General features: G+C 45.5%; 1 protein-coding gene across 1 annotated transcript; it reads right to left on the bottom strand.

The window, feature by feature from the left end:
• Positions 1-12,161: 12,161 nt before the first annotated feature.
• LOC147636098 (uncharacterized) lies at positions 12,162-68,817 on the bottom strand. The gene is made up of 6 exons (XM_086801522.1): positions 68,523-68,817; positions 13,810-14,049; positions 13,594-13,705; positions 13,119-13,293; positions 12,764-13,004; positions 12,162-12,678 (listed from the first exon to the last, which is right to left on the bottom strand). Exons 1-6 carry the CDS (start codon positions 68,707-68,709, stop codon positions 12,380-12,382), a joined length of 1,254 nt encoding a protein of 417 aa, XP_086657648.1. The 5' UTR covers positions 68,710-68,817; the 3' UTR covers positions 12,162-12,379.
• Positions 68,818-72,089: the final 3,272 nt, after the last annotated feature.

The raw sequence follows: 72,089 nt of genomic DNA, 5'->3' as shown, positions 1-72,089 counted from the left end.
CTTAGATCTTAGTCTTAGATACCGTAAGATGTGCTTTGCCATCTTATATAACCACTATGTGGTTTAACATGGTTTCACTCACTTGACCTACCGTAACGTGCTTTGACATCTTACTCGTGCAAATGAACACTTATCCTTTGTAAGATGGTCCTGGAACATACAAAGCGGCCTTACCATGTGCTTAATGTCAAATAGGAAAATTCTATGGAATCCATGTACGAAGTTGCTTAAGGCTAGTAATAGAGGCCGGACCCTTTTAAAGTTTCAATGGAACTAATCCATGTACAAAGTTGCTTAAGGCTAGTAATAGAGGCCAGACCATTTTAAAGTTTCAATGGAACTAATCATTTGTATATGCAAGTCATTTTTGACAATGAGCAAGGCACAATCCATGTACAAAGTTGCTTAAGGATAGTAATAAGGCCAAACCATTTTAAAGTTTGGAACTAATCATTTGTATATGCAAGTCATTTTTTGACAATGAGCAAGGCACAATCCATGTACAAAGTTGCTTAAGAATAGTAATAAGGCCAAACCATTTTAAAGTTTGGAACTAATCATTTGTATATAAGTCATTTTTGACAATGAGCAAGACATGATCATTCCCTTATGATAGTTTACTTGTGAACTCTCCTCGTCCCCCTTGTTACTTGCTTATATGCCATTGAATCTTTCTTGCTTAATGGATGCATGATAGATAGGTTTGATTATAGGTTGTCTTCTTGCATTAGCTTCCCCTTCATTCCCCACATTTTGTGAGAGAGAATCATCATATATGAAGGATCCTCCATTTAGGCATAGAGAGCTCTCCCTTCACCTCTTTGCAAGTGAGCATTCCATTGTCACAACATAGTGAGGATGCAATGGACGAGGCTAGTGCAATTTGCAACTTCCCTATGCTCAATTGTTGCATCCTCACATCATTATCACACTAGAATGATCCTTTACCAAAGGGTTCAAGGGAGATCTCTCTATGCCTAAATGGAGAAACTGAGAGATGGTCCTTCATGATGGTTCTCTCACAAAAGACAAGAAATGAAGAGGAAGTTAATGCAAGAAAACAACCTACAATCAAACCTATCTAGCATGCATCCATCAAGCAAGAAATATTCAATGGAATATAAGCAAGAAAGAATGGGGGAGAGGAGAGCTCACAAGTAAACTATTACAAGGGAATGTTTGTGTCTTTCTTATTACAAGTAAACTACTACAAGGGAATGTTTGTGTAATTCTTATTGTCCAAAATGATTTAAATACAAATGACTAATTTTCACACTAGGTTGACCAAAACTTAAAAATATTCCGGCCTCTATTACTAATCTTAAGCAACTATGCACATAGAGTGTGTATACTTTCCCTATGTTCCAATACCATATTACAAAGGATAAGTGTTCATTTTCCCAAGTAGTATGGACAAGCACCTTACAAAAGATAAGTGCGTGTTTGCTTGAATAGGATGGCAAAGCACCTTACGGTAGGTTGGGAAGCTAAAACCATGTTAACGCATGAAGTGGACCCCCTTCCTAATAATGATGATGGTGTCCTTGCATCACCCTTATTGTGTGGCACTAATGTGGGTGAAAGGTGTGGATGGTCTAGGATACACCATGAAGTTGGTAGCGGCCGAGATTCAATGGTATAGTGCAAGACACCGATCCGTAGTCAAATATAGGGCAAAGTGGTGGGAAGCTTTGGGTAGCCATAATGGTAGGCAGCATATTGAGGTGGCATGAAAAGTGATATGCAATGTAGAGGTCCTTCATGCTAGGTCTGGTTACAGAAATGGTGTGGACCCTTCAACATGAGGTAGTTGTAGAAGCGGTAATACACCTTGCAATTGGTGGAATGAGTGCTGAAACCACCGTGGAATAATTTGCATGGGTAGATAGCGGTTCAAATCTTCATAGTACAACATAGAAGTATGTCCCTGATCCCACTACATGATGCTAAGAGATGAGGCTTCTTCATGGTAAAAACAGTAGCCAAGGCAAGGTTATGGTGGTGGTAATTTGGAGTGGATTCAAAGCATAGTGATTATGCATTGAAGTCCTTTGGAGGTACCTACAAGTTTGAGGGTTCTCCAAGTGATGGGTCATGCCATAGGCCAGGCTTTCGAATGTCATGATCCCCCCATCCAGTGATGTACATGGAGGGTTGGTTGTGACTAGGTTGCCCGTGAGATGTGAGAAGTGAAAAAAAATTGTGATTCCCATCGTGACATATATAGGTGACATGCATAGGCAATGGACAGTGTGCCCGTGTGTGTGCACTTCTGCAATACAAAGACTTCCTGACATTGATTTCTTTGACATTTACTTGACATCCCTTTTCTTGGGGAGTTATTAAGCCATCGGCAAGGTACTCTCTAATCGAGGCATTCGCTAGGTCGATAAATACCCATGGGAGGCACTCAAGAGCTTGTCTCTCAACCCAAGCCCTCAAGCAAAGGATAAAGAATAAAGAATGGTGATAATCTCCATTGTAATCAATATGAATGAATAAATAATAACTTAATCTAAGAGAGAGGCAGAGGGTAACAAAGATGAATGAACCTAATTAAAAGAAAAAGGAAAGAATCTCAACACTCACACTACATTACCAGTCTCACCCCCATGGTAGAATTCAAGGGCTAGACAGAATGACAAAACATAGACATTGAAGGAGATTCTGGAAACATTAGGCCATCAAGGGGTTTATAAGTGGGAGAAGATGGAATTTTTGGAAGGACCACAGTTTTTTATTTCCAAAAGTTGCTTCCTTTTAATTAGCCCCATGACACAACATACAGAATCTTATGGTAGAATGCAACAATAAAACAAGGCAGACATACCCTATACACAATAGCACAACATTTTTATACGGACACATGAGAAGATAATACCTTCATGAGAGGCAGAAAGAAGCACATGATGAACACGCCCTTGGTGGATTCTATGAGGCACAAGCACATAAAGAATGCATACCTCCATCACAACCTAGCACGCCCTCGTGCAAGATTCAACACACACAATAGAGCAAACCCACATTCAAAATAAGCTCAGCCATTTCACATAGCTAAGAAGGAATCACAACAAATCCTCTCGCTCTCGCTCTCATATGTCTAAACAACACCCCACACGTGATGCTGATCGGTCCCCCCAGCTAAAAGGTCATCTTTGCCTAAGGTCCAAAAGGTCCTTCTCAACTCCGGTAGAATAATGAAAAAATATTCATTACTAATTAATAGCATCTTATAGCCTGCCTAGAAAAAAGACTAGCTTGGGACCCTATTTGGTTATTAAGTAACTGCCACATGAGCTTTTAATTAAATCTAAGGTAAAGAGAGCGAAAACTTCACCTAGCTTTCCAGGCAATTTCACCTTCCCTCACTCTCCCCCTCCACTTACAAACTCCCTCCCTCCTCATTCTTGATGTGGTTGGAACTATTGTAGTTCATCATACCTCCCTTCCTACCTATTGTAATTGATTCATTCACATGTAGATAGCTCCAAACCCTGGTTCTATGTGCATAAGTGTGCACACTAAAGAATGAGTGTAAGACTCTTAAAGATTTTCAATATAACCCAGATAAGAGAGATAAATAGAGGATCTTAGAGAGACCCTCTTTGTATGCAAAAGACTCTACTTGAAGTTGAATGGAATGACTTATGAGTCATAATCTCTTAACAGAACTTGGGAGTGATCCCAAGGAAGTTAGAAAAGGAATGACTTGAGAAGACCTCGCCAAAATTTATGTAGCTAGAAGGAATTCAACTTGCTCAAAGTTTCAACTGGAAAGCTATGATGTCTCATCGAGCTTGCAATGGTTTACACTGTTTTGGATATGAATATATTTCATGTTACTTGAATTCATGTCTTGAAATTATTGTTTGGACACTATATTCATGTGATGTATATGTGTTGTTGTTTGTGGAAGGTTATGAAGGTACTAAACAAGTTTATGATTTGCCATGTAGGTGTGATCTATGGTGTGCATCACATTAACGTGGACGTCCGAGACCTACACCCCTCTTGATTGAACGTGGGTGTGCTCATGGCATGATTGATGTGATGGACAAGGAAGTGGTGCATGGTGCCTAAGTATGTGTGTTGGTACTAGACATGAGGATTTTGCACAAGTGAGCCACTAGAAATCCTTTCTGCCCCCTCCCCCAAAGAGATCAACTAATTCTAGGTTACCAAAGCCAAAGAAAAATTGAGGACATGATTGGAGCCATGGCTTAGAGGCCAGTGGACACAAAGGTCAAGATTCTTATCCCATGATGCTAATAGAATTGCGATTTCAACTCTCAGGAAGGAGCGTAAATGTTTTAAGTGCCAATAGTGAGATCACTACAGTTTGAATGTTCATGTTGTTGTTTTTGTTACCTTTCCAACTCCTTCTACCCAAGCATCTTATTACCAGAGACCTACGGTTTCAGTGTAGAGAAATTAGGGACCCCCACCTCAGAATTTGAGAAATTAGAGGAGGTAAGTTCCAACAGCATCTAATTCTATTATAGAAGGAGGTAAGTTCCAACAGCATTTAATTCTATTATAGAAGGAGGTAAGTTTCAATAGCATTTAATTCTATTATAGTAGCTATGACCAGAAGGGAGAAGAAAGAGATAGGATTCACGCCACCATGGAGCATCAGGGCCAAAATCAATAGTTTTTAGTAATTAACAAGGTAAAGATTTTAAGCGTTTTGTTGATTCAAGAATTACTCATTGATTTATTTTACCTGGATGCTTATGTAAATTAGTAATCAAACAAAAGTAGAGTAAACCAATGCAAGTGGAATTGGCTAGTAGAAAGATTCTTTTCACGCACTATGAGACAATGTGATTCAGTTCTCCCTAGATGGAAACTTAACCAAATGTAAGTTTAGGATTCTACCCTTAGGCATATATGATGAAAGAATCGAGATGGATTGGCAAGTTGGTATCCACTGTCACAAGGAGGGGACTATTTCCTTCATGGATACGGGAACAAGGTGCAAGGGATTGGAGTAACTGGAGCTCCTACCTTATAACTTGTAAAGGCACCGAAACTAGTGAAGGGACTTAGAAAGAAGCAACTAATTTATCTTATTCAAGTAAATTCTACAAGTAAGGGGTCGGATACTAAGGAACCCAAGTGGTTAGGTGAATATGCTAGCATATTTCTTGAGGATTTGACCAAAAAGATCATGAGATAGAGCTAACACCTAGAGCTGCTCAGCCGATTGCGAAGAGAGCATATAAGATGATCATTCCATAAGCAATTAAACTGAAGGAACAATTGAGACAATTTTGGAGAAAGGCTTTGTTTGACCCTAGTGTATCCCCATGGAATGCACCTATTCTTTTTCAAGAAAAGAAGGATGGGACTCTTAGATTGTGCATTGATTTATCGAGGGTTGAATCAGCTCACCATCAAGAATAAACATCCTATTCCCATTATATATAAGCTTTAGACCGATTGCATGGATCCCATATATTTACAAAGATTGACTTAAAGTCAGGGTACTACCAAGAGTAGGATATTCCTAAAATGGCTTTTAATACCCGATATAGACATTCTGAATTTACAAAGATTGACTTAAAGTCAGGGTACTACCAAGAGTAGGATATTCCTAAAATGGCTTTTAATACCCGATATAGACATTCTGAATTTACAACAATGCCATTCAAATTAGCTAATATCCATACTACTTTCAAAATTAATTAATGCTGGAAATATGTAGAGAACGCGTGGATGATTTCATCTTAGTCTTCTTTGATGATATCTATTAGATCTTTGGAGCTTCAGTGTGTGAACACTCCTATGAGTGTATGTGTGTAAACACTTCTTAAAGGTGAATGTGTGCTAGTGTGTGTGAACAAGGGCTTATAGCCACTTAAGTATTTGTGTGTGTAAGCAGTGATGTCTCTAGTATAGCCAAGTGTCATTGCCCTAGTGAGTAGAGTCTTGAGAAAAATAAGGCATTCTACCTATAAAAGCATTCTATCTGTGTGCTAGTGTCTGTGAACAAGGGCTTATAGCCACTTAAGTATTTGTGTGTCTAAGCAGTGATGTCTCTATTATAGCGAAGTGTCATTGCCCCAATGAGTAGAGTGTTGAGAAAGATAAGGCATTCTACCTGTAAAAGCATTGTACCTTGTGAAGTTCACATCAATCCATACAAGCATTACATTTGACTGTGCACATACACCATGGAAGTCCACCATTCTCCATAGCTCCCACAAAATGTATCAAAGCGGGTTCGCCTTCCTGCTCATATTGTGGAGCGTTGCTGCCTATAGCCGTCTGTCTAAGCTGAGCCACCTACATCACCTGCTCTCTTGCTCCTACATCTGCCTCTGCTTGCTTTCACGCATGCCTTCTCCTCCAAAGACTCACCCGCACTTCACGTCACTCTCGACTGTTGCCTTTGAGCCACTCTCGATTGTTGCCTTTGAGCTACCATCACCCTGCATGGCCACCACCATCTCTTTGTCTATGTACTCATATGCTTCTCTGCTCGCAGCTGCACTTTACTATGCGCTGTAGGAGCTCAACACTACCCACTCCTCTCATTGCCTCCTATCTTTAGTGCCCATTACTCACTTTCCTTCCTTGCTCTCCACATAGGTTCTTCATACATGCTTCTTATGCTCCTACACTACTCCAAAACCTTTTAACTTATCTACTTATTGCTTAGTGTATCTGCCACATTTAGAACTGTCATTAGCCTCTACATATACCATGGATCCTAATAGAAGTAGTGTTGTTTTATAGTTCTCCTCCAGACCTAATTTCCCTACTTTGGCAAAAACAAAATTCTTCTACTTCTCATGCGTGATGGTGTTTGGAATGTGGTCAACGGCATCGAGGAAAAACCTAAATGCATTTGCAGTAGTTTGGCGGGAGTTTAGCAAGACAAAAATGACAAGGCACCGACACAAATTGGCCTTGGTCTTGCAAATAGTGTGATTCATCATGTAGACTTCAACAAAACTGCAAAAGAGGTATGGGACAAGCTAGAAAATATGTTTGATAATAAAATTAACAAGTCCAAGGTTTTTCTCAAAAGAAAAGATTCTTTGGCTCAAAATTGAGGGAAACTATAAATTTGGGAGAATATTTGAATACTTTGGTCTCTTTCAATTAGCTAGCCCAAATGCCAAGCCATATGAAGATGACAAGAAACTTGTCCTCTTGTCCAGCATTAAAGATTTGACAAAATATGCTAGCATCCCAACTTATCTTAGGGTGAATAGACAGACTTCTTTTGAGATGACATGATTGTAGCTTTAATAGATGAAAATCATATATTTAATCAAGTAGAAGTTTTTCCCACTTGAGTATACTACTTGGGAGAAAGAGAAAGAATTGAGGAAAGATTATCCCTAGTTTGCATGATGAAGACATCTCGGATATTCAAGTGAGAACATCTCTTGAAGGTCAGAGAGATGAGGACATCTCGGATCTTCACAAGTGGGGGAGAATGTGTTATGTGAGTGAACTTTCTTGCTAAAATTAGAGTTCGAGATGAGAGTATATGAATATCTTTAAACAATTAGAAAAAATAAAATAAAATAAAATTATGATAAATTATAGAAATACTCATGTGAGACCGAGGGTCTCACATATGGGGAGGAAGATTGGACCCGATGCTTTTTTCTTGTGTTGAAAAATATTTTTTCGTTTAAGTTTTTCGTTCAATTCTTGATGTATTAACTTGTAGTTAATTCATTTAAAGCAATTCTAAAATTTGTTGAAAGCTTGTACTTTATATAATAGAATTTAAGATCCCTCTTCCCTTACTCTAATGAAACTAAGATATTATTTTTTAAGGTGCACTAACTAGTGAGAAAATATAATTTTTTTAATAAGATGTACATTTAATGAGAGATATTTAGGCATCTAAGTACGAGAAGTTAGAAGAAATAAAATCTAAGATTAATGACCAAGTTGCCATGTGCATAAATTAATTGGGATTTTCCCATGTGCAGGGGGTGCATGGATTAGAAAGAGAAAAAATAATATTAAATTAAAAAAGAAATAAATAGTTATTTTTAAATAAAAATTTATATAATAATAATTATTCATAAAATATGATAGGGTGTGAGAGAGTTAGCCTTTGAAAAAATTTATAAAAAGAGAGTGTACATTTTAATTAAACTAAGGTTTAATGGGTGAAAGTCTAAAGTCTGAGATTGGAAGGTGGAGTCCAAAACCTTAGGAGTAATTTTTGGAAAGTAAAATAAATATCAAATGTGGAGATAAGCATGGATACTAATACATATCTCTAACCATGCATAAATGTGGGAGTTGACTTGATGTATGAGTGGATGCATGTGGGAGTGGTTGAGTGCATGGAAAATGATTGGATGCATGAAGTCTAAGAGGTTGAGTTGCATGGGATATTGTGGGCTACCAATATTGAGTTAACTAAGTGAGCATATAGAGTGATCAACCATCATTTTCAACTATATAAAGGACCCCCTTGCTCATGAGAAATCCATAATTTTTCCTCGTGAAAAGAAGGAGAGCACTCCGTGCATAGATTTCAGGGCATTGCACTTGTTCTTTGGTCATATTATTTTAATTACCTAGGTTATCATACTCAGTTAGGCTCAAAAGAGTGTTAATTAGTACCTTTGATTTGAAAGAAAATATATACTGGTAGTTACTAGTCAAGAGCAATAAGCAAACACAACAGTAAGGTGTATTGTCACATCTTGAGCCACCCATCTCCGTGAAGTAGAGGGGCATTATATTGTGTGGGTCCTGTTTGGGCTCTACAAGTTTTCTACCTATAGTCACTCTATGGAAGCGTCAATTTTGACTGTGCACCCAATTTTTGGTTCTTCAATGCATAGTTATGATAAAATTTTGGTTGCATTCCATTCAGAGAGTCTGAGATTTACAGGTTATTGGTGGATGTATGTTTATGTGAACTATAGTGGCAGAATAATAGGTTTGCATTAATGTAAGGTGATTCTATTGGAGAGTGCGAGTTTATTGTAAGTGTTGACGTTGCAAGACAGAAATTTGAGTATGATTAGTTTTGGACATCTATCCAAACTCGAGAAAACTTTATAAACTTTGAGGATCCTAAAGCCCTTCTTATCACACTGAGGAGATAAATGTCAGGAGTAAATCATCTTCTGAAAGTAGCAGACCTTCTATGTAGAGGCAGACGCAGATCTCCATCTAAAGGCCAAAGTACTGCTCGTTTTGGAAACAATAATCATAGATAGTAACAACAGGAATCTACTACACAAACAATTGTTGTAGAGATTGACATTTGACATAAACACATTGTTGTAGAGATTGACATTTTACATAAACGCACTGGTCATCTCAACACATTTGATATAAACACATTGGTCATCTCAATATTCAGAGTGTAACTTAAAAATATACAAGCCCAAAGTATTATTACAGGTTTGCCGAAGTTTAAAAGTATGTGAAGCATGACAATTCGAAAGATAGTTTAAGCATGCATTTCCACATGATAAGAATGTAAGTCGAAGACCCTTAGATATGCATTTCTGTTTTTTGGAGACCAACAAAGACATCATAATGCCACTATTATATATCTTTCATTGATGATCACACTAAGAAGGTGTGGATATACTTCTTCATGAAAGAGAAAAATAAAGCGTTTATACACTTTTAGAGCGTCAAGGTAATGGTTGAGAAAGACAAAGGCGTGCACATAAAATGCCTAAGATCATATGGTGGAGGAGAATATTTCTTCAATGAATTCAGTGATTATCTAAGAGCATAGGATAAAGAGATAATTTACATGCGAATACACCTTGCAATAAAATGGGATTGCAAAAAGAAAGAATATACATATATTGCAGAAGTTGCACATACATTGATGAATGAGAAAGGAATGCCTAACTATTTTTTAGCTAAAGGTAGTAGCAACTGTAGCTTATATTATGAACATAACCCTCACTACAACAGTTCATGGCATGATGCTTGAACATAAATTTACAGACAAAAAACCAAAGTTGACACACTTGAAAGTGTTTGGGTGCATTGCATATATACAAGTACCAAATGAGGTGAGCAAATTAGATCCTAACGTTAGATACACTTGAAAATGTTTAGATACATTGCATATGCATATGTACAAAATGAGATGAGAAGAAAATTAGATTCCAAGAAAATGTGTGTTTATCGGATGTTCCCTTGGTTTGAAAGATTAGGAATGTATTTGTTGATGAGATGAGTAGCTGATATATTATTTGGTGGTACTACATGTGCTGAAAATTTAGCAAAATCACCTTTATTACGAAAGGAAAAAGTGAAGGTGGATCATCCTTTCATAATGCCTGATGTTCTTTCACTAGGTCATTTCTTTGTTCATGGGAATAGTGGCTCAAAATAGAGCCTTGACGAGGGGTTTGCGATCCTGATTATTGTTACACCTTGTGTACAAAGAGCGAAAGCAATGTTGAGAACACATGGCAACGATGCAATTGCACATAGATCTATAAGGTTACATATCTAGTGGACAGGTTGAGATACGATAGGTAATACAACCTATCATTATGCATATATGGTCAAAGCAATACAAGTGATAGAGCCCACATGTTTTGAGGAGGCACTTGGACATGGGCATTGGAAAGATGCCATGCTATAAAGGTCTCCACTCAAATTTTTGTCTTCCTTGACCCATTTTGTGTCCTCCTCACCAAGGTAGCACACCAACATAGCACATTCGTGTCAGTGGTATGGCTATTAAAATTGGTGTACATTTTAATGGCTTGATTTCTATGCTCTCTCGTCGCTGTGGTTTCCATGTGGTTGCAACAATAGTTTGTTTCTATTAGTAGCTCAATGACCAATTCAACGTCTTTTTAGCGAGCCAAGTAGTATGAGTTTTGTAGTGATTTTTTATATCTGCACCATTCATTTGCAAATGCTTTATTTGCAAGTCATTTTTAAACTTTTTTAGTCTTCTTTGTTCTGTTCATTATAGAGTTGCACTATGGTTTCACTCCTCTTTAACATTAAATGCTCGCTTAACATCATACCATGTCCCTACTTGCTCACTTTCACAAGGACTTTATTTCAACTCACTGCTCTGTGCTCACTACTCTTGGCTCGCTAAATGTGTCCTCACCAAGGTAGTGCATTCCTTCATCCAATGGGTTTTACTACTTTTTGAAATTTTGTGGCACCTAATAAACAATCTCAGATGTCCTTGTTTATAAGAATGGCTTCCCTACAAGAAGCAATATATTAGTTCATAGATTTATTCTTCGTTTCTCATTTATCCCGAGCAACGGAAGCTCAACCTTTCTCATAGACACACAAGGACTCCTTGTGTCAGTACTCGATTAAGCCACTTGTTGATGAGACATCTTTCTCCCCATATTCATAACATCAAGAAAGGTATAACTCATATCCTTATACACTCATTACAAACTGGGTGCTTCAAATCTGTAGACTGCTCATTGACAAATTGTACCACAGATATTCTCAATGGCTTATTAAGTCTAGAGATTGACACTTATTAAGTCTAGAAATTGACATTTGAGAATCCTTCATTAGCATCTCACAATTTTTTTATTGATATAAGAGAACTATTGTTCAATCAAAACCTGAACCCAACAAATTCATAAGCACAATACATCACCTGAGCGACTACTATAGCACAAATTGCCACAAGCCACGTGAACCAAACGGCATGACATGGTATGCAAGCGCCATATCTTTCTACTCTTATTCAAACTCATGCATGCAAGCGTAGACTCACAACTATCATTGTTAACACTTAAGCATTAAGGGCATCTCTATATCAGCTAACTCATGATAAGCAGCCAAGTTTTTAACTACATATAAGCAAACTAAATATGTTTAGTGGCTTATATAGTAACAAGACCCCAGTCATTATACATGCAAATGGTACACAACAAGGACCATGGTGGCAACAAAAACAGAATAGTTGAATGGAAGTCATGCAGTAAGAGGAATACCAGACCATTAAGTACAAAACAGCCTTCCCATTCTGCACAAACCTTCTTAAGTCTTGCCGTCATAAGCATTTAGAACTTAAAAACCGTTGTCTGGGCTCTCCTAGCTTTCACATTATCCAACTTCATATTATAAAACAAACAGGAATGAGTAGGAATGCTAGCATAAGCAACCAGTATTACCATGCAAACTAGTGGAAACTTCACAAGCTGGAGTTCAAAAGTCAATTTTCACTTAGGACTTCATATGATAGGAGTACAAAAAGACTTCCCACAAGTACACCTTTCCATTTTGTACAGAATTCCATAACCAGCAAATATAGCTTTTACAGCACACACGCACACAGGAAGTTATTCATATACATTATACCATCACAAACTTAGTTACTACACGAGTATTTGAAAATAAGAGTAGCCAAACCATTTATGTCAGACTAATAGAACTCACGATCAGGGAAAACCAGTGGGGCAAGCAGAGACCATATGAAAAGACCCGCAGTGACCCATTGTGTGGCTATGCGCACCCAAACAGACGACCACCCAACATCAATGAGCTCTTGGCCATCACTTCTTCCGTTTGTCCACCCCGTCAATAGCATTGCCGAGTACATGCTGGCAAGTGCAAAAATCAGATGAAAAAAGGAGTAGACATAAGTCACTGACTTCGGCTCACTCTTCTCATCATTTTCCTCTACTTCTCCCCCTTGCACTGGCAGCAATGGTTTTTGGGCACCTGCAAAGCAAATGTAAAGCATTAATATATTAGCTAATCAACCACGTTTAAGTGCAAAATAAGAAAAAAGTAAAGTATTAAATGCCTGCTCGTGGAGAAGATGGAGGTGATAGAAGTGCTGTCGAGGAGCCTGCCCGGACAGCAGAGTACACGACGGACAGAACTGTTGTGAGCAACCCAACGACAAGGGTGCCCGTCGACACTGCTTTGACATGGTTATGTAAGCCATTGCATTCATAATCACGAGGCTCACTCGATAAACCACTGTAGCACAAGTAAGCACAATACAGGGATATGATCGAAGCCGGCAGTAGGCTTCCACTCACCTGTTTGAAACAGCATAGCACACAGCTTAGAATCATAAATAAGTAAAATCATAACCGTCTCCAAATGATCTTAGAAACCGTTGGTTTATAAGAGTAAACATTGCAAAATACTACCTTTGGGTGCAGTGAGATGACTGTGAATGCCAGGGCAAGGGAAAGCGTCACCACAATGAAGAACAAATTTAGCTGACAGTCATGCCCAGACAAGGTGAACCAATGGAAAAGAAGTCCCACGAGTGTAAAGGTAGCAGTGTAACAAAATAAAGATGCAAGAAGCAACGCGACATACCTGCAAAATAACGCAACGAAAATCAGCATTAAAGTTGAGCTTTGATAATGTGTGTGTGTGTGTGTGTGTGTGTGTGTGTGTGTGTGTGAGAGAGAGAGAGAGAGAGAGAGAGAGAGAGAGAGAGTGCATGTGCCTAAATTTCATGTACATGTATATGCATGCATGTAGTTAGGTGTGCCTATGTCATGTATGTTTTAATGCCCATATCTCCTTCTGTTATATAATTGTGTAAAATGATTGATTCGATTTTATAATCTTTATCATTTGAATAATTCACTGCCATTTTTTCTTAAAACGTACCAAAACTTCTCATCTTTCTCCACCCATGCTGCATTCCAGCCATGTGTAAAATCCAACAAGAGGATGACTTGGATGAGCAAAAATACTCCGGAGCCAAACTTGGACATGGCCTCTGCAAGACTAGGGATAATTAACGACTAAATATTTGTAGTTAATCAATGCTTTCAATTGCGTCTAAAAATAATAAACTACACCTTCTAGGCATCGAAAGCATACCGTACGCATAGATGGCCCCATTTGGAAGGAAGAACATCAAGGCTATAAGCACAGACCACACAATAAACTTTACCAGCCACCCTCCATGGTGCCATGAATCCCGCACATCTCTTTGGTCCTTCACTCCTACCATCAACACAGCGAAAAGAAGGAAAAACAGGAAATTTCCCAAGCTCACACGAACCACCGCCTGTGTTTCAAACCACTCTTTATCTGGAACATGAGCAAAAGTGTTGATCCCTGCAAAAACAGGAACCGCTTAAGGGTAAGCACAGTAATCTATTGAAAAAAAAACTTTTCAACATGTAAGAAGAATACAATAAAGATTTCAACAACAATATAAGAAGAATGTGGCAGACGACAGGAAACCTAAAACAGAATAGGCATCACACTCTCCACAAATACATCACTATTCTACACGTACTTGGGATGTGTTGATTCAACTTAGACAGTGGTCTTGTAAAAAACAAGCATGTATCTAGCCTTCTCTAGAGCTTGTAATACATAGAGTGGTTATGATATGTAATTAAGGTTGTCTTTGAGCCTCTTGAGACAAAACGCCATAATCTACGACTGAGAGGCTGCGTACACCCATCAGGCAAGGGCACCATCAGGACTGCGCGTCAAGATAAGCATCCCCCCCAAACATTCTGTATCAAGCCTAAAAAAGTTGCTGGATTTTGCTTCAGGGTTCAGCAGGCAAATCAGACTACTATCGTATAGGGCTAAAGCTAGGGTTTCACTGCAAAAACATATCATCTCTAGGGCTTCACTTCACAAAAATATCAGCAGAGACATTAAATATGGGCTACAACACCAAACATCATGTATCCCACATGGATTGCCAAGGTTACGGTTACAAAAAACCTGCAAAAACATATCATCTCTAGGGCTTCACTTCAAAAACATATCAGCAGAGACATTAAATATGGGCTACAACACCAAACATCATGTATCCCACATGGATTGCCAAGGTTACGGTTACAAAAAACACATCGCTAGTCTCTTTTTTCCCAGGAAAAAGATCCTTCTATTAGTTAAAAACGTCAGCAATAGGCTAAGCGTACACCCTCATAAGAGGCAACAGAGATAAAGGAAGAGGGGGGGGGGGGGGGGGGGGGGGGGGGGGGGGTGGCTGGCCGCTCTTGGAGGGAACCTACCTCATACAAGGGGGGAAGCCAAACCAGCGGCCTGTAATGCCAAGTGATCTAGCCAGCCCGATCAGAGAGAAAGGGGCCCAGTGCCAGGTGTGCAAAAAAGCCTCGCGCTATCTATGCATACGATCCAGATCACCTTGAAGCTTCCCCCACTGGCCGCAGAGGGTATCACTGATGACAGTCCAAATGGAATGGATGGACTCAGCTTCTTTTTTTCTTTTTTTCTTTTTTTTTGGGGGGGGGGGCGGGGGGGGGCGCATTGACCTTGTGCAACGGGCCCACCATATATGCCATGCAGCTATGCTGCTAATGATATCCCACCTCTGGTAAGTCCTAGGTGTCACGTGCATGCCCGTGCCATGGCTAATCTTCGGCATGAACTGGCTTAATCCTTGACTAATGCAGCAGTTAGGACAAGCATTTAGGTCACAATCAGTAGCCTAAGCATTAGCATCAGCAATCACAGCATCAGAACCATGATCTTCATCATCATTGTAAGCATCAACATCAGAACCATCAGCAACATCATCAGTTTCAGCAGCATCAACATCATCATCATCACATGTAGGTTGGGGCTTCTGTCGGCTGGTTGTAGACAGGCTGTCGGAAGCCAGCAGAAGACCTAGCAGCAGGCGGCTGATTGCCCAGACACTAGCTGACAGAAGGGGACTACAAAGCACAGCATTTAATATATTAAAGACGGTGGTTTTGTCCAGCGTGGCCGACAGCTGGCAGCTGGCCGACCAGCACTCCAGGAGCATATAAAAGCATCTCATCGTTTTCAGCATTTATCAAGTTATTTTCAATTCATCAAGGTCTTCTGCTGGCTGCCGACAGCCAGCCAGCCGACAAAAGCCCTAACCTCCATGTGATGATGATTATGTTGATGCTGCTGAAACTGATGATGATGCTAATGGTTCTAATGCTGATACTTACAATGATGGTTCTAATGCTGTGATTGCTGATGCTAATGCATAGGCTACTGATGGTGACCTTAATGTGTGTCCTAATTGCTGCACTAATCAAGGATTAAGACAATTCATGCCGAAAACTAGCCATGGCATGGGCATGCACGTGACATTCCCTTCTGCTAAACTTGATGATGGGGTGGACAATGTCATCCTTCCTCCCTGGTCTACGACTGACTTTGACTTCTACTTAAACTGCTACTAACTTTGACTTCTACTTACTGACTTTGATTGATATTTTTGTCTGAACACCTTCACTCTTGATCTCCACTTCCAAGTCTTGATGAAGAACCGAGCATCTGTTCACTGTTGTCCCCATGCCTGTTTTCCCTTAACCTTGACACAATAGTAGGTCACCTACCGGAACTAACCATGCCTGTTGCTAGGCCTTTGGAAATGATCTGAGAGCTTAATGATCTGTTCACTGTTGTCCCCATGCCTGCTTTCCCTTAACCTTGACACAATAGTAGGTCACCTACCGGAACTAACCATGCCTGTTGCTAGGCCTTTGGAAATGATCTGAGAGCTTAATGAGGTACTGGGTATGCGTACCTAGCCTCAAGGAATGCTTCCTCTAGCTTCGCCTACAAACCACTCCATCTGCTACCCTGTTGCATCTTTTCTACTGGAACTATGCACCTTCCTTGGGAGTTGAGACTGAACGCTCTTATACCAATGTTGCATGCGCGGAAGCCTTGTTGTACTAATCCATAGCCCTAAGCTTGATTAAGAACATTGATGCTAATTAACATGGTTAAGATAGAGAAGAGAGAAAAAGAGAGTGTTTGGTGTCAGGGTTTATGGTACAAAAAGATTACACGATGCTTGTACATGACTTCGGGCAATGGTCAGCCCCATAGGGGTGACCTTGGCCCTTCTACATGATTTATGCTGATATCTAATGATGAATGATGAACTGAAAATGACTTGATAAATGCTTTTATATGCTTCTGGAGTGCTGGTCGGCCAGCTGCCAGCTGTCACTTCTACTAAACAAAACCACCTTCTTTAATATATTAAATGTTGTGCTTTGTAGTGTCAAATCCCCATAGGATCTCGTAGAACCCTCCTAGTACAAGACTCGAAACCTACAAACAAACCAAACAAACATGAAGGGAGTGCAGGCCTGACTCACCTCCCAACCTTGACAGCCGTGGGCAAGCCCACAAGTCTTGGCTGTCCCCACCGAGCCACGAGCTGAGCTAACTAGATGGACATACCCACCAATCTCTACCTCGTGACGTCCCATACCGCCACGAAGCTACCCTCGCGGGCCTCGAGACTGTTGCCGGCTGCATAAAGCAGGTGCACGTCTGCACTAGATCCAGGCTCCTGATAGAGCTCTCACAAAGACACGCAAGACTCTATATACTAATGACTAACCTTGGCCACCCTTTTATAGCCTCTTGGCCAGTCATCAGGCGTCCACAATTGGGCGCCCGCCCGTTTGTCTATTCCTAACTCAGCTCGCCAATCAGTCTGCCTAGCTCCAAGCTTCCCCAAACCTCGAAGCTAGTCTTGTGTGCGTGTAGCACACAGTAGACACACACTGTGCACATTACATACTCCCCTTCTCTAAGAGCTCATTCCTGAGCTCACTAAAAAGCCAAGGTAATCCCTCTGAAGGGTAGTCAATGTCTCCCATGTAGCGTCCTCCTCAACACGATCCTTCCACTTGATCTTGTATTCCGTGATAAGTATATTACGCAATCGTCTTTCACGAAATCCAAGAATCTTTTCAGGTTCATGTGGAACAAATGTCATGTCCTCGACATCTATGATTTCTTGAGGAGTAACTAACTGGTCTATTCCACCCAATACTTCCTTAAACCTACTGACATGAAATACAGGATGAACTTTCACATGAGAAGGCAAATCCAATTCATATGCAATTGAACCAATCCGTCGTGTAATACGAAATGGTCCACAGTACCTAGGGGATAATTTCGAAGATCGACCTGTCCATAAAGTCTCGGAATCTTTTGGAACTCGCAAATACATCATCGTTCCTTCAGAGAACTCTCTGGGTGAACGATGTCTATTAGAATAAAATATGTCTTTGTCTTGAGCACTTATAATAGATTCTTTCGCACCTTGTAACATTTCTTGCATATCTTACAAAAAATTACGTGTTGCATCATGCTGAAGTCCTAAGAATTCCACTATAACAGGTGATCTAGGTTGAAAACCATACATAAGCATGAAAGGACTAAAACCTGTACTCATATGCTTAGTACTATTATATGCAAATTCTAACATAGAAAGATATTCCTCCCATGAACTCTGTCTTTTGGAGACATATGCTCGAAGCATATCCTCCAAAATCTGATTCACTCTTTCAGCCTGGCCATCAGATTGAGGATGATCTGAGGAACTCAAATTCAAAGTTGTTTTCAACTTCTCAAAAACAAGTCTCCAAAAATCACTTGTAAACTTAGTCCCTATCACTGACTATGTCCTACGATAACCTGTACAATCTAAACAATTGCTCAATAAACTGACGTGCTAATTGCGTAGTTGTAATGGCCTTTCGTGTCGGTAAAATCTAGCCATTACGGAATAGTAAACCATTCCGAATCATCCACTCGCCTCCTGCAGCCTGAATGGTAGACTGCTCAGTCATTGAGTCTTGGTCAATCAATGAGCTCCCGTCCTGGATCTTCTGTCAAAATGGACCAAAATAACTATCAGTCCTACAAAGCCCTCTCAATAACAGTAGTAATCTCAGTGAACGACAAAGTATTCACCTCTCTAATTCGACTAAGCGCATCTACGACTATCCATGGACCCTTTTCGATAACGAATCTCAAAATCAAAATCTTGCATTAATTCAATCCATCGAGCTTTCCGTCCTCTCAAATCATCGGCATCACACACATACTTGATTGACTAATGATCAGTCAATACCACAAACTTGGAGCCATATAAATAATGTCTCCAAACCTTGAGAGCGTGAATGACAGCATGAAGCTCCTTCTCAAGGGTTAGCCAACGAAATTGAGTATCGTCTAGCTTTTTACTTTCGAAAGCAACAGGTCTACCATCTTCAAATAGAGCAGCCCCGATTGCATAGTCACTCGCATCAGTTTGAAGAACATAAGACCGACTAGGATTGGGTAAAGCTAAGATAGGTGCTTCCTTGACTTTATCTTTCAAAAGTCTGAAGGCCATATCCAGATCGTTATTCCAAGTGATAGGCTGATTCGACTTACGTCCACGACCTTTCAACAAGTCAGTCATCGGTAGTGTGAGCTAAGAGTACTCCCGCAAAGATTTCCGAAAAAAAACACCAAAACTGAGAAAAGAACGAAGTTGTTTCACTGTCTGCGGTATAGGCCAGGCCAGAACCTTCTGAACTCGATCATAGTCAATGCTCAATCCATCTCTAGTGATCTTGTGTCCCAAGTAAATGATGTCTATCATGAAAAACTCACATTTACTTAATTTAGCATACAGTCGATTCTGTCTTAAAATAGTTAAGACAATCGTGAGGTGTCTAACGTGATCTTCAAGAGTACAACTATATATCAAAATATAATCCAAGAAAACAACCACAAATTTTCTCAAATGTTCACGAAAAAGATCGTTCATCATTTGCTGGAAAGTAACTGGAGCATTGGTTAACCCAAAAGGTAATACGAGAAACTCTTAATGACCATACCTAGTCCGAAAGGCGGTTCTTTCAACATGCCTTTCACGAATACGTATCTCGTGATAGCTAGTACGTAAATCTATCTTTGTGAAATACTTCGCTCCGGCTAACCGGTCAATCAGGTCATCTGATCTAGGGAGAGGATAACGGTTCTTAATTGTCAGCTTGTTCAATCTCTTGTAATCTATACACATTCTCCAGGTGTTGTCCTTCTTTCTCCTCAAGGTGATTTACTTGGACGGATTTGGTCCATCCTCAAATAATCTTCGAGTTGTTTGGCCAACTCATCTTCCTCAGCTTGACTCATCCTGTATGGTGAAATATTAACAGGGTGAGCACCAGGGATCAGGTCAATACGATGATCTACTGCCCTTTCAGGTGATAAGCCCGATGGCAGTTACTTAGGACATACATCTTGAAACGAATCAAGTATCTTCTGTAATTCTTTGCTTTCAAATACACTTCATTCATTGACATCCATAGAAGGTATGAGAAATAAAGAAAGTGGAATCAATACACATTGGAAAGCAATATACAAAGAAGAATCCATTATATTACCAAAATCAACTGTATTTACAAGAGGTCCCTGAGAGGGATGTATACAATCACCTAAGATACTATACTGGGTGTTCCTATGTTAAAAAGAAAAAATATGACTAGACCAATCTATCTGGACTTGAAGAGTCTTAAACCACTCAATCCCTAATAACAAGTCTACATGTTCTAGGTGCATAATATAGCATTCCAAAGTATCTTTGTAGTCCTGAATCCGGATCGGTAGCGTCTCCACCTTTCGATACCATACTTGCCGACCCGCAAGTAGGCGTATCTTATAGGTATGATCATTGGGTGTTGTATCAAGACCCAATTTCTGTACAAGTTTGTAATTACCAAAGTTGTGTGAGCTGCCAGGGTCTAGAAGAATGTGGATTCTATGGCCAATCACTTCTCCATAAACTCAGAGAAGATCATGCACGCCAAAAACTTTTGAGTTGAACAGACAATCAGAACATGAACTAGGACGAGAAAGTACAGTAACTAACGTACCTGTCAAAGACAACTGGTTAGCTGTCTTTGGCTTGGGTCCTACGTTGGTCTTTGCAACCTTTTGCTTCGGGCACTCCTTACACACGTCTTTTTTCTTCGCAACTAAAGCAACCGCCCTCCTTCTTGAGCTTCAAAGCCTTGAGGAGACATTTGTTCTTTGCGGGGATCGAAGTAGAATTCTTCAAAGGTTGGTCCAAAGACTTTCCTTCTGTCGTGCTAGCCATCAGTGCAGAGAACTTCCTTCTGTGCTTGTTCCCCTGCTCGGTCATGGGTTTAGACTTGGAAGAGACCATTGTATCATCATAGATATGAGTGAAATGAATGGCCTCGTCCAAAGTTTTGCATTTGTTGTTTTTAACCTGTAAACAGTATGAGGAAACCCAAAAGAGTAGTAGGATCCATCTTCGTAGCTTTTATCTGCAAGTCCCTAAATTTCTGGAGATAGATCTCATAAGTGAGGTTTTGCAAGGTCATGGTCAAAGTAGCAAACCGAGCAACAATATCATAGTCATCCTCTTTCTCGAGGAATTCTTTCTTAAAGACTTCTTCGAATTTTGCCCAAGTCGTTGGTTTAGGGTTGAGTTCCTTCCACCAAAGCAAAGCTTTGCCTAAGAGCAAACCTGCTGCTAATTGGATCTTTTTGCCATCGTCATATGGATGAAACTGAAAATGGACTTGTCACTTATGTAGCCAAGTGTCCACTATCTCCTTGGTACGCTGCTTTTGCTCGCCCCCAAACTCTTCCAGAGTAATATTGGGGCCTAAAGCAAATACCAAAGTATCCATACCCGAAAGAGTAGATAGAATAGTGGTCAACAAAGAGATGGAGTTCTGTAAAGCCTGCAACTTTAAACTCTTGGAAATCTGATTTTGAAACAAAATCGTTGAAAAGATCGCTATCGGTGGCTTCCGTAACCTACAGGTCTTCACGTTCGGGAATAGGCTCCAACTCGGATTCTTGAGTCGACATCTTGAAGAGGACAAGATGAGAGAAAAGTTTGATCTTGCACAAAGAAGAGTGCTAGAGAGCTTGAGAGATGTGTGGCAAGAAGCCTCCTTAAGGGGAATTTATAGGCTTCCCCAAAAGCTTACTTAGCTTTTGCTTTTGTGTTTTTTTTTTGTAAAAAATGTATATATATGTATTCTGCTTTTCTTTTTAAAAAAACACTTATAAAGCAAAGCATGGGTTTTTTTTAAAACACCCTCTAAGGTGTGGGTTTATTAAAACCCATAAGCGCATGTTAGAAAACCGAAAGCAAAGGTGATTTTTTTTTTACAAAAGCTTAAAAAAACACCCAACTATGCTTTCCGCTAATTTTTGCGCATCTTCATGCCACCTGCCGCTTGCTGCCTGTGCGTGTGTACCCACCTACAATCGGTTGCCACCTGCGTGCGCAGTCGCCCGACCGGAGGCGTGTACCGCTTGGCTGCGAGTACCAGCCCGACCGTCTGCGAGTACCGGCCCGCCTGTCTGCGAATACTGGCCCGCCTGCCTGTGTGTACCACCCGCCAACGACTACAAACGTATCTGGCCACCTACGCGTACAGACGACCACCTGTCCTAGCTGCGCATACAGCCCACGTGCGCATGCCTACTTGCCTAGATGCGTGTACAAGCTTCTTCACACATAAGGGTTGCGCTACAAACTCCCAGGCGTTACTTTCTCTCTCTCTCTCTCTCTCTTACAAAAACAGCCGCCTGGCTTCTACTTTTTCTCTCTCTTAACTGTTCATACAGTTGAAACACCTACAGCCCTTCTTCTTGCAAAGCAAACAACCCATACAAGACCACAACCTTCATCACGGGTTCCTACGATGCAAAAGCAACATACTGAATCTAAAAAAACAGCAATCTTCTCGAACTCGTACCTATTCTTTGACCTCATCTTCTCTACCTACCGACTTGCTCGTTCTCGAGGCATGCTCTGATACCACTGTCAAATCCCCATAGGATCTCCTCGTAGAACGCTCCTGGTACAAGACTCGAAACCTGCAAACAAACCAAACAAACATGAAGGGAGTGCAGGCCTGACTCACCTCCCAACCTTGACAGCCGTAGGCAAGCCCACAAGTCTTGGCTGTCCCCACCGAGCCACGAGCTGAGCTAACTAGATGGACGTACCGACCAATCTCTACCTCGTGACGTCCCATACCGCTAGGAAGCTACCCTCGCGGGCCTCGAGATTGCTACCGGCCTCGACTACATAAAGCAGGTGCACGTCAACACTAGATCCAAGCTCCTGACCATAGAGCTCTCGCAAAGACACGCGAGACTCTATATACTAATCACTAACCTTGGCCACCCTTTTATAGGCTCTTGGCCAATCATTGGGCGTGCACACTTGGGTGCCCGCCCATTAGTCTATTCCTAACTCAGCTCGCCAATCAACCTGCCTAGCTCCAAGCTTCCCCAAACCTCGAAGCTAGTCTTGTGTGCGTGTAGCACACGGTAGATACACACTGTGCACATGACATGTAGTCCCTTGCTATTGGCCAGTGTCTGGGCAATCAACCGCCTGCTGCTAGGTCTTCTGCTTGCTGCCCAGAACCTGTCTACTGCCAACCGACAGAAGCCCTAACCTCCATGTGATGATGATGATGTTGATGCTCCTAAAACTGATGATGATGCTGATGCTTACGATGATGATGAAAATGATGGTTCTACTGCTGTGACTACTGATGCTAATGCTTAGGCTACTGATGGTGACCTATATTCTTGTCCTTATTGCTGCACTAATCAAGGATTAAGACAGTTCATACCGAAGATTAGCCATGGCACAGGCGTGCACGTGACACTAGGATACCAAGACCCAATGATCTGTCAGGAGAGAGTATAGTAACAATCATGTAGTAAGAAAGAGCCTGTCCTCCTGTTGCCTCCTCATAGAAAAGAGCGGAGGCAGTCTCTGTGTGGGAGAATTAGGGTTAGGTCATGTGGGAGACATACACAGAGAAGCAAGGGAGAGAGAGAAAGAGAGTTGTGGGGATAAGTCAACTCATGAAGCATGAGTGTGTGACTCCCCTATCACACATGTATATTGCACTAGTACACATAGTGCACTTAGTACATTAAAAGTACTAAGTGTACTATGTACTATAACTTATAGTGTGTACATGGGCTTGTACACACTATAAGGGTGGGCATAACGCCTTTACCCCAACAACCTCCCACTTAAAGGCAAAGTGCCCTTAAGTAAAGGAAAAGTAAAAATCAGCATGTACATGATAATATACAAGGCCATATCAAGGCTGAAACTGGCCTCATCCAATGCCCATCAAGTGTCTGCAATGAGCAAACCGCTCCGGAGGCAAACTCTTTGTCAACAGATCAGCCGGGTTGTCATCCGTGTGAATCTTAACAAGCTGAATTTGCTTGTTCTCTATCACCTCTCTGATGAAGTGATACTTCACATCCACATGCTTCGTCTTTGCATGAAAGACAGGGTTCTTTGCCAACTGAATGGCACTCTGACTGTCACAATGCAACAATGGAATATCCCCTATATAACCCAAATCAACCACTAACCGAGATAGCCATAATGCCTCCTTGCAAGCCTCTGTGGCTGCAATATACTCGGCCTCTGTAGTAGATAAGGCAGTGCACTTCTGCATCCTAGATATCCATGACACAGCACCTCCTGTGAATGTAAACACATAACCGGTAGTAGACTTCCGGTTATCTGGATGACCGGCATAATCCGAATCCGTGTAACCGTGCACTAATGCATCCTGTTTGCCAAAGCAAATGCACAAATCCTGTGTGCCCTTCAGGTATCTCATGACACCTTTCACTGCTTCCCAATGCTTCTTGCCAGGGTTGGCCATGTATCTAGAAACCACTCCCACTGCAAATGCAATGTCCGGCCTAGTAGCAACCATGGCATACATGAGACTGCCACAAGCTGAAGCATACGGAATCTTGGCCATATCAGCCCTGTCACTATCCGACTGTGGGCTGTCCATAGCACTGAGTTTCACATATGGAGGCAAAGGAGTACTAGTCTTCTTCCCCCCGTCCATATTGAACCTCTGCAAGACTTTGCCAATGTATTCCTTCTGAGACAAATACAACACATGCTGATTTCTGTCCCGAAGTATCCGCATACCCAAAATGTGATTTGCATCACCCAAATCCTTCATATCAAAGGTTTGATGCAGCCTCTGCTTCAAGGTATCCATCTCCTTACGAGATTTCCCGGCAATCAACATATCATCAACATACAAGATGAGAATCAATAGACTGCCATCCAAAGCTTTCTTGGTGTACAAGCAGTGATCTATGTCACTTCTCTTGAATTTCTGAGATTTCATGAATGTATCAAATTTATGATACCATTCTCTTGGTGCCTGTTTGAGCCCATAAAGACTCTTTTTCAGCTTGCATACAAGCTTCTCCTTTCCACTTACTGCATAACCCTCTGGCTGCTGCATATATATCTCCTCATGGAGATCACCGTGAAGAAAAGCAGTCTTCACATCCATCTGAATCAAGTCCAGATCATCATGTGCAACCAAAGCTAACACAGCTCTAAGTGTGGTCATTTTGACCACTGGAGAGAAGATCTCCTCAAAGTCCACACCATATTCCTGCTTAAAGCCCTTAGCCACTAACCTGGCTTTGTATCTTGGCTTTGCATCTGGTGCAACTTTGAGCCTGTATACCCACTTGCATGGCAAAACTTTCTTGCCTGCAGGCAAAGGCACTAACTTCCAAGTTCCATTTTTATGCAGAGAATCCATCTCTGACTTCATGGCACGCTCCCATAGAGCCTTGTCTGCCCTCTGTAAAGCCTCCTTATAACATGAGGGCTCCCCACAGTCAGTGAGCATCAAGTAGTCAACCCCTGGAACAAACCTGTCAGGGGCTCTGGAGGGTCTAGTGGACCTCCGTACCCAATGACCATCGTTTGCAGGTTGCTGTCCAGCCTGCATATCACCTATTGGTGGCTCCTGTTCCATGCCATAAGGCTGAAAAATCATGCCCGGTATCTCCTCTAACTGTGGTATATCCATAGGAATATCTTCTGCCATATCTGGCTGTCCATTTGGACCATTTTCAGCACCATTTAAGGGCTGGTTTTCCTGCTGTAATGGCTGATTTACAGCCCTTTGTTGTTGTCCATGATGTCCATCATCATCAAAGATGACTCCAGACAACATGATAGTAGATCTTGCTAGCTCATCCATATCTTCCCACTCTTCAGCAGTAAGAGAAGCGGGCATCACACCCCTTTCTTTGATAGGCTTGTGCTGCTTTTTCTGGAGCAACACATTGTAGCACTGGGTTTGCCAAATATCATAATTATGCGAGCCTTCAAGCTTCTTGATGTGAAGCAATGAAGAGCTCTCACCTGTGGTTGCCACAGCAAAATGCAACCTGTCAATGCCTGACTCCCTGCAAAATGTGCAAACACTGCACCAAAAGCACACAAAGTGCTCACAGTTTTTCTCCCAAGCTTTATCTTTCACTGCGGAAGCACAAATGCAACTTTTCTCCCACTATATGTGATGAAAACACCAAAATCTGGTTGCTGCAGATTTTGGACAGCACCTTAAATGTGCTCTTTTGCCCTTCCAAAGTACTGTACAGCAGTACCAAGTGCTCACCTGTGATGTACCAAACCTGTACCGGCAAGTACAGCAGCTGAAATTGAACCTTTTGGTCACTCAAAACAGTGTACAGCCATGCCAAAACTTGCACAAAGCTGTGCCAAATCTGTACCAGCAAGTACAGTAGCAATAAATGCTCTCCTGGCTGTCCAAATGAGTGAAAATCAGACTTTTACAGTCCTGTACACTGCATACAACAGTCCCGAACAGAAATTGGGCAAAAGCCCCTTGACTGCAAGCTGATTTTTGAGGATTCAAGGCATAAATGTCTTGCCTGCTGCTTTGCCAAGCTCAACAAGCATACAAACTTGAAAAGCCCCTTGATTTGAGATCAATTTCTGATCATACATGGTACATTGACGCACATGAAGGCATCCAGAGTGTTCACGATGCTTCCTCCTGGCCACATATACATCAAATACATGAAAGCCCCTTGATTTACAGGCACATTGAGTGCTTGTAAGGCATCAACACATTATCCACAGCATCAAATGCGATTGCCTGCATGTAAATCAACCAAATCGGCACAAAAGCCCCTTGATTTGCACTGCAATTTGCTGCAATTTTGCCCAAATGTGCGATTTTTCACATCATACAGCATGTATGAGTGCTTAATTGCACAATTACATCAAAAGCCCCAAATTTTGACATCCAATTTCCTGCAAATTGATCTTGATTGTGACCAATGTCCTGCAAATTGATCCTGATTGTGACCAATGTCACCCAATTTTGCCAATTTTGCTCAAAATTGAGCAATTCGACACCTGTATCTGCTCAATTGTTGATTGTACTTGCTCAATTGCAAATCCCAAAAAAAAATTGAGGAAAATACCTTGTAATTTCTGATTTTTCTTCAATTTGCAGGCTGTTGCAGGAAAAGAGGGGTTGATGATTGCTGCTTCTGTTCTGTGCAGGTGAGGGGGCACTTCTAATGCTGGTGATTGCTTGCGGCGGTTGATGAGAAAGGAAAATACACCAACCATCAGTCCATTCTGCACCTTGGATACCGCAAATCAGAACTCACTTGTGCTAACTGGTGGTCTCCCCGCCATGCTTTTGAATAGAGCTTGTGCTTGCCTTCGTGAATAGGAAGTGCTATTTGCTCTCTTGAAAGGACTGGCAGGCTGGTCGATTGAAGACAGGCGTGGGTTTCTCTGGCTCCCACTCTCTCTCTGTCTTGGCAGTGAGAGACGACTGCAGAAGAGGAAACGCACATCACTATCTCTCCTGGCTGTGTTTCGGCTCGCTGCTCACGCTCGACGCATGAAAGCCTTCGTCGGCTGCTCACTTCGCCGTCTCCGCTTATTGCTAGCGCCTTCGCTCGCCTCCTCGCTAGCGCACGTGACGACGTCACAGCCTCCGACCGGTAGCCAGCCAACCCTGCAGCCGTCGTCACCTTCGCGCACTCACGTCAGCGTTGCTTTCCTTATGGCTTCGCCGTGTTGGTTCGCTCCGAGCTCGCCTTCGCCTAGCGCTGGCTCCTTCGCTTACTTGTCCAGTGCTAATGCGCTTTCGAAATTCGTACGTGCGCTGCCCAGCGCTCATACGCGTTTTCGCCAGCCGAATCGCCTAGCTGCCACCGACTCACGCTCGACGCCTATTATGTCCGCCTGGTTAATAACGTGGTCAGTTGAGGGCGCCGCTGCACGTTGTTGTACGCAGCCTTCTACTGTAGCACACAGTCGAGCCAGTCACTCCTGGAGCTACCCAGACGGCACTGGCAGTCTGAACGGAAGTGCAGCCAGCAGCTTGAAGGCGCCCTGTAGGCAGAACCACCTCTGTGCTCTGATACCAGTTGTGTGGGAGAATTAGGGTTAGGTCATGTGGGAGACATACACAGAGAAGCAAGGGAGAGAGAGAAAGAGAGTTGTGGGGATAAGTCAACTCATGAAGCATGAGTGTGTGACTCCCCTATCACACATGTATATTGCACTAGTACACATAGTGCACTTAGTACATTAAAAGTACTAAGTGTACTATGTACTATAACTTATGGGCTTGTACACACTATAAGGGTGGGCATAACGCCTTTACCCCAACAGTCTCTATCACCCAAGCTATTACCCCCAAGGTGATGGGGTGCACTTCAGACCGTACCGTTGAGTAGAGGCGAAGGATCCTTAACCCAAGGGAAGGGTTTCATGGAAGTTAGTAGTCATTTGGGGCTGCCAAGGCTTGCTTTTATGGAGCAACTCCAAGGGATGATCATCATCCAAGGGGTGGAGCCAAAGGTACCATGATCAGTTTCAAGAAGAAGGATTCATGTTTGTGTTCACAGATAGGGCAAGAAGGCAAGGGACAAAGTGGAACAAATGCATAGATCTCAACATCAAATTTGGAGCGGAATCAGAGTTTGGCAAGGTTTTCAATGAAATTTTTTGCCAGGAAGGAAGGATGACAATTTTGGGGAGTCCACAAGGAGACAAAGGGAGGATGACAGACATCAAAGGTCAAAGGTTGGAATCCCGTCATCATGTTTAGCACGAGGGGATGTCACGTGCATCGTTGTGGCATGGCTATGCACATGATCGTGTTTAGCAAGGGGGGACGTCACATGCAAACATCGGTTTAGGGCACTAGGAAGGCCGAGGATATGCCCAAAGGACATCCACAAAGGCAAGGACCAGGTCAGCCAACATTGTGTGAGCATACAAGTGATGTCGGCAAGAATATTTATTTGGATTTGTCCTAAAAGCTGGTCGATTGCAGGTTTGCATTTGATGGGATAGTTTGGGGTCTATAGAAGGCTAGGCCAAAGCATTGTTTGATTCATCTACCCCCCAGATGGGACAAGTCATAGATAGGCTTTATGTTTCCTCCTTTTGGAAGGCCAAAGGTGTCACCCACCTGTGTTTGTGAGAAACCCTAACCATGTACATGGAATCTTGTATCAAGAATCTTAAAGATAAATATAACTTGGACATGTTGTCTGACCTAGCACAACAGACTTCATGATTAAACATGAGTTCTTATTCCGGAGGAGCCCATGAATGTGTTAGCAGTCATCTCCTGTCTGTACCATATTACTCAATAGGGAGTGAGGGCCTCTGTTGTGGGTCTGGCCGTGCAGTTCGGAGTTTTCTCCATTTTTCCTCATTGTCCACATTTTCCCTGTTTTCTGGTCGTGGGGGACTGTTCTATGCTGGCTGACCTGATCTGTTCACTGGCCGACTATTGTTCATTGGCTGACTTGATCCAAGTGCTGGCCGACTGTTTTTATGCTGGCCCATTGGTATTTTCCCAGTCGTGTGCTATGGTCGGCCTCTTTTGTTGTGGCCGACCAGCAGCCCATGGTGGTATATATACCACCCTTGCCCCCCACACCATTTTGTATCGGATCTCCTGTATATAGTAAACTTTATACAGCTTCTCTCTCTCCTGCAGTTCTGAGTTTCTGTTCTCACAGGTGTTTGTCTCATTTCCACTGCCCATTCTGACATGGTATCAGAGCCCTAGGTGGCTTGAAGCTTATAGACAGTGAGAGCTTGAGGGTTTGGTGGTTTTTGGTGCTGATTGGAGAATTTATGGGCTGTTCGGGACGTGGAGAAGCAGGTAGAATGCAACCTCTTCTTCATTTTTTTCCCACCCACCCTCCCTTCACAAGACCTTGTAAACCCCCGAGATGGCAGACTTGCTCGAGATGGCTGAGAAGCATGTGAAGATCCCCACCCTCCTGATATTCCGGGTGGACCAACAGTTGGACGGGACCAACTATGGCATTTGGAAGGTAATGATGGGAGTCTGTCTTGGAGTCTTATGATTTGGCTGATTTCATTGTGGTTGGAGTTCCAAGGCCAGAGTTGGAGGAGTGAATGGGAGAAGATGAGAATTAGGGTTAGAGTTCATGTGGGAGACATACACAGAGAAGCAGCGAGAGAGAGAGAGAGAGTTGTGGGGATAAGTCAACTCATCAAGATGAGAGTGTGTGACTCCCCTATCACACATGTATATTGCACTAGTACACATAGTGCACTTAGTACATTAAAAGTACTAAGCGTACTATATACTATAACTTATGGGCTTGTACACACTATAAGGGTGAGCATAATGCCTTTACCCCAACAACCTCCCACTTAAAGGCAAAGTGTCCTTAAATGAAGGAAAAGAAAAATCAGCATGTACATGATAATATACAAGGCCATATCAAGGCTGAAACTGGCCTCATCCAATGCCCATCAAGTGTCTGCAATGAGCAAACCGCTCCGGAGGCAAACTCTTTGTCAACAGATCAGCCGGGTTGTCATCCGTATGAATCTTAACAAGCTGAATTTGCTTGTTCTCTATCACCTCTCTGATGAAGTGATACTTCACATCCACATGCTTCGTCTTTGCATGAAAGACAGGGTTCTTTGCCAACTGGATGGCACTCTGACTGTCACAATGCAACAATGGAATATCCCCTGTATAACCCAAATCAACCACTAACCGAGATAGCCATAATGCTTCCTTGCAAGCCTCTATGGCTGCAATATACTCGGCCTCTGTAGTAGATAAGGCTGTGCACTTCTGCATCCTGGATATCCATGACACAGCACCTCCTGAGAATGTAAACACATAACCGGTAGTAGACTTCCGGTTATCTGGATGACCGGCATAATCCGAATCCGTGTAACCATCCACTAATGCATCCTGTTTGCCAAAGCAAATGCACATATCCTGTTTGCCCTTCAGGTATCTCATGACACCTTTCATTGCTTCCCAATGCTTCTTGCCAGGGTTGGCCATATATCTACTAACCACTCCCACTGCAAATGCAATGTCCGGCCTAGTAGCAACTGAAACCGATCCCGTCAAGTGGGAAGGACTCCGTTGGACACCCACACGCTTAATAGCACAACTTTAAAACCACAATTTTGAAATGGACAACTTAAAAACAACTTGAATTTAAATGAACAGAAATGGAAAGATGGACACCAGCACTGGGGCCGGAACGGGCCGACCCCCCCCTCAATATATGATATATTTATTGGAAGTATTTAATGAATACAATGCTCCATGGGTTCTGAGAACCAGATAATGTCCATGTACATATGAAAACAGTACCAAACAAATAGGCTCGGATTTCGATGAAGAAAACTCGAAGCAGAACGACCACTAGTGTGGCCCAATCTCTACGGTCCTGTGCTTTCACTGGACTCCGCGGAGAGCGCCTCACTGGTGTTCCGAGACCACGCACAAACAGGCGCTCTCGTACTAACGCCTGGCTCTCCCGATCTCAGCACCTTTGGACCGAGGTTCGCCAATACAGCTTGGACAACCCGGCACCGAACGGGTGTTGGCCGAGCGGAATGAATCTTTTATCAGATTTAAACATAAAATACTTTATTCAAATCTGAAAATCACTTACTTGTAGATGGTTGATATAAGACCAAAACTTGTGGTGTTTGTGCAGAAGATGAAACCACCCAAGAGATGTGAAGTTCCTCAGATGAAAAGTCAATCGCCTCGTGGTGCACCTAGTGCTGCCACCAAGTTAAATACACCCGCAAAAAGCACAGCCTTCAAGTTTGCAGCCACCTGTAGGAGTAGGACAATAGGGTAGTCTGCTGGTGAAAAATGCGCAGCCTGCAGAGCCAAGAGAGTCGCCTGCAAAAGGGTCCTGGAGTGCAGCCTATCAGAAACCACCAGGGAGCATGTAGAGGGGCTTGGCTGCAGTGGAGGTACAGCCGTACAGAGGGAGAGTCGCCTGCTGTAGGTGGTACAGCTGCACAGAGGGAGCCGCCTGTGAGAGCAGCTGCAGCACTTCAGTGTCACCTGGAGTTGCCTGCAGGAGATGGCGTGGAGGAGCAGCCGATTAGACCCCAGCCGCCTGGTTGTATGCAGCCATAAACAGCCGCCTGCTGGGTGTGTAGTTCAGCTACACCTGGCTGCAAATCTGCGCAGCCCACCTGTAGGAGAGGTGATGGGATAGGCGCCTGTAGAAGATTATGCGCAGCCTGTTATGAAGGAGGCAGCAGCGAAGAGGTGGTAGTGATGATCGCCGGGTGATAAACATGCGCCAGATAGAAGTGATTCCTCCTACGCTTGATGAAGAGGGTCCCTTGATATAAAATATTAAGGTGTAGTTAACTCTTGATATCCACGCATGCATGTGGGGGGATTAGTGGGGGTAGGTGACCATGCCCACCCCCACACTCACTTAAAAGTGGGGCTCCCCACCTTGGCCCCAAAGTGGGTGCCCAAAGGGGGTGCCCACTTTTGAATAAGTGTGAACCCTTAACCTTATAAATCAAAGGGTTAGAATATAAAACATTAAAACAACATGTGTAACATACTTACCACCTGTTCACATGCAACAAAACTTGTCAGAATACAGAGCAGACTTCACGACTCACTGGCAGGCGTCCCCGCTCAGTAAGTAACACGTCAAGCAGGCAAACACACAAATACATGTCATGCGAAAACAGTTTCAAACATGCAAAATATGTGTGCATGTGCAAAGTAACATGGACATATCTCCCGTTCATGGAACAAGTACAAAATATCTGTCGGCACAAAACTGGCACGACATAAAAACATAAAAACCTGGTCTTCCTATGGAGTGACAGTCCCATAGGTAAGACACAGTTCCAGGCACGAGTTTCCTTATGGTGTGACAGTCCCATAGGCAAAACACGGCACGAATACTGGCTCTTCCATGGCGTGACAATCCCATGGGTCGAACACAGTCCAGGTCATACACGGGTGGCACTGGTCTGGCTCCCGTCCATACGACACCATCCTGCTAACACACGGGTGGCACCAGTCTGGCTCCCGTCCATGTCAGCAAAATACTGGCCTCTTCACACGAGACACCGGCCTGGCCTCAAGTGAACGAGACGCAAAAACTGGAGATGGACCAAATGGTCGGCCAATTGGTGACATCCCCCCGGGCTTCTAAAGAGTTGACCTCAATTGAAAAGCCTCAAGATATGCCTGCAACAATTGCGGATAATCTGCAAAATAATCCTCATTTACCCATTTGGCATCAATAGGCAAATAATTTTTAAACTTCACAAGGTATCTCCTGGAAAGCTTTCCTGCAGGTAGCTTTCTCTCCTTGTGAAAAACAATCTGTTCTGGCTGGAGGATCTCCTCAAGCTCTTCAATTTCTGGCGGATCTTCTGTGACAGGCTCATCAGGATCTGGCCCCACATATTTCCGAAATAGACTCACATGAAAAGCATTGTGAATCTTCCAATGACTAGGTAAAGCAAGCCTGTAGGACACTTCATTGATTTTGTGAATCACCTTGAAGGGTCCATAATAGCGAGGAGAAAGCTTAGGATATGATCCTTCTCGTCCTGGCCTCTTCCGAAGCCTAGCCTTCTCAAATTTCAGCAATACCCAATCACCTTCTTTGACTTCCATGTCCCTTCTATGCTTGTCAGCAGCCATTTTATGCTTATCCTGAGATCTTGCAATGGCTGTCCGCACCTGACCAAAGGCAACATCCAAGTCACGAACATATTCATCAGCTGCAAATATCTCATCCTTAGTACGAAGGATGGGTGGCAATACCACTCTGCCATAAATAATCTCAAACGGAGCCTTTCCTGTGGAAGCATGGATCGTATTGTTGTAGGCAAACTCAACAAGTGGAAGATACTTTTCCCATGCACTCTTTTGATCTGCCACATAACATTTCAACAAATCCAACACGGCTGAATTTGCAGCTTCACTTTGGCCATCCGTTTGGGGATGATAAGCTGATGAAAAGTCAAGCTTAGTACCCATATTATCAAACAAAGCCCTCCAAAATAGGCTTGTAGTCCTGGGATCTCTATCCCCAACAATGGATTTAGGCATACCATGATGCTTGAAAATGTTAGCAAGAAAAAGCTTTACCATATGATCAGCTTTAATGGTTTTCTTGACGGGCAAGAAGTGAGCTTGCTTGCTAAACCTATCCACAATAGTCCAAATAGCATCATTCCCATGCTGGGATCTAGGCAAATCCATAATGAAATCCATCGTAATACTTTCCCAAGGTTGCGAGGGAATAGGCAATGGCTGAAGCAAACCTGGAGGCTTTTGCCTGTCAAATTTGACTTTTTGGCAAGTAATACATGCACGCACATAAGCCTCAATGTCTTTACGCATGCTTGGCCAAAAGAAATACCTCTGAATCATGCGAGTAGTAGGCATAATACCTCTATGACCAGCATAAGGTGGAGCGTGACATTCGTCCATAACCTTTGGACGCAAATCCTTCACCACACATAGGCAATTATCCTTCATGAGATAACCCTCGTTGATAACATAAGAGGCATGTGAATGACCAGCCATCAAATCAGTCCATATATGGCAAAAATCAGCATCCAAATGATACAAATCTCTCATAGCAGATAGATCTCCATGAGAGGCCACTGAGACTGCAGCAATATAAGGCCTCCTAGATAGTGCATCGGCCACTACATTTTTCTTTCCTGGAGTATGCACAATCTGAAAATGAAACATGGAAAGAAAATCTGCCATTCTCATCTGCTTCTCTGAAAGCTTGGTTTGAGATAGAAAGTATCTCAAGCTTTGATGATCTGTCTTGACTACAAATTCAGCCCCAAGAAGATAGTGTTTCCAAATCTTTAAGGCATGAATTACAGCCAAGAGCTCTTTCTCATAGATATCCATATGAAGCTCAGCATCATGCAAACGACGGCTCTCGTATGCAACTGCATGCCCTTCCTGATTTAGGACAGCTCCTATGCAATCACCACAAGCATCACATTCAACCACGAATGACTTGTGCAAGTCAGGAACAATCAATACTGGACCACATATGATCGCATGCTTGAGCTGCAAGAAAGCATCCTGTTCTTTTGAAGTCCATTTGAAAGCAGTTTTCTTCTTCGTGAGATCATGTAGAGGAGTGGCAATCATGGCGAAATGCCTTATGAAACGCCTGTAATATGAACATAATCCCAGAAAACTACGTACTTGATGTACGTTTTGCAATTCGGGCCAATTCCGAATAGTCTCTATCTTTGCAGGATCCATTGTAACTCCATCCTTGGATACAATATGACCCAGATAATGAATCTCTGAAAGGAAAAACTCACTTTTCTTGGCATTGACGAAAAGTTTATGCTTCCGCAACTCTTCGAACACTGTGATCAAATGAGTTCTGTGTTCCTGCTCATTCTTGGAGAAAACCAAGATATCATCAAAGAAGACTCCTGTAAACTTGCGATGGGGTCGGAATATCCTATCCATCATACGATTAAAGGTAGCAGGAGCATTGGTGAGACCAAAAGGCATTACCAAGAATTCATATAATCCGAAGGCTGTCCTGAATGCAGTCTTATGGACATCTTGTGGCACCACGCGTATCTGGTGATAACCACTCTTCAAATCAAGTCTGCTAAAGCAAGCGGAACCATCAAGCTTATCCAAGATATCATCAATACGTGGAATTGGAAATCTGTTCTTGATGGTAAGCTTGTTCAAAGCTCTATAGTCCACACACATACGGAATGATCCGTCCTTCTTTTGAACTAGAAGCACAGGAGAGCAGTAAGGTGAGGAACTGGGCTGAACCAAACCTTTCTCTAAAAGCTCGTTTACCTGCTTCATAATTTCTTCTTGTTGTGCGGCACTCACTCGGTATGCGGGTTTGTTAGGTGGAGAACTACCTGGCACAAGATCTATGCGGTGATCTTCGGGCCTTTGGGGAGGTAATTCACCTGGCAATGAGTCAGCAAAACAATCGTTGAATGCATTAAGAAAATTCAGCCTATCATTAGACATAGCATCCACATTTTGATGATTTGGCACAAGACTATCACGCACAAAAACCAAGTACGCTGAAAGACTCTTTTTCATTGCTTTATTAATTTGGATGTGTGATACAACTGGGATAGAATCCCCTTCTTTGTCAGCATCAATAAAATGCATGCGGCCTTTATGCAAAAAAGAAATCATATTGGACTTGTAGTCTTTGCGGGGCTCAAGCCTATGGTGCCACGGCTTGCCCAACAATACATCACATCCATTCAGAGGAGCAACTAAGAAATGCTCATTATCAAGGTATCCCTGAATATGAATACACAACTTCCCAATCAAAGGGGTAACCTGCACCTCTTTACCAATAAATGCAGCTTCGGCTTCAATCTGAGGTCCCATGTTCTCAACCTCAATTCCCAATGCAGCTGCCATTTGCATAGAGATGAAATTGTCAGTTGCACAGTCATCAAACATGAATAGTGCGGGCTGATCCTTGATTTGCCCCCAAGCCTTGCAAACCATACGCTCTTTAGCATCATGACCTGTATTACCTTGCACATCAGGAACTGCATGAACATTTGCTTTGGTGTGCTTGTCCTCGTGCTTTGGTTTACGATCTGGGCATTGTCGGAACATGTGGTCTTTGCTACCACAAGAAAAGCATTTTCCATCCTTAGCATATTGCTCTCTTTGCTCCGGGGTTAATCCAAATTTGTTCTTCCTTGGGCCCTGTTCTTTAGATGTGTAATTTTCAGCTTTACCACCCTTGTAAGGCTCCCGGAAGTTCTTTTTAGGTGGCTGTCCGCCCTTTTGCTGATTTGGGGCAGCCTTGTCCTTCGCCTTGGAACCTCCTTGATCCTGCTTGATCTTGAGCACCAATTGCTCTGTGGCAAGGACAGAAGCTGTGAGTTGTTGCAACGTATGTTTTGGGTGCAATTCAATACCCGATCTATATGCAGGTTGCAATCCAGAACGAAACTTCCTCTTTCTTTCATCTTCAGTGATTAGCATGAAGGGAGTCACTTCCAGCAACACTTTCCAGAATTTGTTAACATACTGTTGCACACTCTCATTATCTTTTTGTTCCAGCCTGTCCCACTTTTGAGTGAGAGTTTGCTCCGCATTGGGTGGCAAGAACTGAGCATAAAATCTATCTTTGAATTCCTTCCAAGTAGAGATGGGATCCTTGGTGATCTTTTCGGTGATCCACCAATGGGCAGCAGTGCCTTTCAGAAACATGCTAGCATGGCGCACCTTCGACTTTTCTGTAAAGTCCTCATCGCTAAATGCAATGTCGAACTGTGCCACAAACGCTAACACCTTAGAAGCATCATGTTCACCATGAAAGACATCAAATTTGACAGATTTATCACCTGCTTTGAACTCCTTGAGCTTCCTGGCATGAGGCTCATGGTCCTCTCTTTTTCTTTTCCCCTTATCCAGCGGGGTAGCCCTATCTGCATGGGCTCCATGGGCCGTCATAGAAGCTTCATGGGGCACGGTGGCATGTGCTCCACGAACTCGAAGCTCAGATGCATGTGACTTACCTGCATATGGCATGGTCTCTCCATGAGACAACTCAGAAGGCAAAATTTTTCTGGAAGCAGACCTGTCACCATGAGATACATATCTTGCATGCATGTGACTTTCGTGCCCTCCATGAGCACTGGCATACATATATCTATCAGGCTTAGTGCCTTGGGGAGAGGATGCATGTCGAGAGGTGACAGTAACCTCTTCCTTTTGCATAAAAGATTTCAGCCTCTGGGATGCGGGATCTCCATGCTTCAAACGAGGTGGATTTCTGAATTTTAGCTCTCCGTCATCCCCCTCTTTGATATCACCTTTGCGAAGGAGATAGGCAAGTGCCAACTCCCTTGGTTTCTTGCCCACTTCACGAGCCATTGATTCAAAGGTTACATCAACCATAGCATCAGCCTTCCTGGCTTCAATAGCACTTTGTAGATGAGGATCTTCATGCAAAAACTTCAATTCTTGCTCTTGAGCCTGCAAAAGTTTTCTCATATGTTCCATTTCAGCCCTCATAGCATCAGGGTCTTGTTCAAGCATAACTGTCTTTCCTGGAGACAGTTGACCCTTTGATTCACTATCCATAACCCTTTCAAGGGGCTTGTGTCTACCACGCAGGGCATCAGACCCACGAGAGGCACTAGATGGACCCCTCGAATTTGGTACTTCCAAAGGGTTGCCTTGGCTGTCCATTGTGTTCAAAGTTTGCTAAAAGCGGAATGTCCAGTACACAGGTTCGTTTCCCCACTAGGGAGAGGGAAACAACCGTGCTCTGATACCAATGAAACCGATCCCGTCAAGTGGGAAGGACTCCGTTGGACACCCACACGCTTAATAGCACAACTTTAAAACCACAATTTTGACATGGACAACTTAAAAACAACTTGAATTTAAATGAACAGAAATGGAAAGATGGACACCAGCACTGGGGCCGGAACGGGCCGACCCCCCCCTCAATATATGATATATTTATTGGGAGTATTTAATGAATACAATGCTCCATGGGTTCTGAGAACCAGATAATGTCCATGTACATATGAAAACAGTACCAAACAAATAGGCTCGGATTTCGATGAAGAAAACTCGAAGCAGAACGACCACTAGTGTGGCCCAATCTCTACGGTCCTGTGCTTTCACTGGACTCCGCGGAGAGCGCCTCACTGGTGTTCCGAGACCACGCACAAACAGGCGCTCTCGTACTAACGCCTGGCTCTCCCGATCTCAGCACCTTTGGACCGAGGTTCACCAATACAGCTTGGACAACCCGGCACCGAACGGGTGTTGGCCGAGCGGAATGAATCTTTTATCAGATTTAAACATAAAATACTTTATTCAAATCTGAAAATCACTTACTTGTAGATGGTTGATATAAGACCAAAACTTGTGGTGTTTGTGCAGAAGATGAAACCACCCAAGAGATGTGAAGTTCCTCAGATGAAAAGTCAATCGCCTCGTGGTGCACCTAGTGCTGCCACCAAGTTAAATACACCCGCAAAAAGCACAGCCTTCAAGTTTGCAGCCACCTGTAGGAGTAGGACAATAGGGTAGTCTGCTGGTGAAAAATGCGCAGCCTGCAGAGCCAAGAGAGTCGCCTGCAAAAGGGTCCTGGAGTGCAGCCTATCAGAAACCGCCAGAGAGCATGTGGAGGGGCGTGGCTGCAGTGGAGGTACAGCCGTACAGAGGGAGAGTCGCCTGCTGTAGGTGGTACAGCTGCACAGAGGGAGCCGCCTGTGAGAGCAGCTGCAGCACTTCAGTGTCACCTGGAGTTGCCTGCAGGAGATGGCGTGGAGGAGCAGCCGATTAGACCCCAGCCGCCTGGTTGTATGCAGCCATAAACAGCCGCCTGCTGGGTGTGTAGTTCAGCTACACCTGGCTGCAAATCTGCGCAGCCCACCTGTAGGAGAGGTGATGGGATAGGCGCCTGTAGAAGATTATGCGCAGCCTGTTATGAAGGAGGCAGCAGCGAAGAGGTGGTAGTGATGATCGCCGGGTGATAAACATGCGCCAGATAGAAGTGATTCCTCCTACGCTTGATGAAGAGGGTCCCTTGATATAAAATATTAAGGTGTAGTTAACTCTTGATATCCACGCATGCATGTGGGGGGATTAGTGGGGGTAGGTGACCATGCCCACCCCCACACTCACTTAAAAGTGGGGCTCCCCACCTTGGCCCCAAAGTGGGTGCCCAAAGGGGGTGCCCACTTTTGAATAAGTGTGAACCCTTAACCTTATAAATCAAAGGGTTAGAATATAAAACATTAAAACAACATGTGTAACATACTTACCACCTGTTCACATGCAACAAAACTTGTCAGAATACAGAGCAGACTTCACAACTCACTGGCAGGCGTCCCCGCTCAGTAAGTAACGCGTCAAGCAGGCAAACACACAAATACATGTCATGCGAAAACAGTTTCAAACATGCAAAATATGTGTGCATGTGCAAAGTAACATGGACATATCTCCCGTTCATGGAACAAGTACAAAATATCTGTCGGCACAAAACTGGCACGACATAAAAACATAAAAACCTGGTCTTCCTATGGAGTGACAATCCCATAGGTAAGACACAGTTCCAGGCACGAGTTTCCCTATGGTGTGACAGTCCCATAGGCAAAACACGGCACGAATACTGGCTCTTCCATGGCGTGACAATCCCATGGGTCGAACACAGTCCAGGTCATACACGGGTGGCACTGGTCTGGCTCCCGTCCATATGACACCATCCTGCTAACACACGGGTGGCACCAGTCTGGCTCCCGTCCATGTCAGCAAAATACTGGCCTCTTCACACGAGACACCGGCCTGGCCTCAAGTGAACGAGACGCAAAAACTGGAGATGGACCAAATGGTCGGCCAATTGGTGACAGCAACCATGGCATACATGAGACTGCCACAAGCTGAAGCATACGGAATCTTAGCCATATCAGCCCTGCCACTATCTGACTGTGGGCTGTCCATAGCACTGAGTTTCACATATGGAGGCAAAGGAGTACTAGTCTTCTTCCCCCCGTCCATATTGAACCTCTGCAAAACTTTGCCAATGTATTCCTTCTGAGACAAATACAACACATGCTGATTTCTGTCCCGAAGTATCCGCATACCCAAGATGTGATTTGCATCACCCAAATCCTTCATATCAAAGGTTTGATGCAGCCTCTTCTTCAAAGCATCCATCTCCTTACGAGATTTCCCGGCAATCAACATATCATCAACATACAAGATGAGGATCAATAGACTGCCATCCAAAGCTTTCTTGGTGTATAAGCAGTGATCTATGTCACTTCTCCTGAATTTTTGGGATTTCATGAATGTATCAAATTTATGATACCATTCCCTTGGTGCCTGTTTGAGCCCATAAAGACTCTTTTTCAGCTTGCATACAAGCTTCTCCTTTCCACTCACTCAATAACCCTCTGGCTGCTGCATATATATCTCCTCATGGAGATCACCGTGAAGAAAAGCAGTCTTCACATCCATCGGAATCAAGTCCAGATCATCATGAGCAACCAAAGCTAATACAGCTCTAAGTGTGGTCATTTTGAACACTGGAGAGAAGATCTCATCAAAGTCCACACCATATTCCTGCTTGAAGCCCTTAGCCACTAACCTGGCTTTGTATCTTGGCTTTCCATCTGGTGCAACTTTGAGCCTGTAAACCCACTTGCATGGCAAAACCTTCTTGCCTGCAGGCAAATGCACCAACTTCCATGTTCCATTTTTGTGCAGAGAATCCATCTCTGACTTCATGGCACGCTCCCAAAGAGCCTTGTCTGCCCTCTGTAAAGCCTCCTTATAACATGAGGGCTCCCCACAGTCAGTAAGCATCAAGTAGTCAACCCCTGGAACCCAAAGTCTATACCCCATTTCACCTCTGTCACCATATCCTAGGAATATGCATTTGTGAGACTTAGGATCAAGTTTGGTGCGCATTTCCCTGCGTATGTGCACGTACGCAACGCAACCAAACACTCTCAAGTGCTTGTATGACGGAGACTTCCCTGTCCATACTTCCTCTGGCACTTTCCCACCAAGCCTCGTGTTAGGTGACCTGTTTATAAGGTGAACGGCTGTCATAACAGCTTCAGCCCAAAAACCATGAGGTAATGCAGCATGTGACAACATAGAACGGACCTTCTCCTGAATGGTCCTGTTCATCCTCTCTGCTGTCCCGTTTTGTGGAGGATCATAAGGAGTAGAGAGCTCCCTCGTGATGCCTTTAGCATCACAAAAGTCCTGAAACTGTTTGGACATATACTCTCCACCATTGTCGGAACGCAAAGCCTTCAGTGTTTTGCCAGTTTGATTCTCAACATGAGCAACAAACTTCTGAAACACTGAAAATGTATCACTCTTCAAACGAAGAGGATAAACCCACACCTTGCGTGTGGCATCATCAATAAAAGATGTAGGCATATGCTCACTTATGGTAGTGCTATGTGTGAACAGGGCTTAACCAAGGGCACTTTTTCCCATGTGGTTTTTCCCCTTGGACATTAAGTGTGAAAGGACACATATAATATTTTGTAGTTCTATATTATATGGATGTGGCACACATGCAAGGGTTGACTTGCATTTTGTGGATACCACACTTTTGGCTCTCTCTCTCTCTCTCTCATTTCTCTGTGTGAGCTTCTCTACCCTGCACCTAACCCTAATGTGCAGGTTTGTGTGTGTGAGTGTGTGAGTCCAACACCCAACATTTGGTATCAGAGTTGGGGACTGGCCTTGGAAATCTGCTGCTGGAAAAATTTCTGCGAAATTCCGTCCACAGGCTGCCAAATTCCGTCGCTTGCGTTTTTCCGTCCGTCGGATTCTGTCGCCGCTGTGTTTCCGTCCGTCGGAGCTCAGCCGTCCGGCCGCCAGAGACGGGCGGCACTAGTGGGGAGCCCACCACCTCCACCCAGCTCACGGGCGGTTCTGCCAACTCCAACCGGCGCCTGCTCCTACCGCCGCCCAGGCCCCCCCTTCGCTCCGTCACAACACCCGCCGGCCAGCGTCGTCTCGACCTGCCATTCTGTTCCGGCCGACCACTTCCGTCCACGCCTCTCCGTTCCAGTCGCCGTCTGCTCACGTCCGGCGTTTCCGTCAGCGCTCGCTGTTCCGACCAGCGTCGTCCCCAGGCACCGGCGTTTCCCAGCGCTCAACGTTCCTGCTCCGGCCGCTCGCCCGTCGCTAGTCCAAGGCCACCATCTACACCTCCGTCGACGTTCCGTTCCAGCCATCTGCTCCGGCTCGACCCCGTCGACGTTCCGTTCCAGCCGTCTGCTCCGTCGACGTTCCGTTCCGTTCAGGCCGTCGCCGTTCGCCGACTCGCTCGCCCAGCACCGTGCCTAGCAGCGCCCAGCACATCGGCGCTCTGCTCCGTCGAAGTCGGCCTCCGTCGAAGTCGCCCGTTTCAGGCCATTCGCGCTAGCCCACTACACCAGCACGCCTGCTCGCCTTGTTCTGAAGCGCCTACCCGACTGACGACTCACCAGTGGGAATTCGTGCTGGTCCACGGTACACCTGTACACCTAGATGATTTCTGCCGATTGGCCCATCGGCTGCCCTCAGCCATCCGCCGTCCAGCTGCCTCCGTGTTCCTAGCAGGCCACTCCACTGTGTGCTCCCAGCCTACACTCTGCAAGCCTGAAGGTATTTCTCTGTCAAAATTTTTTATCAAACCCAAATACAAAATCTACAGCCATTGCAGTGCAGGTCATATGCCGATTTTCCAGACAATGAAATTACAGATGAAATTTGGGGGTTTTTTAAATTGAGGTCAAAATCAGCAAATTGAACCTCTCTTATTTGCAGAAATTTGGGGGTTTTCAAAATTGAGGTCAAAATTGGCAAATTGAAGCTCTTACATTTGCAGAAATTTGGGGCTTTTCAGAAAATTGGCCAATTAGATGCACATTGAAGCGATTGGAGTGCATAAAAATTGGGGATTTTCTGATTGGAGCATGTAATTGGGCATTACAGCTGCGATTTGTCGCGTATGTTTACACATTGGGTGTAATTGGACAATTTGGTGCAAGTTTACACTTGCTTTGGTTTGCAGGCATACATTTGCACAGGACATTTGGTTGCCTGGCAGCGCACATTGGTGCTTGGTTTGCTTGCAGTTATACTTTATTGACATGGCACAGAATGCTACAGATGTATTTGGTGTGCTCACCCAGGAGGACAAGCTGGATGGATCTAACTACTCCCTCTGGAGTTTTATGATCCGTAATTTGCTGGTAGCCAAAGGGCTTTGGAGCATCGTGTGTGGTGATGACACACGCCCACATACCATTCAGCCAGCCACGCCTCAAAGGGGAGGTGCTCAAAGAACTCCTGATGTAGATCCTGCTCCCACACGAGCAGAAGAGATGGGACTCTAGAGATGCACAGGCCATGTCATTGATAGCCCTTTCAGTGAAAAGGACTATTATTCCGCACATTCGTTCATGCAAGACATCGAAGCTTGCATGGGACACATTGGAAGCAATGTATCAGGTACGCAACGAGGCAAGAGTTGCCTACTTGAAGAGGCAATTGGATCTTCTTTCTATGGATGAGGGTGACTCCATGGCAGATCATCTCACCAAAGTGAAAGATTTGCAGGAACAATTGCTCAACATTGATGAGGTTATCCCAGACAGACAGATGGTCACCAACACTCTTCATTCTTTACCGCCTTCCTACTTGGGCTTTCACACCTCTCGATGAGAGGAGGTGGTGATCCCGTCACTTTTGAAGAGCTCGTGGGTTTACTCTTGCAGGAAGAGCAAACAAGAGCAAATATATCGAGCAACCGTGGTGGAGAAAAGGCATTTACAGCCAAGGATAAGGGTAAAGCAAAGAGCTTTAAGCATGGGGGACAACATCTAGCAAGGCTGGTCATGGACAGCCCTCTTCTAGTGGTGAAAAGTCTGACAAAGGGGATGCAAACAAGCCCAAAAAGAAAGGCAAATGTCACTACTGCCATAAGCCTGGACACTACATCAGTGAATGTAGGAAAAGGATTGCAAAAGAGAAAAAGAAAGAAGCAGGCAATGCAGTAGCAGACTCTTCGGATGACAAAGCACAGCAATCAGCTAATGTAATCCAGGAAGAGTATACTTTTTTGGTCACATGCACTAGTGACACACCAGGTGCTTCAGACACTGATATGTCTTGCATTGCATCTGACAGACAGAATGCATCATGGTATTTTGATAGTGGTGCTTCGAGCCACATCACTTCATGCAAAGATGTATTTCAGCACTTGGTTTATGCTTCAAATGGCCGCACTGTATCATGTGCAGATCATACCACATATCCAGTAAAGGGAATTGGTAATGTCATACTTATTGCAGCCAATGGTGCCAATATATGTATGAAAAATGTATTGTATGTTCCAGGGATAAAGAAAAATCTGCTCTCCGTCTCAACCATAAACAACCAAGGTTTGAAGGTTGAATTTGAAGATGGGAAGTGTTTGGTAAAAGACCCATCAAAGGGTTATGAAATAGTCACTTCTGGAACACGATACAAAGGCTTGTATAAGCTGGACAGCTATGACAAGCGCACTTATGATGTAAATACAGTGGCTGCCCACACTCCTGCTATGCATGATGCAGAGCTATGGCATGCTCCTTTTGGGCATGTAAATTTTCAGAGTTTGATGCTTTTGTAGAAACATCATATGGTTGATAATATGCCGCCTCTTGAGTCTCCGCCAAGACATGTATGTGAGGGGTGTATTTTGGGAAAGATGCATCGGAAACCATTCCCCAAAAATGGAGCTGTTAGAGCTGAAAGTAAATTACAGCTCATACATAGTGATGTATGTGGTCCAATGCGGACACCATCCATAGGGGGACATCTTTACTTTGTCAGTGTCATTGATGACTACTCCAGGTTTGCATGGGCTTACCCTTTGAAAGCAAAAGAAGACGTGTTTACATGCTTTCGACACTTTGTAGCAATGGCTGAAAATATGTGTGCATGTAAAGTCCAAACACTCCGCTCATATAGAGGTGGAGAATACATGTCAAATGCATTCAAGGATTATATGCTTCAGGCTGGCTCGCTGAAGCTCCCGCCCCCTCTCCCTGCTCGCGTTGCTGCACTGCGCCCATCGCCTTCCCTGCCTGCTCGCCACCTCGCTTCCTCCTCGCTTCTTCCTTCCCCGCCTTCCCTGCATTGCCCGCCGCCTTCATTGACCCCCGTCGCCTTTCGTTTAGCCCCCCCCCCCCTGCATTCGCTGCTGCGCCCCCCCCCCTTCCGCCTGCCTTCGCTGCCGCCCATTGCTCTGCTCGCCGCCTTCCTCTCCCTTACGCCTCCCCCCCCTTGTCTTCGCGCCCTCCTCCTCTCTGCAGCGACTCACTCCCCCCCCCTCCGCCAGCTCGCTTTTTCCTCCCATCCCTCTTGCGCGCAGCCCCCGCCCTCCCCCCCCCCTTTTTTTTTAGGTTTTATCTCCTTCGCCTCCCCCCCCCCTTCCCTCCTTTTCTCGCTCCCGCCCCTTGGGGGTTTTGTTTTCATTTTTCGCTCCGTATTCCGCCTCTCTGTGTGCAACTCGGTTCCAGCAGGTTCCCGCCTTCGCCGCAGCTTCAGACTCTGATGGAGGCTCCTCCCGCCCCGCCTCAGAGGGACTCATCCGCAGCCCCCTCACCCACCCCTGAGGACACCCCCATCAGGCTTTCTCTTTCGCCAGAAGAGGAAGCGAGCCTCACCGCAGAGGTGGAACGCCTCTAGGCTCATTCCACCATCTGCCGTATAGTCGGCACTCGCCCCAGCAGAGGGGAGATCAGGGATCTTCTTCAGGCCCGCCTTCTTGCAAATGTGGACAAGATCCTGGATGTACAGCTTCTGGGCCGGGGACATTATCAGATCGAGTTCGAGGCCGCCCAGAGCGTTGCCAAGGTCCTTGCCATGAGTCCCCTTGACATCAGGGGTGCTCGGGCTTTCTTCAGACCTTGGCAGCATGGATTTGACCCAGCAGCGGCGGAGCAGGGAGAGCGCCTCTTCCATGTTACAGTTTGTTTCCCTGGTCTCCGCCGGGAGTATCTTCCGCTCCTCTCCAGGCTCGGAGCATTGGTGGGCTCGGTACTAGAGACGGGCCCCTCAGCAGCTTCAGTGGTGGCCAGAGCAGCTGGGCTACCTTCGGTCAGAGTGTTGGTGTCTGACATCTCCTCCCTTCCTCAGGTCATCCAGCTACCTAGGATAGGGGGGGGGGGTGGATAGATCAGAGAGTGGAGTTCTCGGGGCTCCCGAACCAGTGCTTCATTTGCAGGCAGGTCGGACATCTGGCCAAGGCCTGCCTTCGCAGGAGACCTCGACCCTCACCACAGCAGCAGGCCCCTGATGGCCCGCCCACAGATGCGGCACGGCAAGCTGCCTCCGGGACACCTGCTCAGGCCACAGAGACCTCAGAGTGGCAGCCTGGACAAGGGCGCCGCCGAGGGAGACAGCCACAGCAGCACGCCCAGAGACCGCTGCAGCAGCAGCCACAGTCTCAGCCTCACTGGGTCCCCCTGAGGAACAGCTTTTCTCCCCTCCAGGAGGAGACCCTCGCGGCGACGTCTGAGGACCAGGAGATGCCAGCACCCCCACCTTCACCCCCCCCCACCCCCGTCCCCTCCCACCGCCTCGCTTCCTCCATCGCCTCCTCCCGTCTCCGCTCCGGTTTCGACAGCGGCTCCCTCTCCACCTCCCTCGCCTCCCCCTCCGCCCGCCTCACCTTCCCGGGAGGCCCTGGCAGTTCCCTGGCGCTCACCTGCAGTCCGGAGAGCGCTGAGCACTGACCTCGCTCGAGCATCACAAAGGAGACCTATGCCGATTAAGGCTTCACGGATTTCATCTATCCGCAATCGGCTGAGTCGCCTTGGCATTAGACAGCGCTCGGAGGCTTTTGATTATACCTTCACACGGCTTTTTGGAGCAGAGGGCCCCCATGAGCCAGCACCCATCCGAGTTCATGTAGTGATACCTCCGGCCCGCGGGGAAGAGGCACTAGACTCAGCGGTGGCCTTCTCGTTCCCTCTATGTGGCCCTTGCGACCGGGAGTGGACTCTAGAGCTCGCTCTCAGCACTTTGAAGACTCAGGCAGTTGAGTTTTCTCATCACATGAGCGATCTGGAGGTGACAGATGTGATAGGCCGACTTTGGGAGTTGGCTCATTTTTTCTTGGATCCCGGGAGTGTGGATACCTCAGGCATTCGGCATTTGGTCGTGCGCATAGTGGCAGACTTAGCACGCGACCCTGGATATGTGTGTATACACGAGGTTGCTCTGTCAGAGCGGGAGGCAGTCGCCATGGGCCACAGCCACTGGCGCCTGATCCGGGATTCTTGCAGTACACCGGGTGGGCAGATTCGCAGCCGTTCGGATGGGGACTACTCTCCATCCAAGCCGCTTGCGAAGGCCCGCCGTACGGCTGAGACAGCATCCACCTCAGCAGGACATCCATGAGGATCATCTCATGGAATGTACAGGGCCTTGGCGGAGCACACTTTATACGCTACCGTGGTTGCTTGAGGCAGGAGCTTCAGAGATGCCTGGTTGGTGGCAGCATTGATATTTTGATGATGCAGGAGCACCACTTGGGTGAGAGCAGGATCCGGAGATATGGTTCGGTGATGCCTGGTAGATGGGACACTTTTTGGTCTGCAAGGTTTGGTCCTTTGGGTGGACAGGGAGGAGTATGCATGGTCATTGCAGATGTATGGCGGCAGGCCATTGTGGATCGAGGGATCATTGTGCCTGGTAGAGCACAATATGTCATTCTGAGGATGCATGATGAGCTATTGGCTGTGCTCAACATCTATGCGCCCAATCATGCTAGTGCCAGAGCAGAGTTCTGGACTCAGGTTACAGATGCATTGCCAGAGGCCGCACATTGGTGTGTTGGGGGAGACTTCAACATGCTTGAGGACCCGGCAGATAGGGTGGGAGGCAGTCATGTTACAGTGCACGGCACCGAGCTTGCAGCTTGGGACCGGTTTTGCATGTCACTGAGGATCACCGATGCATGGCAGCATGGGGCTTTCTCCCGGTCTCAGGACAGTCTTAGTTTCTCTCGGTCGGATCGCCGGCAGGGAGGGACTAATCTATCACGGATTGACCGCTTTTATGTGGGCGACTGGTTAGGGGAGCGAGGCGGCTCCGTCGGCATTCTCGCTGGCACCTCGTTTTCAGATCATGCGCCAGTTATATTGACATTGGAGGAGGGGACACGGGAGCCCAGCTTGCAGTTGAGGATCCCAGAGAGGGTACTTACAGATCCCAGTCTCGCTGAGGACATTGAGAGGATCTGGCATGATAGTCAGTGCTCTGACCAGGATGCAGCGAGCCAGTGTGCCCAGGGACTCATTGATCTTAGCTCTTTTCTACACGCTGCAGCTTTGACACAACTGGGAGAGATTCGCGAGCGGGAGCAACGGCTGAGACGCAGCCTTGCTTCGCTACAGCGCCTTCAGGAGCAGCAGCCTGCATGTGAGTGGGTGGCGTCCCAGCTGAGCCAGGCACGCCAGGAGGTTAGAGAGGTAGAGGAGCAGAGACATGAGTTCGTCGTCAGGCCTCTCGGTGGACGCAGCTTGGTGATAGAGTGACTAGAGAGTTTTTTGAGATCACTGGACCCCGTCATGCGCGAGCAGGAGTCCGCCAGCTTGGTAGACCGGATGGATCGGTAGCTACCGAGCTCGGGGAGATCAGAGCCATTGCCACTGCATTTTATAGTGACTTGCTTTCAGCGGAGCCAGCCACTGAGGATCGAGATGTTTGCAGACAGACTGTGTGGGCCCATGTGCAGAGGAGGGTCACAGACCATATGCGTACAGTTCTAGGTGCGCCTCTGTCAGAGATTGAGCTTGCCGAGGCCTTGAGGGTCCTGCCGCGACATAGTTGCCCAGGGGAGGACGGACTGACGCCGGCCTTTTTTATGCGCTATTGGGACCTTTTGGGGCCAGGCCTCCGCAGGGGCTTTCAGCATGTTTTGGACACTGGGTGATGCCGCAGAGCTTTTCAGAGGGCTTGATCTATCTTATCCCCAAGGGGGAGGGAGTATCAGATGACATTCGGCATTGGAGGCCTATTACGATCCTCAATACTGTCTACAAGGTCTTGGCAAAGGCCTTGAGTTTGAGGATCCAGCCCTTCCTGGGGGAGTTGATTCATGCTACTCAGACGGGATTTGTCAAGGAGCGCAGTATCCTTGACAATATCTTTACTTTCTGGGAGGCGACGGCCCGAGCTAGATTTCTTCGCGAGGACTTGGTCGTGATGCTTCTCGATTTTGAGAAGGCATACGATAGAGTTGATTGGGGTTTCTTAGAGGGCACTATGCTTCGCCTGGGCTTTGAGCCAGGATGGATCAGAGGGGTGGCAGCTTTGTATTCCACAGCTCGCAGCCAGGTGCTGATTGCAGGAGGACGGGGGCCGAGTTTTGAGCTGACCAGATCAGTCCGTCAGGGGTGTCCTCTCACCCCTATCCTTTTTCTCTTCTTTGCGGAGGCTATGAGTATGTATTTGACGGCAGAAGAGGTTGGTTTGAGAGGACTGCAGCTCCCAATCCGGGGGGAGGACCTGCTTGATGCTGAGTTTGCAGACGACACGGGTTTATTTTTGCATGGCCATGAGGCCAATCTTATTCGAGCTGAGCAGTCGCTCCAGGTTTTTAGTGCAGCTTCGGGAGCATTGATCAATTGGCGCAAGACAGTGGCCTTTTGGATCAGTAGTGCTCCCACTCCGGCATGGAGCCCGGACCCCGGTTTTAGATGGATTCCTCCAGGCACAGCAATGCGGTATTTGGGATGCCAAATTGGCCTAGATTTGTCACCTGAGCAGCAGATTGCCCCGCTTCTTCTGAGCATTCGGAAGAAGCTATTGTATTGGAGTACAGCTCGACTATCCTTGGCTGGGAGGGTGGTGGTGGCAAATCAGGTGCTGTTAGCGACCATGTGGTACATTACGTCTTGCTGGATTTTCTCGAGCTCTTGCATCAGCCAGGTACAGAGGCTGATCAGGAACTTTCTGTGGTCTGGGCGCGGGACGGTCAGCCAGCTCGGGCAAAGGTTGCATGGGCAGTTATTACACTTCCGCTGGATCAGGGCGGTTTGGGCATTATAGATCCAGTTGATCAGAGTAGAGCCTTATTGGGGAAGCTTATTGTTCGGGGGTTGCTTCCAGGCGCTGAGCCTTGGAAAGAGCTCCTCTTGCAGCGACTGCAGGCTCGGGCGCCCCCAGCAGGGGGTACTTGGGCACCAGAGATTCGCTGGATCTTCATAGAGATGAGGAGGACAGGCCTCAGTAGAGGATGGGAGGACAGATTTGCTTTGAGTATCCTGAGAGCTTGGGAGCTGCTGAGACCGGGGCTCTCTCAGCGACCTCCTTCTTGTGTTGAGGAGCGGGCCAGACAGCCGCTCATCTGGAGCCCAGTGGTTCGCACGGAGCAGGGTCATATGTTGGGTTCTCGGCCTCGTCTAGCCTGGGGACCTTTAGCGGCAGGCCCAGCTCGTAGTTTTGGAGACTGGCAGGCTTTCTGCAGTCTACCAGAGGAGATCCAGGTGGAGAGGCTGAGTCACTTCAGAGGGGGGTTGATTATGAGGGATGATATACAGGAGGCACTCACAGAGGAGTGGTTCACGCCTCTCGAGCCAGTGGCCCCACGGTGGATGGGAGCCTTTACACAGTTGGAGATCCTGATTGCTGTCAGAGCTAGCACTGAGGATGGCAGATGCCTCTACTATGAGATTCAGGATGAGGGCAGACTCTACAGAGTGGAGGTGGAGTCGCCTTTGGTTGCAGAGTGCACCTTTCAGAGGATTCGGGTAGTGGCCGCCGCTTCTCGGAAGTGGCATATTGACCCCGACCCTGCTGATGTGCTCCCGGATTGGCGCATATGGGCATATGCAGCGCGCCCCTTGGCCCGGCTACAGTGGGATCCCGGGAAGTACGAGTGGCATGATCCTTATGCATCCCTTGAGGCCACAGAGATCACCTTTTTCCAGTATACTGTTCGGCTGGGGCGGCATATTTTGACGGCGAGGAGGACGGTTTCTCCAGCGGCAGCGGGGCATTGGCGACTACAGGGACTCTCACAGGAGTTCCTGGAGGATTTCTGGGCTCGGCTCTGGGCTAGTCGGCAGGCCCGCAGGATCTCGACTTTTCAGTGGAGGGGCTCAGCAGTTGGCACTTGGCTTGTTTACAGCGATCTTCCGGCGGCCTGCGTCCGATGCGGCCACCCTATGGAGACACAGAGACATTGCCTTTGGGACTGCCCTCAAGCACAGCAGATTTGGCTGCGGATGCTGCGTATTCTGGCCCCCCTCTCTCCAGAGGGTATGTTTACGTGGGGTGCTGCTGCTTGGTCGACTTCGTCAGGGCCTGCTATGGGCTATGAGATGGAGCAGGGCAGTCAGGCCATCAGATTTATTAGGGGCCAGCCTCGCCTGGTTCCGGCACCGGATTTCTCGTCCGCCAGCTGGACACAGGAGAGGGATTTACGATGGGAGCTCCTCAGCAGCCTCACCATCTGGTTCACCTGGAGGGCCCGGTGCTTTTCGGCCTTTGAGGGGAGATTGGAGCCACCGGCAGAGACTGTACGGGGGATTTGGCAGGAGCTGATTCACACCCTGCGAGGACAGTACGACCGCATCCGGGGAGACTCGGATGAGGCGATCTTACGGCGCCGGGCCTTTCACACCACTTGGCGCTGTGGCCCTTTCTACACCTTACACACGGGATCCCCCCGTTGGCACTACAGGCCACCTGTTTGGCTCTTCCCCCCCCCCCTATTGTATGATTTAGCCGCTCAGTTCTTTGTACTGATGTTTGTATTTTGCAGCACCTAGGGAGAGTCTCCCGGGCTGCCATGCTGTATTCGCTGCTCTATCTCTCTTAGGAGCAAGAGAGATCTTTTGTAGCCCTACGGGCGTTTTTATATAACTAATGAAAGGATCTTTTCTCGGAAAAAAAAAGGATTATATGCTTCAAAAGGGCATCAAACACCAATGTACTGTGCCTTATACACCGCAGCAGAATGGTGTAGCTGAGAGGAAAAATAGATCTCTCATGGAGATGGCAAGATGCATGGTGAAAGCACAAAAGTTGCCTCACAAATTCTGGATGGAAGCTATAATGTGTGCAACTCATGTGTTGAACAGGTGTCCAACAAAAGCTTTGAAAACCATAACACCATTTGAGGCTTGGTATAGCCGAAAGCCAACAGTGGATTATATGCGTACATTTGGGTGTTTGGCATATGCACATGTGCCAGAACAACTCCGAACAAAGCTTGATGACAAAGCAATTAAATGCATTTTTGTGGGCTACAGCAATGAAAGCAAAGGATACCGTCTTTATAATCCAACTACACGAAGGATTTTTGTAAGTAGAAATGTGGTATTTGCTGAAAATTCAGAACAGCCCATGGTCAGCTTGTATAAAAACAATGATACAGGCATACAGGACATGTTTGATGGAGTTTTACCCATTGCAATTAGGGGGGATTCAGATCAGCCAGCCCCTACACAAGAAAATCCACATGTAGAACATGTGGAACAGCCAGCCATTCAGCCCCCTTCTGTGGAAGAAGTCGAAGATCTTGTCAGGGAAGAGCAAACAGCCATAGACACAGCCAAGTCAGTGCCAAGATGGTTGCTGAAAACTTTGCAAGAAAGCAAACTTGCAGCTCCACTCACAGGTAGAACAAGGGCTAGTTCCAGCCATGCTTTGAATGTTCATCGTGGGGAGTCTGCATTCGCAATGGGTGGTCTCTTTGATTCAGAAGAGCCTTCTTCTTATGAAGAAGCACATGAGAATGAGCATTGGTTGCAAGCTATGCAAGCTGAAATTTCTTCTATCATGAAGAATAATACATGGGATCTTGTGGAATTGCCTAAAGACAAGCATGTAATTGAAACAAAGTGGGTGTACAAAATCAAAAGAAAGTCTGATGGTACTATTGATAGGTACAAAGCAAGACTTGTGGCTAAAGGCTACTCCCAGAAAAAGGGAATAGATTATGAAGAGACTTTTGCTCCTACTTCGAGAATGACCACAATAAGATCTATGATTGCATTGGCTGCCCATAAAGGATGGAAAGTGCATCAATTGGATATCAAAACTGCATTCTTAAATGGGGATTTACAGGAGGAAGTATATGTAAATCAGCCCATTGGTTTTGTAGTTCCTGGTGAGGAACATAAAATATGCAGGTTGCACAAAGCATTGTATGGGTTAAAGCAAGCTCCAAGAGCTTGGTATGATAAGATACATGCTCATCTAACCAGCCAAGGTTATTATGAGAATAGTCCAGCTGAAAGCACATTATATGTGAAGAAAACCAATGCCGATATTCTCATAGTCATCTTGTATGTAGATGACATGCTCATTACAGGTACAAGCAAAGCCAGATTTCAAAGCTGATTTGAAAGCTGAATTTGATATGTCAGATTTGGGGCCTTTACACTACTATCTCGGCATACAGTTTATGCATACAGATGATGGCATTGTTATGCAGCAAACTAAGTACATAAAAAGTTTGCTAAAAAGATGCCTCATTTACTTGTGTAACACGAGGCCAGACATATCTTTTGGGGTGTCTTTGTTGAGCAAATTCATGCACAGCCCAGGCACAAAGCATTGGCAAGCAGTCAAACGCATTTTTCGATATCTTAAGGGTACCCTGGATCTTGGTTTGTTCTATCCCAAGGGGAGCAACTTGCAGCTTTATGCATACAGTGATTCAGATTGGGCTGGTGATTATGATACCAGGCAATCCACCAGTGGGAATTGTTTTTTTCTTGGCAGTTCATGCATATCTTGGTTGAGTAAAAAGCAACCCACTGTTGCTACATCTACTTGTGAGGCTGAGTACAGGGCAGTCTTTACAGCTACAGTAGATTGTGTATGGTTGAGGAGACTATTGGCTGATCTTCGTGAGTGTCAGGAGACACCCACCACCATTCTCACTGATAGCCAGAGTGCTATGGCCGTGGCACGAAATCCAGTATTTCATGCACGTACCAAGCACATAGAGATTCATTATCACTATGTCAGAGAGAGGCTACATGCAGGGGAGATCAGTTTATCTTATTGCCCTACACAGGATAATGTTGCAGATCTATTCACAAAGGCTTTACCTCGAGAAAAGTTTGAAGCTTTCCGCAAAGCTTTGGGCTTACTCTCATACAGAGAGTGATCTGCTACCTTGTACAGGTTCACACTTCCACTACAGGGGGGATTTGTAGGCATATGCTCACTTATGGTAGTGCTATGTGTGAACAGGGCTTAACCAAGGGCACTTTTTCCCATGTGGTTTTTCCCCTTGGACATCAAGTGTGAAAGGACACATATAATATTTTGTAGTTCTATATTATATAGATGTGGCACACATGCAAGGGTTGACTTGCATTTTGTGGATACCACACTTTTGGCTCTCTCTCTCTCTCTCTCATTTCTGTGTGTGAGCTTCTCTACCCTGCACCTAACCCTAATGTGCAGGTTTGTGTGTGTGAGTGTGTGAGTCCAACACCCAACAAAAGACAAAATATTTTGCCCCTCCCAAAGAAAGCTGAGGCATCTCACATACATCGGTATGCACAAGCTCTAACTGAGCATCTTTCTGTCCAAGAGCTTTCTTGTGGGGGCACTGTAGTTGCCTACTATATATACAATGCTCACAAAATTTAAAACTTGAAAACTTTAGAGAAGGCAAGTAACCCAAACGAGACAATTGCTCCATTCCTTTGACACTCATGTGTCCCAACCGGCTATGCCACAGAGATTTCCGGCAGCTCGGTTGCATTTACATTAGCATGGTGACAAACACCTGCATGCATGAAGTAAAGAGTGTCCACCTTAGAGCCTCTGGCAACAACCAGTGAGCCCTTACTAATCTTCCACTTTCCACGACCAAATGTGGTAACATAATCAGCATCATCAAGCTGTCCAGTAGAAAGCAGGTTCTTCTTGATCTCAGGCACATGCCTGACATCATGGAGCATAAGCTGTGAGCCATCTGAAAACACAAGCCTCACATCACCTCTGCCAAGAATCTTGCATGCATGGTTATCACCCAAATAAACTACTCCTTCATTGCCAGCAGTATACCTGACAAATAAGTCTCTGCAACCTGTGACATGAAAGGAGGCACCTGAATCAATGATCCATGAGTGCATACCATGACCACATGTAAGAAGTGAATGGGCATCAAGTGAAGACGTAAATAGGACCTCATCCTCTCTGTCACCTGCATGTGACACATTGATTTCTTCAATCTTGACTCCACTTTTGCCCTTTGGCTTTACATCTTTGGCTTCATCTTTGTCTTTGTCTTTGCCTTTTCCCTTTTCCTTTTGATCATTTTTCCATTTGTAGCATTGCTTTTTGATGTGTCCCTTCTTGCCACAATAATGGCATTCCAAGTCCTTTTTGGAGCGGGATTTGCTCCTTCCCCGTTCTTGGCTTTTACCCCTTTGCTGGGATCTCCCACGTGCATTCATTGCATTGGACTTTCCAACAGAATTATTCTTTCTGTTCATCTCTTCTTGAAGAAGAGCACCCTCAACATCTGCATATGACAGCATAGCATTCGAATTGCTAGTGGCTGTCCTGAATGTGTCCCAACTCTCTGGCAAAGTGCATAAAAGAAAGGTGGCTTTGAACTCATCGTCCATTGCCAACTTTTGATTTATAACTTGGCTGACAATACCATTAAACTAATTTAGATGGGCTGCCATAGATGCCCCTTCCTTCATTTGAAGACCTATGAGTTTCTTCAACCAATACACTTTGCTTGAGGCACTTTGTTGGGCATACAAGTCCTGCAATCTCTGCCACATTCCCCAAGCTGTCTTCTCTTCACGAATGCTGAAAAGTAAAGAGTCTGACACAGACAACATGATAGTAGCTCTTGCCAGCTCATCCATATCTTCCCACTCTTCAGCAGTAAGAGAAGTGGGCACTACACCCCTTTCTTTGATAGGCTTGTGCTGCTTTTTCTGGAGCAACACATTCTAGCACTGGGTTTGCCAAATATCATAGTTATGTGAGCCTTCAAGCTTCTTGATGTGAAGCAATGAAGAGCTCTCACCTGTGGTTGCCATAGCGATATGCAACCTGTCAATGCCTGACTCCCTGCAAAATGTGCAAACACTGCACCAAAAGCACACAAAGTGCTCACAATTGTTCTCCCAAGCTTTATCTCCCACTGCGGAAGCAAGAATGCAACTTTTCTCCCACTGTATGTGATGAAATCAGCAAAATCTGGTTGCTGCAGTTTTAGGACAGCACCTTAAATGTGCTCTGTTCCCCTTCCAAAGTACTGTACAGCAGTACTAAGTGCTCACCTGTGATGTACCAAACCTGTACCGACAAGTACAGCAGCTGAAATTGAACCTTTTCCTCACTCAAATCAGTGTACAGCCATGCCAAAACTTGCACAAAGCTGTGCCAAATCTGTACCAGCAGGTACAGTAGCAATAAATGCTCTCCTGGCTGTCCAAATGAGTGAAAATCAGACTTTTACAGTCCCGAACACTGCATACAACATTTCCGAACAGAAATTGGGCAAAAGCCCCTTGACTGCAAGCTGATTTCTGAGGATTCAAGGCATAAAAGTCTTGCCTGCTCCTTTGCCAAGCTTAACAAGCATAAAATCTTGAAAAGCCCCTTGATTTAAGATCAATTGCTGATCATACATGGTACATTGACGCACATGAACGCATCCAGAGTCTTCACAGTGCTTCCCCCTGGCCACATATACATCCAATACATGAAAGCACCTTGATTTACAGGCACATTGAGTGCTTGTCAAGCATCAACACATTATCCACAGCATCAAATGCGATTGCTTGCATGCAAATCAATCCAATCGGCACAAAAGCCCCTTGATTTGCACTGCAATTTGCTGCAATTTTGCCCGAATGTGCGATTTCTCACATCATACAGCATGTATGAATGCTTAATTGCACAATTACATCAAAAGCCCCAAATTTCGACATCCAATTTCCTGCAAATTGATCCTGATTGTGACCAATGTCACCCAATTTTGCCAATTTTGCTCAGAAATTGAGCAATTCGACACCTGTACCTGCTCAATTGATGATTGTACCTGCTCAATTGCAAGTCCCAAAAAAAAATTGAAGCAAGATACCTTGTAATTTCTGATTTTTTGTTGCAAAAAAAAAAAGGGTTGATGAATTTGGTGCTGCTATTGATGCTGATGCTGATGCTGATGCTGATGCTGATGCTGATGCTGATGCTGATGTGCAGGTACAGACGGCTGGGTCAATTAAGTGCACCTGTAGACGGAGAATTCAGCGCTTTGGCTACCTTGCTATAGTCTTGCCCATGACTTAGCTATGCCAACAACTAGCGCTTTATGTCACGCTGCACATCTGTACATGTAGCTGTTAGAAGTCATCTCCTGTCTATTTGTATACACCAGGGCCTCTGTTGTGGGTGTGCCCGCCCGTATATCATTTTTCCACACTCCCCGTATTTTTTCCCTATTTTTCCCATTTTTTTCCTAGTGGCTGGAGGGCTGCCAGGTGATGCCAGGAGCATCCCAATGCTGGCCGACTGGACTTTCCTCAGTCGTGTGCATATGGGCTGCTGGCCGACCTGTTCTGACTAGGCGTAGGCATCTGTAGCTGGCCGACTGCTATTTTCAGCAGCCGTGGGCATTTTTCACAGTCGTGGGCACCTTTTGGAGCTGGCCGACTGCTCACATGGAGATGTATATATTGCCCCGCAGCCCCCACCACTCTCATTCAGTTTTTTGGGATCTTGTGTATAGAGAAGAGTTTACACACCTATCTCTCTGTGTTTCTTGTGCTGATTATTTTCTGCAGTCTACTTGCTCTTGTCTACCCAAGTTTGGTTGTCATTTCCGCTGCATATTCTGACATGGTATCAGAGCCCTAGGCTCTAGGAGATCTTGGGCATTTTTCTGAGCAAGAGGGGGAGCAACAGGTTGCTGATCGGTGGACTGTTTCGGGCTGAACGGGAAGTGAAGGTGCAAGAGGAAGGCGGGCAAAGGGGCTGGACAGCCACTTGCATATTTTCAGATTTTCAGATTTTTCCCACCCACCCACCCTTTCAGGTTACTCTCCGAGATGGCAGATTTACTCGAGATGGCTGAGAAGCACGTGAAGATTCCGACTCTCCCCACGTTCCCAGTGGATCGTCAGTTGGACGGGTCCAATTATGGCATCTGGAAGGTCATGATGGAGTCAGTTTTGGAGTCATATGATCTTGCTGATTTTATTATCATAGGGGTGCCACGGCCGGAAGCTGAGGAAGGGGAGTTATTATCGACGAGGAAGGACCGCGAGGCACAGGCACACATGTGGGACCGTGTCAACGCCAGGGTCCGGTCATTTATATTCCTCAATTGCACACCACAGGTGATCAACCATGTGAAGCACATGACGCTGGCGAGAGGCATATGGGAGCACTTGGCTTCTTTGTACAACAGGGTCCAGTCGCGTTGCTCACCGCACCAACGAAACTCCTCAGCGGGGACAGACGCACACGCCTTGGAGAAGGCGGCCTGGAGAGAGCGCTTCGCCCTCTTCTACAAGTTCGCCAGCATCGCCGATGGCAGAGACAAACCCTTGAAGCGCTGGTCGGCGGACGCCGATGTTGAAGAATGCATCCGCCCCTCACCTTCTTCTCCTCTACGGCAAACATCACCGCACCAATGGGAGGTCTGAGGGCAGCTGCTGTTGCTGGATTCCCAAATGCTAAGGCTGGCTGCCCGTAAAAGCCATCAATGCAAGATACCCTATTCGAGCAGAGAAAACCCGAAAACCTGTGTGTGTATCACCGCAGAGATGAATAGCAACGCCTTCAATAAGTGCGGCTGGCTATGGCTCTGATACCAGTTGAATTGGAGAAGAAGAATTAGGGTTAGAGTTCATGTGGGAGACATACACAGAGAAGCAGGGAGAGAGAGAGAGAGAGTTGTGGGGATAAGTCAACTCATCAAGATGAGAGTGTGTGACTCCCCTATCACACATGTATGTTGCACTAGTACACATAGTGCACTTAGTACATTAAAAGTACTAAGTGTACTATGTACTATAACTTATGGGCTTGTACACACTATAAGGGTGGGCATAATGCCTTTACCCCAACAAGGAGGAGCTCACACTTTCTACTAAGAAAAGCCGGAGGCTCAAGCACAGTTGTGGGATCGTGTCAATGCTAAAAGAGTGCACAGAGCGGATGCAAAGTGACACTAGAATGTGCTGAACAGAGTGCAAGAGAGAGAGAGAGAGAGAGAGAGAGATGGAGAAAACTATGCTGAATATACTGAAGCAAAACAGTCCCAAGCAAGAGACACTACAAGTCTCATAAGTGAGGGAGCAAAATATGTACAAGACTGAATGAATGATAAGAGGCCAACCCCACCTATTTATAGGTGAGGAGGGCTGGCCAACTGGAGCTCAATAAGCTGGCCGACTGGAGCACAGGAGCTGGCCGACTGGTAAAATACCAAAAGAGTTGGGAAAAATCCCAAAAAAATATGGGAAAAAGGGGTGGCCAGCCCACAATCAAAGGGCGTACAAATGGGACCAAAAGGACACCAGAAATGGGCAGAAACTGAGGATGAATGTGCTAACACCCCCTCTCAGCACACCAGATGCTGAACATAACTCCGAGAAGCCGAAGAACTCGTCCTCTGTCAAAGACAAAAGAAAGCAGCAACAGGTACCAAGAAAGCTCCACAAGCAATCTCCACAACAACTCAGCTACAAAAGTAACAGAACAAGCTGTCAGGTACACTATTCTTCTAGAAGAAATCAACCATGAAGGTTGCATCGTGTTGCTCCAAATATCAGTGCCAAACCCAAATATAAACACAGTGTCACAGGAATCCCTAGAAGCCTGTAGCTCCAAGAAGATAATACCCTCAAAAGAAATAGAGTCCATCTGCTCCAACTCTGTACCAAGAGTAGCCAAATGCTGTATAATAGCACCCTCCTCGAAGGTCGGCATCGCCAGATGTAAGAACTTAACTGCCCCCTCTGAAAACTGATGTTGGGACTCCACAAGCCCAACCAAATCCAAATCCCAATCCTTCAATCCCTGGAAGTACCACTGTGCCCCAGGCACGAGCACAGGCACGGACACACCTGATCACAATCCAGAAACCTCACACACAGTAAGAGGAAGAGGAACATCCACTGTAGTAGTAACTGAAGTAGTAGTAGCCTCTTCAATAGCATCACACAGCGTAGAAGCAAGCTCCTCCATAGAAGGCAAAGGGACCAGCAACACATCCTGGTTACTGGTTGACAAAGAAAGAATCGAAGGCAAAGCAATAGAAGAAAAATCCCCCTCATAAGCTGTGAGCAAGGATAGCCCACTATCTTCCTCAAAAACATTACCAGAGATATCATCCTGGCAGGGAGAAGTATGCACAGAAACTGAAGGCAAGGCAACAGGAGAGACAAACTCCTCAGTTGCAATGAGCAAAACTGGCCCACTATCCTTCACTGCAGGAACATCTCCAAAAGAAGTATCCATAAGATCACTGGTTGCATAGCACCCAGAAGTAGAAACCATCTGTCGATCACTGGCATCACCATACAGGTCACAAAGCAACTGCCACACATAGAAGATAGAAGCATCATCAAGAGCATAGATGAAGTGTCGAAGAACCGAATCCTAACAATTCAGGAGGAGATCTGTCTGTCAGTCTTCCTCCACCGACACACATCCTCTGCAGAGGCAAGGTTCGGCAAGCACCGATTCTTGTACGAGAGAAACTCCATCAAACCATACTCCTTGAGAATAGAAGTAACCTGCAACTTCCATGACTGAAAGTTACCTCCATCCAACTTGTCTACCTCATCAAGGAAATAACAAGAGAGTGGTATGGGAGCCAAATCTGAAGTTGTCATATCATTGATCCAATCAATAGGACCAACCCTCAAAAGATAAAAACTGTCCAAATCAGAAAACGCTGATATAGAGTCTTTCCTCCCACCAAAACGCAGCCCTAAGAGGCTGGACAGCACCCAAGAATATGTTGTAAGAGGGTGCAAGAGGGAAAGGCAACAACAAGAACAGTAGCTTGGGCTCTCCTCAAGAAACACCATAGACCCCCTCTGCAAAGGGGAAAGCCCACTGGAGAGGGGGCTTTCCCCTTTGCAAATCAGAAAACTGTCCAAATCAGAAAACGCTAATATAGGGTCTTTCCTCCCACCAAAACGCCGCCCTAAGAGGCTAGACAGTACCCAAGAATATGCTGTAAGAGGGTGCAATCGGGAAAGGCAACAACAAGGACAGTAGCTTGGGCTCTCCTCAAGAAAAACGCACAAACTCTGAAGAAGAAGTGTCCTCCACAGGTACCAAGAGTGCCACCAAAGCCTGAAACACCACAGACCCCCTCTGCAAAGGGGAAAGCCCACTGGAGAGGAAAACGCAGCACACAGAAGGCTGCTGTCCCGAAAAAACAGGCCGCCTATGTCCAATCTACATGTGGAAAAGAAAACGCTGATCAAAGAGTACCTGATGGCTGTGTCGGTGAAGCCAAACTGTAGGCGAAAAGACCAGCAGGTGCTGTCCAGAAAACGCAGCAGCAAAGGGCTGCAAATCTGAGAGAAAACGCACAGGAGAGGGTGCTGAAAACAGTGCTGAATCTGGGGCAGCAAAGAGGTCACCAAACCGGGAGCTCTAATACCATGAAAGAGATCAGAGAGCGGAAGCAAAGTGGCACTAGAATGTGCTGAACAGAGAGTGCAAGAGAGAGAGAGAGATATGGAGAAAACTATGCTGAATATACTGAAGCAAAACAGTCCCAAGCAAGAGACACTACAAGTCTCATAAGTGAGGGAGCAAAATATGTACAAGACTGAATGAATGATAAGAGGCCAGCCCCACCTATTTAGGGGTGAGGAGGGTTGGCCGACTGGAGCTCAATAAGCTGGCCGACTGGTAAAATACCAAAAGGGCTGGGAAAAATCCCAGAAAAATATGGAAAAAAGGGGTGGCCAGCCCACAATCAAGGGCCATACAAATGGGACCAAAAGGACACCAGAAATGGGCCAAAACTGGGGATGAATGTGCTAACAAATGCCCGTGTGCATTCTTTCATATTCCTTAATTGCACACCCCAAGTGATCAATCACATCAAACACACGACACTAGCCCGAGGGATTTGGCAGCACTTGGCTTGATGTCTCATCTTACCCCTCAGTAAGTAAAGAGAAGCAGGACCCATAGGCTAACACCTCGACCACTCAGGATAGCCTCCCACATCTAGTAAAAATAGGGAAAAAAATATGGAGAGGGGGGAAAAATGAGAAAACACCTAATAAGGGCGGGCACACCCACAACAGAGGCCCTGATTTAAATGTATAGCAGGAGATAACTTCTGACACCCCTTCTCAGCTCCTGGCTGTGAAACCAACCACAAGGAGCTGGGGTGCCGCGCCTGAGTAAATCCTGAGATAGCGACTTCGTGAAGAGGCCCACCGTACTGTCCTCCGTCGAGCAGAACTCTAGCAAGATGTCATCAGCAACGATCTGTTCACGAACAAAGTGCCTCTGGATGACCGTGGGTTCCTCCGGTGGAGGCCCAATCCTGCAATGCAACCTCACCACCTCACAAGCAGTATCACAAGCAGCCCGATACTCTACCTCTATCGACGACAAGGCAAAAGAGGACTACCTTTTACTGCTCCATTAAACTGCTCCTGGGCCTGAAGTAGATCTCCTCGTATTTGGATCTCCTCCCCAATCTGAGTCACTCCAACCGTGGAGTCGAACTCCATCCATCAATCCCCCTCCTATGTAAAAGAGTCCATGATCCTTCGCATGCCGCAAAAACCACAAGATATGCAATCCTCCCTCCCAAAGAGTCATCTGCAACCATGAGCTCAACTGCCTCATCAGGAAGCTCACGTCCAATCTAGTGTCCATCAACCAAATCAATGAACCATTCTACTTCCGAGTCAAAGAGGCATCACACTGCTCACAAGGATCAACACCTGTTACGGTGGAAAACCAAGTCCTGGAAACTGAAGGGATGGTTTACAGGTTACATAAGGCCTTGTATGGTCTTAAACAGGTTCCCAGGGCTTAGAATCATAATATTGAGTCCTTCTTTCATCAGACTGGTTTTCAGAGATCGATTTGCTCCCAACCTATATCTCTTTCAGGAACGCGGCATGGTTACGATTATCATCCTTTATGTGGATGATCTCATTCTCACCGGCAGTCATGTGGAGCACATTGGCGTGACGAAGGCTCCCTTGTCAGAGGAGTTTGAGATGACCGACCTAGGCTTACTCCACTTCTTTTTGAGATTGGAGATCTGGCAGACCCAGAGGGGATTTTTCGTCTCTCAGCAGCGGTATGTTCATGAGTTGCTTGAGGCCTTTGGGATGGAGAACTGCAAGCCTATTACTTCACCAATGGACCCGAATACAAAGTTAACTATTAATGATCCTCGAGAGCCAGATGATGCCTCGCAGTATCAAAAGCTGGTTGGTTCATTGATCTGGTTGCTGAGCACCAAATTGGACTTGAGCTTTTCCGTGGGACTGTTGAGCTCATTTATGCAGATGCCATTGAAGTCTCATTGGGACGCAAGATTACGGATCTTGCGGTATCTGCAGAGTACGAAGGATCTTGGACTCTTCTACACAAGAGGGGAATTGATGGATGGAGTCCGACTCCAAGGTTGGAGTGACTCAGATTGGGGAGGAGATCCAGACACGAGGAGATCTACTTCAGGTTATAGTTTTTCCCTTGGCTCAAGAGCACTTTCTTGGAGCAATAAGAGGCAGCCAACTATTGCCTTATCTTCAACAGAGGCAGAGTACCGGGCTGCTTCTGGTGCTGCTTGCAAGGTGGTGTGGCTGCGGAGGTTGCTTGGCGAGATTGGGTTTCCATAGAAGAAGCCCATAGTCATCCAATGCGATAACCAGAGTTGTATAGCTATTGCTCGGAACCCGGTCTTCCATGCCTGGACCAAGCACATAGAGATACATTATACGGATACTCGGGAGTGGATTCTAGATAGTGGTGCTTCCAGGCACATGACTCCTTCCCGTTCGGCTTTACAGGATCTCTGCGGGTATTCCGGTCACATTCTTATTGGGGATACATCCACTATCCCAATTCACAGTGAGGGCAGGTTGAAGATAGTTCCCAATGGCACAGGGGGGAAGCATTCCTCCCAGGTGTCGTATGTTCTGTCACTTGGTTTTCATCTATTGTCATAGCATCAAGTTTGCAAGACTACCGTACGGGTGGAGTTTGATGAGCATTTTGTTGCTCTCCGGGACAAGGCAACAAGCCAGGTAGTTTGGGAAGGCAGAGAGGAGAATGGAGTTTACAAGCTTTCAGCACTCTCTCTCCTGGGTTCTCAGGTTTGTGATGAGTGGCAGTCTGGTAATGGCCACTTAAGTGTGGATACGTTGCAGGTGCAGGCTCTTCGGGACCAGATGGAGGATAGCTTGCCAGTTGATGGTAGCAGTTGGCAAGAACTTTCCAGTATTGATGTTGGTGGTTCTTGTGTTCGTCAGTTAGAGGAAACTGAACAGGTAACTTATGCTTTGATGTCTCGTAGCATTCGGGACAAAGAAACTCCTGTATAGATGAGGATGTTCTTTCCACGGGGACCTCTTGGAAAGCCAGGTAGGTGGCAGTTGATTACTTGCAGAAGGTGGATGTTGCGCACTCTCCAGGCTTTGTGGTTCCGGATTCAGAGGGGGTGGTTGACAGGTTTCAGAAGACCTTGCGTAGTCAGGAATGCAGATTTTACATCCATTTGATACACAGGCCACCTCTGAGAAGAAGCAAGGGCAAGAATGGTCCGAATCGTGGTCCTCCTCGCTATCGGTGCAAAGGTATCCTCATAGTTGATGCCAACCCGCTGAGCATAACCCTTAGCCCCACGAGCCTCGCTTTGTGTTTGTCCACCGACCCATCTGACGCATATTTGGTCTTAAAGATCCATTTGACACCAATGACTGACCGTTTTAATGGCCTCGATACCAACTCCCATGTGTTGTTCTTCTCAATGGCATCAAGTTCCACCTGCATGGCTTTCCTCCAAGTATCCTGTGAAAGGGCTTCCTTCACGGAAGTGGGCTCCTTGTCCCGCAGATACGAGACGTCAAAGCATAGTTTACGTGAAGGAGCTCTGCTGAATGACTTTTGTCTTGGACTCTATGTGATCTTCGAGGGCCATTCTCTGTGGTCCACTCGAAGGGAAGCTCCGTGACATAGGGTGTCTATCAACCACCTGGGTACTCGAACAGAACGCGGAGCCTTCTGCTGTTGCAGAGGCTCAACTCCAGCTGCGGGCTCAACCTCCTGTACTGACTGTGGTTGTCCAGCCGAAACAATGGACTGGGAATCATCATCAGACTCCTCTGGGTCTCCAATAAGTGGCGACTCCTTGACAGTGGATACTGGAACATGCTCATCAAAGACCACATCCCAGTTGACAATAATCTCATTCCTCTCTGGATCATATAATCTGTATCCCTTGGAAAGAGAATTATACCCCACAAAGATAAGCTTACGGGACTTGGAGTGAAGCTTCCCCCTCTGCTTCTTTGGAATATGTACATACGCATCGCTCCCAAACACACGGAAGTGGGAGACATCAAGTTTCTTGCCAAAGTATGCCTCAAAAGGAGTCATATTAGGTACTGAAGTCGTTGGAGACCGGTTGAGGGTATGGACAGCCATCGCCACAGCCTCTCCCCATAGTGGACGAGGAAGATCACGATGCTCCAGCATCGTCCTCGCCATCTCCACCAGAGTCTTGTTTTTGCGTTCTACAACTCCATTCTCTGAAGGCGATCTTGTATTGGCCAATTCTTGCTTGATGCCATGATCTGCACAAAATTTGACGACAGCATTCGAAGAGAATTCACCTCCTTTGTCAGCCCTGAGAGTCTTTACCTGCAATCCAGACTCTTTCTCCACCATCACATGCCAATCCTTGAATCGTGAAAAAGCTTGGTCTTTTTGTGAAAGAAAATAGACCCATGTGAATCTGGAACAGTTCATCAACAAGCAGCATGAAATATAGAGAACCTCCCAATGATGGTGCCTGTGGAGGTCCACACAAGTCAATGTGAATCAACTCCAATGGTTTTGAAGCCTGCCTGGAAGCCTACTTCGGAAAGGATTCCCTGTGCTGCTTACCACGTATGCAAGAACTGCAACGTCCTTGCGTGCTGCCAATAGCCGGCAAGCCAACCACCATCTGGTCCCAGAAAGCTCGCCGCAGTGCATCCACATTTAAGTGGTCAAACCGAAAGTGCCACAGATCTTCGACCTGAGAACCTGTCAATGAGGAGAGTGCGGAGAGCTTGTAGATACCATTCTCCACACCGCCTTCCCAAACAACCTAGCCGGTCTCATGGTCCCGTAGAGCAACTGAATGCTCCTCAAATTCCACCCGAAAGCCAGCTTGCATACTTCATGCACTAACAGAAGATAAAAACCAAGAGCAGGGACGTAAAGAACACACGGGAGCAATGCTTACCCCCCTTGCTGTTGGGAATAATCTCCATCCGGCCCTCACTGTGAATCGGAATAGTTGAGTTGTCGCCAATGAAGATGCGACCTGACTGCCGTTTGAGATCCAAAAAGAAGTCACGGGAAGGAGTCATGTGCTTGGAAGCTTCACGAAGTCTCTACTTCAGGCTATGCTCAGGCAGCACTCCAGCTCCCTGGGATTGGTTTCAGGGCCAGGAGCTTAGAGAGGATGTTAGAAGTCATCTCCTATCTATACCTACACACCACGGCCTCTGTTGTGGGTATGCCCGCCCTTATTAGATGTTTTCTCATTTTTTCCCCTCGCCATATTTTTTCCCTATTTTTCTATAGCTTGGGTGGCTGCCTTGTGGTGGCTGGAGTACACAGATGCTGGCCGACTGATGCTTCAAGTCCACGACTACACCTATGACCTGGCCGACTTGATAATGCTGGCCGACTGGGTGCTTTCAGCAAGTCCTGGAGATACAGGCCCTGTCGACTGTCCATGAAGCAGGCCGACTGCTTCTTTGGAGCCATATAAAATGGCCCCATAGTCCCTTGCCATATTCATCTTGTATTTTCCGGGATCTTGTGTATATAGAGCAGAGTTACACGCCTCTCTCTCTCTCATTCTCTTGTGTTGTTTATTTTCTGCACTGTTCTTGCTCTAGTGTTCTCAGATTTGGTTATCATCTCCGCTACATATTCTGACATCCCAAAGCTCTAGTGTTCTCATTCTCTTGTGCTGTTTATTTTCTGCACTGTTCTTGCTCTAGTGTTCTCATATTTGGTTATCATCTCCGCTACATATTCTGACATCCCAAAGCTTGTACTTTCTAAATATTTAGACATCGTGGAGTCCACCAAACCCCTTTCATACCGGGAAACGCCCTAGCTGGTGACATCCTCCCCAGCTTCTTAAAAGTTGTCTGCAACTTTAAGCTTGAAGCCATATATCCAAGATATAATCATGTCCCATCAAGTGGGCGAGACGAGACAATCTCAAAAATCCAATATAACTGAAGGCCCTTTGTAAGAGCAAACTAATCTCTCTAAGGTCCAAGTCCAAATCCGTGGCAGTTGATCCCTGCCTAAAGGTGTGTCCCAAATCTCTCTAAGGTCCAAGTCCAAATCCATGGCACTTGATCCCTGCCTAAAGGTGTATCCCAAATCTCGATAATCTATGTGCCAATCTTGGTGTCCTAGATCAAGCTCTCTAGAATGCGGACACTCTGCTCTCTCTCTGGCCACCGCCAGGGGTCCTCTAAGTGAAGGAGGACAGGGACATGGTACTTGCCATGATACCAATCATGCCCCGGGCTGCACATTCACATAGATCCTGTCAACGAGGTTCGCTCCGTGAATCCTCCTGTCTGACCTGGAAAAACCAAGGCTCCAGTGGGTGCATCCCCTCATGGTGAAAATCAACTCCTCCCAAGCGGAGTCTTATGAGAAAGAAAAAACAAAATTTTCACAAATAGTGCTAGGGTTTCACAGGAAGGGAAAACCACGATCAAATAGATAGCTTGAGAGAGAGAGAGAGAGAGAGAGAGAGAGAGAGAGGTGACTTACATGGGATCTTTTCCATGAAGGGTGCGGCCACTTCTCTGAAGATGAGGGCGATGATGAGGGAGAGGGCGAAGAGACCGCAATAGGCGATGCGCGCGGACCTACGGCTGATGCCACCCGCCACAGAGCGACAGGCCTCGCATGCGCAGGAGGCGCAGCATGACGCGAAGCAGGAGGCGACGAGACCCATCGATGAAGAGGACGACGATACCGAAGAAGAAAATGATTTCTGCCTTAGGAGAGAAAGTCTGATGACTTGTTTGCATTGAAATTAAACTCTTGGTGGCCTTAAAAGTTAATGTTTGGTGGTTTTGATTGATATATCTTTTTTGCAAAGTTTAAAATTAACAAACATACAATCGTGGAGTTTTACTTATAAATATCTTGACTTGATTGAACGAACATACAATCGTGCAGTTTTACTTATAAAGTTTAAATTTAACAAACATACAATCGTGTAGTTTTACTTATAAATATCTTGAATTGATTGAACGAACATGAATCTGTAAACATATTTGCAAATAGTGTTAGAGGCACGTTTGTTCTATCGATGAACCGCACGCCTACGCTTATGATCGATGGAGATCTTGAAGTACATCGTAAAAAAGATAATTACAAATTGGTAAGCACATCTGAATCTGAGTTACACTTCGTTGTTCAAGTCATATGAATTCCCGTGCTTGTTTGTGCAAGTTAAAAAATAAAAACCATACATAAAGTATGGCGGAGAGTTGGCACATTCCTCCCCAAAATTTTATAAACATAAGGGAACGTGACCTTCTCTCGTTTCCCACACTCTCGGTACTAAAAGTGAACCAAAGATACACCTTTAGTGTTGAAAGTGGCCATTAGTTTGTTCGAATATAAAAGAGAGAAAAATAGAAATACCTTTGTCAGTTTGCGATACTGAAGTCAATGATGCGACAAGTCTCGTGTGATATTGTTTCACAACTATTGATTAATGTTAAGCTATAACCGTTGTCGATGCATAGGAGTTATCTTCGACCTCGTGACTAAATCTGCAGTCTACAAAAAAAACATCCAAATCAGAAACAAAATTAAGATGCAAGCAAAGCTTCTCCTGCAATGGGCTATTGAGGCAACTTAATCAAATAGCTAAGCCTAAAGATGGCATGATTGAGGAGCTTCTTTCTCAAGATGTTGTCCCTTGGAGTGCACTGATTGCAAGATATGTGCAACATCGCCAAGTGTGGTGCTTTGGCAAGAGCACCACGCTTGGCGTACATATCAAGCACAGTCCTACCAAGCACCATATCATTTCCAAAGAACCCTTACTTTGGTTCACTTATGAAGATTTTTTGTAGCAAAAAACATTTATTTTTCACTAAAAATAACTATTCTCACCCACTGGCAAAGAAATTTGACATTGAGCTCTTCTAATAAAACATCACCAGAGAGTGACTCTCCTGCTACATCTATTCAAAACAGTTTAGCCCATCATGAGTGACGATGCCCCTTCCGAGCATACACTGCAATCTTAGAATTTGCATTCAGGCTTTGTTAATTTTACCCTACTCCTTTGTAGATGTTAAATGAACTTAGGCAAAAAATAGAACATATATACCTAAGTGTTGCCTCCTCACGTTGTGTGGTGGTTAAGTGATGGCCTCTACTACACCACCAGCAGGCACACAAGAAGAATACACTATGGGATCAAAACTAGGGAGACACTGAAATCCCAGCTCCAAGGGAACCAATCAGACATGCACCTACCCTCTTACCTCTCCAGCTCACTCCTCCGGATACCTCAACACCCTCCCAAATTCCCTATATGGCCCAGATGCCTCCTCAAACTATGGCCCAGATGCCTCCTCAAACTATCCTCCCATGTCAATAGTGACCTCCAACTCCTTTGGTCTTCCAACTAAAAGCCTCTCCTAACCACAGCTGACATCCAGCCAACCAATAACCTCTCTAGCTGACGTAGAATTGGCTCGCCTGCTTCCAAAATCCTCCACTTGTCCCCAGTCAGAAACTTGTCCTTCAGAATACTCTGTTGTCCTCTATCACTGAGCTGACTTCACATCCACATCCTTGGGCCCTCCCTAGACACCCTGCTAACCCTCCTCTGACCACCTACTGACTGAAGTAGACTGGATTTTACCCCAGCAAATCTGTCATAAAACCGTCTGACTCAGAAGTCCTCGACTGAAACAAAACCTTTCCCACTTGTCCGCAAACTCTCTCTGATCCTCAAGTAGGTCTAAACTCAAAGGGATATCACATTTAAACTCTCGGGTGACTTCATCTGACTCCATTCTGACTATACTGACCAAACTAACTAAACCGAGTCAATCCCTCTCCTATGTGCCAACTGAGACTTCAAGACACTCTAAACACTCAACCACACTAGGATCCACCATAATAGACACTCATTTGACAACAACTGATACACAACTGGCACTAGACCACTCAGACCACAAGCTCTTTTGAGACTGTTGAGCTGACAGCTCTCTGACTGTTAGACCTAAGTCAAAAACCCTTCCCTCAAGCTCAGACAAGCTAAAGCCAACCCTCTGCTCCTTCAACTGACTGTTCTGATGTCTAGCTGACACCTAGCTAACATAGAACCTTCACAAAACTAATGCTGATTGAAAATTGATACACAACTGGCACTGGACCACTCAGACCACAAGCTCTTTTGAGACTGTTGAGCTGACAGCTCTTTGACTATTAGACCTAAGTCAAAAACCCTTCCCTCAAGCTCAGACAAGCTAAAGCCAACCCTCTGCTCCTTCAACTGACTGTTCTGATGTCCAGCTGACACCTAGCTAACATAGAACCTTCACAAAACTAATGCTGATTGAAAACCGACTCAGAAACAGGTTCCCTGGTTATCATATTGGCACACACAGGGAAAAAACTTAAAGAGCTCCCTTAGGTAGACCCTGACAGACAACACTTCCAAGCTTCCACTTCAGCAGCTTCTACAGTTGAAGATGACTAGACTGAAGAACCAAGTCTCTAATAGAAGGGCTACACGAGAACCCAAGTCTCTAATAGAAGGGCTACACGAGAACCCAAGGACACACCTCTAGGCCAATTCTCTGATCTTCAGCCACCCTTTGCTTTGATCCACCCAAATCCTCCTGCATTGCGTTGTCTTCTCCTCTGCTAACTGGATTAAAGCTATAAGAACTCTAGCCTGCACACTCTTTGACAGAACTGCAAGAGACCACTCAACTCTCTCCCTATTGTGGTAACACAAACTGGTGCTTTTGGAGAATCTTCTTCAAAAGATCTCAATCATGCTTTTTAAACCCCGTAATTGCCTTGCCTTCCTTCAAGAATATTGCACCTACATTGGCCCATGCACTTTCTAGTTTCATTTCTTGCACCTGCTGCACAAACACAATTGGCCGCCATGTTGCTTTCACCATTCTGGATACACTTCACACTATCATATACACCCTATATCTACCTTTACATTGTGCTTTGGTCGGGCTCGGGATTCCCTTCACATATAGCCCAACCCCCCTGGATGAAAACATTTTATGTTTGCTACAACTTTCCTACCTGCCAACCTGCATCTCCACCTTTCCAAGATAA

Source organism: Cibotium barometz, chromosome 8 (assembly GCF_041138505.1).
Source record: "Cibotium barometz isolate CiBa-2024 chromosome 8, ASM4113850v1, whole genome shotgun sequence".
NCBI classification, from domain to species: domain Eukaryota; kingdom Viridiplantae; phylum Streptophyta; class Polypodiopsida; order Cyatheales; family Cibotiaceae; genus Cibotium; species Cibotium barometz.
Note: the sequence above shows the minus strand (reverse complement) of the source record. Positions and strands in the feature narration are given on the sequence as shown.

Bases quoted from the DNA above. Each gene is read 5' to 3' on its own strand.
- LOC147636098 (XM_086801522.1), bottom strand. From the start codon at position 68,709: ATGGGTCTCGTCGCCTCCTGCTTCGCGTCATGCTGCGCCTCCTGCGCA. The intron at 14,050-68,522 runs GTAAGTCACCTC...CTGTTTTTGCAG, and splicing joins CTTCATGGAAAAGATCCCAT to GGATCAACACTTTTGCTCAT. The intron at 13,706-13,809 runs GTATGCTTTCGA...CTAGTCTTGCAG, and splicing joins TGGGGCCATCTATGCGTACG to AGGCCATGTCCAAGTTTGGC.